The 72,089-nt window shown below is 40.1% G+C and overlaps 3 protein-coding genes and 1 pseudogene across 3 annotated transcripts; 2 read left to right on the top strand and 2 right to left on the bottom strand.

Annotated features, from left to right (window-relative positions):
- Window positions 1-22,035: 22,035 nt before the first annotated feature.
- On the bottom strand, window positions 22,036-22,977 carry LOC129669228 (olfactory receptor 2AG1-like). The gene has a single exon (XM_055597394.1). The coding sequence runs from the start codon at window positions 22,975-22,977 to the stop codon at window positions 22,036-22,038; it is 942 nt and encodes a 313-aa protein (XP_055453369.1).
- Window positions 22,978-34,217: 11,240 nt separating this feature from the next.
- On the top strand, window positions 34,218-35,168 carry LOC129669227 (olfactory receptor 2AG2). The gene has a single exon (XM_055597393.1). The coding sequence runs from the start codon at window positions 34,218-34,220 to the stop codon at window positions 35,166-35,168; it is 951 nt and encodes a 316-aa protein (XP_055453368.1).
- A 6,338-nt stretch (window positions 35,169-41,506) lies between these two features.
- Window positions 41,507-42,496, bottom strand: LOC129669229 (olfactory receptor 2D3-like). The gene has a single exon (XM_055597395.1). It carries the CDS (start codon window positions 42,461-42,463, stop codon window positions 41,507-41,509), a length of 957 nt encoding a protein of 318 aa, XP_055453370.1. The 5' UTR covers window positions 42,464-42,496.
- A 10,458-nt stretch (window positions 42,497-52,954) lies between these two features.
- Window positions 52,955-53,066, top strand: LOC129669298 (small nucleolar RNA SNORA17; annotated as a pseudogene).
- Window positions 53,067-72,089: the final 19,023 nt, after the last annotated feature.

Here is a 72,089-nt window from a genome sequence, read left to right as displayed (position 1 = left end):
GTCAGGAGGAAACCCCACAGCATGGGAGGGGGGTCATCAGTTCCAATGCTCAAAAAACCCAGCTCCAGAAGACTTTCTGGATTCATGCAGACTCTAAGCTCTAGCCTTCTACTGCAGGCATGAGCACTGTGCTCACCTGCCATTGTTGAGTACAGCTAGGGCACTGGGACACAAAGCTGCATCCTCAAACCTGCAAAAGCCAGAGCACCATTACAGTAGCCCTCAAATACTGTTCCAAAGTTCAACCAGTTATTCGTAGCTAAACTGACAACACTGTGGGAATGCCTGGTTCTTCAAGAGGGCTGCACCCAACAATTACACCTTAAGAGCAACAGCTGCAGTTCCCTAAATTTGGAGCAAGAAACCCAGAAGTAGGGCAGCCATCACCAGGACCTCTCCTGATGAGAGGACACGACAGTTGCGACACAGGTCTATACGCCTGAAGTGAACTGTGACAATTCCTGAGAAGCACGACCATTCAGCTGACCATAACCAAAAAGCTAAGGAGAACTCTTTTAGAACCCCGCCAAGTGGATTCTCCCTACCCTAGGACCCAGCAGGCACCAGAAATTAACAGACAACACCTTAAACAGCGAGATGGATAGAGGCCAGCAAAAAAGCACAAACAACAAAAGGCAAAGCAATATGGCATCCCCAGAACCCAGTTATCCAGAGACAAGTAGCCCTGGACACCCTAACATAAGTGAAATACGAGAAGATGACCTCACATCTATGCTTATGAAGAGGTTAATGGAGGAAGCAAATAAAATGGGTAAAGAATTGGGGGAAGATATAATAAAACAGATTATGGCCATCCATAAAGAAATACAGGAAGATGCAGCCAAACAGTTTGTGGCATTCAGAGAGAAAATGATTAAATCATTGAAAGAAATGAAAGAAACAGGAATGTTCAAAGAAACAGGCAAAGGAATTGAAGGAAAAACAGGAAAATACAGTCAAACAGGTGAAGGAAATCAACAAAACGGTTCAAGATCTGAAGATAGAATTGGAAGAATTAAAGAAAAGACAAATGGAGGAAATCATGGAGAGGGAGAACCTAAGAAAGAAAACAGGGACTACAGAGGTAAGCATAACCAACAGACTACAAGAGATGGAAGAAAGAATATCAGGTGTGGAAGATACAATGGAAGAAATCGATGTATCCATCAAAGAAAATAATAAATCTATAAAATTCCTGACACAGACCGTCCAAGAAATCCGAGACAACATAAAAAGACAAAACCTAAGAATAAAAGGAATAGAGAAAAAAGGAGATTCCCTCCTCCAAAGCCCAGAAAATATTTTCGACAAAATCATTGAAGAAAATTTCCCCAACTTAAAGGGGAGGCCTATAAGAATACAAGAGGCCTACAGAACACCTAATAAATTAGATCAGAAAAGAAAATCCCCCTGGCACGTACTAATCAAAAAGTAAGTATACAGAACAAAGAAAAATTACGAAAAGCTGCAAGGGTAAAAGGCCAAGTAACATATAATGGCAAACCCATCAGAATCATACCTGACTTCTCAACAGAAACTATGAAAGCCAGAAGACGCTAGACTGATATCATGCAGACCCTAAGAGAACACAGATGTCAACCTAGGCTGCTCTACCCAGCAAAACTCGCAGTCCTCATAGATGGAGAAAACAAGATATTCAACAACAACAACAAAAAAATTTCAACAATACCTACACACAAATCCAGCGTTACAGAAGATACTAGAAGGAAAAATAAAACCCAAGAAAACTGACTACTTTCAAGAAAACACAGGAAATAAATAACCTCACTACAGCAAAACAAAAAGTAGCCAAACACACAAACACACTACCATTGCCAACATCAATATCAAAGGATCTAACAGCCACTGGTTATTAATCTCCCTCAACATCAATGGACTCAATTCTCCAATAAAAACACACAGACTAATAGAATGGATGCATAAACAAGACCCAACAATCTGTTGCATACAAGAAACACACCGAAGTCACAAAGATAGACATTCCCTGAGAGTAAAGGGCTGCAAGACGGCTTTCCACGCAAATGGACCCAAGAAGCAAGCAGGAGCAGCCATTCTAATGTCTAATAAAATAGACTTTCAACCAAAATTAATCAAAAGAGATAGAAAAGAACACTTCATACTCATCAAGGGAAAAATCCACCAGGAAGATATCACAATCCTGAACATTTATGCCCCAAATGCAAGGGCACCCACATTTTTAAAAGAAACATTAATAAAACTTAAACCACACATAAACCCCCACACATTAATAGTGGGAGACTTCAACACCCCACTCTCAACAAAGGACCAGTCAACAAAACAGAAATTAAACAAAGAAACAATAACTCTGACAGAGGTCATGAATCAAATGGACCTCACGGACATCTACAGAACCTTTCACCCAAACACAAAAGAATTTACCTTCTTGTCAGCACCTCATGGAACCGTCTCCTAAATAGCCCATATAGTTGGTCACAAAGCAAGACTCAACAGATACAAGAAGATTGAAATAATCCCTTGTATCCTAACTGATCACCATGGACTAAAGCTGGACCTCAATGATAAAAATAGCAAAAGGCCTACACACACATGGAAACTGAACAACTAAATGACAGCTGGGTCAGAGAAGAAATAAAGAATGAAATTAAAGACTTCATAGAAATCAATGAAAATGAAGGCACAACATACCCAAACTTATGGGACACAATGAAAGCAGTGCTAAGAGGAAAATTTAGAGCACTAAGTACCTTCAAGAAGAAATTAGAAACATCTCATTCAAGCAACTTAATGGCTCACTTAAAAGCCCTGGAAAAAAGAAGCAGACATACCCAAGAGGAGTAGAAGACTGGAAATAATCAAACTCTGGGCTAAAATCAATCAATTAGAAACAAATAAAACAATTCAAAGAATCAATGAAACCAAGAGCTGGTTCTTTGAGAAAATCAACAAGATAGACAAACCCTTAGCCAAACTAACTAAAAGGCAGAAAGACAATATCCAAATCAACAAAATCAGAAATGAAAAGGGGGACATAACCACAGACATTGAAGAAATCAAAACAATAATTAGGTTGTACTACAAAAGCCTACATGCCACAACATTTGAAAATCTAAATGAAATGGACAATTTTCTTAATAGATTCCACATGCCAAACTGAATCAAGACCAGGTAAATCAATTAAAGAGTCCTATATCCCCTAAGGAAATAGAAGCTGTCATCAAAAGTCTCCCATGCAAAAACAGCCCAGGGCCAGATGGTTTCAGCACAGAATTCTACGAGCCCTTCAAAGAAGAGCTAAAACCAATACTCTTCAAAGTATTCCACAAAATAGAAACAGAAGGAACACTACCAAACTCATTCTATGAAGCCACAGTCACCTTGGTACCTAAACCTCACAAAGACCCAACAAAGAAAGAGAATTTCAGGCCAATCTCCTTCATGAACATTGATGCAAAAATACTCAACAAAATACTTGTAAACTGAATCCAAGAACACATCAAAGATATCATCCACTACGACCAAGTAGGCTTCATCCCAGGCATGCAGGGGTGGTTCAATATACGGAAATCCATCAATGTGATCCACTGCATAAACAAACTGAAGGAGAAAAACCACATGATCATCTCCTTAGATGCTGAAAAGGCATTTGACAAAATCCAACATCCCTTCATGTTTAAAATCTTGGAGAAAACAGGGATACAAGGCACATACCTGAACATAGTAAAGGCAATATACAGCAAGCCTATAGCCAATATCAAACTCAATGAAGAGAAACTTAAATCAATCCCACTGAAATCAGGGACAAGGCAAGGCTGCTCACTCTCTTCATGTCTCTTCAACATTATTCCTGAAGTCTTTGCTAGAGCAATGAGAAAATTAAAACAGATCAAGGGGATACAAATTGGAAAGGAAGAAGTCAAAGTATCACTATTTGCAGATGATATAATAATGTACCTGAGTGACCCCAAAAATTCTACTAGGGAACTCTTAGAGCTGATTAACACCTTCAGCAAAGTGGCTGGATACAAAATTAACTCAAAAAAAAAATAGTAGCTTTCCTGTATACAAAAGAAAAAAGGTCTGAGAAAGAAATTAAGGGAAACAGCACTCTTCACAATAGCCACAAAGGACATAAAGTACCTTGGTGTGAACCTAACCAAGCAAGTCAAAGACTTGTATGAAAAAAAAATGTCCAGTCTCTGAAGAAAGAATTAGAAGAAGATGTCAGAGGATGGAAAGATCTCCCATGCTCATGGCTTCACAGGATTAATATAGTAAAAATGGCCATTTTACCAAAAGCAATCTACAGATTCAATGCAATTCCCATCAAATTACCAACACAATTCTTTACAGACCTTGAAAGAAAAATTCTCACCACCGTATGGAAAAACAAGAAACCCAGAATTGCTAAAACAATTCTCTACAATTATTTTACGATCTTCAGGAGGTATCTCCATCCCTGATCTCAAGCTGTACTATAGAGCAACAATACTAAAAACTCCATGGTACTGGCATAGAAACAGACTGGTGGATCAATGGAATCGAACAGAAGACCCTGACATATATCCACACCCTTATGGACACTTGATTTTTGGCAAAGATGCCAAAACCATTCAATGGAAAAAAACAAACAAACAAACAAACAAACAAAAAAAAACAACAACAGCATCTTCAACAAAAGATGCTGGTCTAACTGGATGTCTACATGTAGAAAAATGCAAATAGATCCATACTTATCACCCTGCACAAAACTGAAGTCCAAGTGGATCAAAGACCTCAATATAAAACCAGACACACTAAACCACTTAGAAGAAAAAGTGGGGAAAAGCCTTGAACTCATTGGCACAGGAGACAACTCCCTGAACAGAACACCAACAGCACAGGCTCTAAGAGTAACAATCAATAAACGGACCTCATGAAACTGAAAAGCTTCAGTAAAGCAAAGGACACTGTTGTCAGAACAAAACAACAGCCTAAAGAATGGAAAAAGAACTTCACCAACCCTATACCTGACAGAGGGCTAATATCCAGAATATATAAAGAACTGAAGAATATAAACAGCAACAAATCAAGTAATCCAATTTTTAAAAATAGGGTATAGAGCTAAAAAGAGAATTCTCAATAGTGGAATATCAAATGAGAGAGAAACACTTAAAGAAATTCTCAACATCCCTAGTCATCACAGAAATGCAAATCAAAACGACCCTGAGATTTCAGCTTAAACCCATTAGAATGGCTAAGATAGAAAACTCAAGTGATAACACATGCTAGAGAGGATGTGGAGAAAGGAGAACCCTCCTCCATTGCTGGTGGGAATGTAAACTTGTACAACCACTTTGGAAATCAGTCAGGTGCTTTCGCAGACAAATAGGAATAGTGCTTCCTCAAGATCCAGCTAAACCACTCTTGGGCATATATCCAAAATATGCTCAAGTATACAACAAGGACATTTGCCCAACCATGTTCATAGAAGCTGTATTTGTTATAGCCAGAATCCAGAAACAACCCAGATGTCCCTCAGCTGAGGAATGGATACAGAAATTGTGGTACATTTCCACAATGGAATACTACTCAGCAATTAAAAACAAGGAAATCATAAATCTTGCAGGAAAATGGAGGGGTCTAGAAAAGATCATACTGAATGAGGTATCCCAGAAGCAGAAAGACACATATGGTATATACTCATTCTTAAGTGGTTATTAGACATATAATATAGGATAAGCATACTAGAATCTTTAAACCTAAAGAAGCTAATCAAGAAGGAGGAAGCTAGGTAAGATGATCAATTGGACATCAGAAGAAAGAGAAAACAGGGAGCAGGACAGGAGCCTACCACAAGGGGCCTCTGAAAGACAATCAAAGCAGGGTATCAAAGCAGATGCTGAGGATCATAGCTACACTTTGGGCAGAGTGCAGGGAATCTTATGAAATAAGCGCAGAAGACAGAAAGATCTGGAGGGGACAGGAGTTCCACAAGGAGACCAACAGAACCAAGAAATCTGGGCCCAGGGCTCTTTTCTGAGACTGATACTCTAACCAGCTGCCCTGGGCTACATCTGTGCCGCGGTTCTATGTTATCTTCAGACATTGTCGTTGGTTGGCGTATCATTCTCAGAAAAGACCCCTGGGCTCATATTTCTTGGTTCTGTTGCTTTCCTTGTGGGCTCCTGTCCCCTCCAGGTCTTTCTCTCTACCCCTGCTTTCATAAGATTCCCTGCACTCTGCCCAAAATGTAGCTATGAGCCTAAGCATCTGCTTTGATAAACTGCTGGGTAATGTCTTTCAGTAGTCCTCTGTGGTATGCTCCTGCCCTGTTCCCTGTTTTCTCCCTCTTCAGATGTCCATCTCATTTGCCTTTCTGAGGGAGGATTGATCATCTTACCCAGGGTCCTCCTTCTTGATTACCTTTTTTATGTGTAACAGATTTTAGTATGATTACCCTATATGTCTAATATCACTTACATGTGAGTATATACTATATGTGTCTCTCTGCTTCTGGGGTTCCTCACTCAGGATGATCTTTTCTAGTTCCCACCATTGAGATTCTCTCTTCCATCTCTAATATTCTGTTAGTGAAGCTTGCCTCTGTTCTCATTCCTAGATTTTTTCATTTCTAGAATTCCTTTAGTTTGTGTTCTTTACTGCTTCTATTTCCATTATCAGGTCTTAAACAGTTTTATTCATTTCCTTTTTCTGTTCGCTTTTTCTTGATTTTCTTTTTTTTTCCTCTTTAATATAATAACTTTATTTTCTTTGCTTTTGTAACCTAATACTGGGCTAGCTGCATCACATGGTTAGCTCTGGTTTTGGATTTTAAGTATCAATATTGTTTTTTTTCTTTTTTTTTGAATTTTATTTTTTTCTTATCAGTTACATTTTATTAACTCTGTATCCCAGCCGTGTCCCGATCCCTTATTCCCTCCCAGTCCCTCCCTCCCTCCCTCATCTCCACCGTGCCCCTTGCCAAGTCCACTGATGGGGGGGACCTCCTCCCCATTCATCTGATCCTGTTTTATGAGGTATCTTCAGGACTGGCTGCAAAGCTCTCCTCTGTGGCCTAACAGGACTGCTCCTCCCTGGGGGGTTGGGGAGGCCAAAGAGCCAGTCATTGAGTTCCTATTAGAAATAGTCCTTGTTCCCCTCACTATGGGAAACCAATTAGTTACTAAGCTACCACAGGCTACATCTGAGCAGAGGTTCTAGGTTACATTCATACATGGTCCTTGGTTGCATGTCAGTCTCAGAAAAGACCCTGTGCCCAGATATAGTTGGTCCTTGTGGAGCTCCTATCCTTTCCCCATCAGACTAACTCCCCTTCTTTCTTATGATTCCCTGTACTCTGCCAAAGGTTTGGTCATGAGTCTTTGCTTTGAAAACACTGCTAGTTAGAGTCTTTCAAATGTGCTCAGTAGACTCCTGTCATACATTCAATGCACATCCCATCTGTCTTTCTAAATGAGGATTGATAATCTTACCCCATGTCCGCTCTCTTGATTATCTTTTTTAGGTGTACAGATTTCATTATATTTATCACATCTTATAGGTCTATATAAGTGAGTATATACCGTGTTCGTCTTTCTCCTTCTGGTATATTTCATTCAGGATGATCTTTTCTAGATCCCACCATTTGCCTGCAAATTTCATGATTTCCTCCTTTTTGATTGCTAAGTAGTATTCCATTGTGTAAAAATAACACAATTTCTGTACCCATTCCTCTGTTGATGGACATCTGGGTTGTTTCCAGGTTCTGGCTATTACAAATAATGCGGCTATAAACATGGTTGAGCAAATATCCCTTTTGTGTACTTGAGCAAACTTTGGGTATGTACCTAGCAGTGGTATATAGCTGGGTCTTGAGGAAGCACTACTCCTAATTGTCTTAGAAAGCGCCAGACAGATTTCCAGAGTGGTTGTACCAGTTTACATTCCCACCAGCAGTGGAGGAGGGTTCCCCTTTCTCCACAACCTCTCCAGCATGTGTTGTCCCTTGAGTTTTTCATCTTGGCCATTCTGATGGGTGTAAGGTGATATCTCAGGGTCGTTTTGATTTGCATTTCCCTAATGGCTAATGAGGATGAGCATTTCTTTAAGTGTTTCTCTGTCATTCGATATTCCTCTGTTGAGAATTCTCTGTTTAGCTCTGTTCCCCATTTTTTAATTGGATTACTTGGTTTGCTGCTTTTCAGCTTCTTTAGTTCTTTGTATATACTCGATATTAGTCCTCTGTCAGATAAAGGGTTAGTGAAGATTCTTTCCCAATCTGTAGGCAGTTGTTTTGTTTTGATGACAGTGTCCTTTGCTTTACAGAAGCTTTTCAGTTTCATGAGGTCCCATTTATTGATTATTGCTCTTAGAGCCTATGCTGTTGGTGTTCTGTTCAGGAAGTTGTCTCCTGTGCCAATGAGTTCTAGGCTGTTCCCCACTTTTTCTACTAACAGATTTAGAGTATCTGGTTTTATGTTGAGGTCTTTGATCCACTTGGACTTCAGTTTTGTGCAGGGTGATAAATATGGATCTATTTTCATTTTTCTGCATGTAGACATCCAGTTGGACCAGCACCATTTGTTGAAGATGCTGTCTTTTTTCCATTGAATGGTTTTGGCTTCTTTGTCAAAAATCGAGTATTCATAGGTGTGTGGGTTTATTTCTGGGACTTCTATGCGGTTCCATTGATCCTCCTTTCTGTTTTTATGCCAATACCGTGCAGTTTTTATTACTATTGCTCTATAGTACAACTTGAGATCAGGGATGGAGATACCTCCAGATGATCTGTTGTACAGGATTATGTTGGAGACTCTGGTTTTTTTGTTTCTCCATATGAAGCTGAGAATCTTTTTTTCAAGGTCTGTAAAAAATTGAATTGGTATTTTGATGGGAATTGCATTGAATCTGTAGATTCCTTTTGGCAGGATGGCCATTTTCACAATGTTAATCCTACCAATCCATGAGCACGGGAGATCTTTCTATCTTCTGAGATCTTCTTCAATTTCTTTCTTCAGAGAATGAAGTTTTTCTCAAACAGGTCTTTCACTTGATTGGTTAGTGTCACCCCAAGGTACTTTATGTTATTAGTGGATATTGGGAAGGGTGTTGTTTCCCTAATTTCTTTCTCGGCCCTTTTGTCTTTGGTATACAGGAGGGCTTCTGATTTTTTTGAGTTGATTTTGTATCCTGCCACTTTGCTGAAGGTGTTTATCAGCTGGAGGAGTTCTCTGGTTGAATTTTTGGGGTCGCTCATATATACTATCATATCATCTGCGAATAGTGACACTTTGACCTCTTCCTTTCCGATTTGTATCCCCTTGATCTCCTTTAGTTGTTTTATTGCTCTGGATAGGACTTCAAGTACTATGTTGAAGAGGTATGGAGAGAGTGGGTAGCCTTGTCTTGCCCCTGATTTCAGTGGGATTGATTTAAGTTTCTCTCCATTGAGTTTGATGTTGGCTATAGGCTTGCTGTATATTGCCTTTACTATGTTTAGATATGTGCCTTGTATCCCTGATCTCTCCAAGACTTTAAACATGAATGGGTGTTGGACTTTGTCAAATGCTTTTTCAGCATCTAAGGAGATGATCATGTGGTTTTAGTCCTTCAGTTTGTTTATGTGGTGGATTACCTTGATGGATTTCCGTATGTTGAACCACCCTTGCATGCCTGGGATGAAGCCTACTTGGTCGTGGTGGATGATATCTTTGATGTGTTCTTGGATTTGGTTTGCAAGTATTTTATTGAGTATTTTTGCATCAATGTTCATAAGAGAGATAGTTCTGAAGTTCTCTTTCTTTTTGTTGGGTCTTTGTGTGGTTTAGGTATCAGGGTGACTGTTGCTTCATAGAATGAGTTTGGTAATGTACCTTCTGTTTTTATTTTGTGGAATAGTTTGAGGAGAATTGGTTTGAGCACTTCTTTGAAAGTCTGGTAGAATTCCTTGCTGAAACCATCTGGCCCAGGGCTTTTTTTGGAGGGGAGACTGTTAATGACTGCTTCAATTTTCTTGGGGGATATAAGGCTGTTCAGTCTTTCTACCTGATCTTGACTTAATGTTGGAAGATGGAATCTATCAAGAAAATCGTCCATTTCATTTAGATTTTCAAATTTCGTGGCATATAGGCTTTTGTAGTATGACCTAATGATTGTTTGCATTTCCTCAGTGTCTGTAGTTATGTCACCCTTTTCATCTCTGATTTTGTTGATTTGGATAGATTCTCTCTGCTTTTTAGTTAGTTTGGCTAAGGGTTTGTCTATCTTGTTGATTTTCTCAAAGAACCAGCTTTTTGTTTCATTAATTCTTTGAATAGTTTTATTTGTTTCTAATTGATTGATTTCAGCCCTGAGTTTGATTATTTCCAGCCGTCTTCTCCTCTTGGGTGTATCTGCTTCTTTTTTTTCTAGGGTTTTCAGTTGGGCCATTAAGTTGTTTGTATGTGATGTTACAAATTTCTTCTTGCAGGCACTTAGTGCTATAAATTTTCCCCTGAGCACTGCTTTCAATGTGTCCCATAAATTTGGGTTTGTTGTGCCTTCATTTTCATTGAATTCTAGTAAGTCTTTAATTTCTTTCTTTATTTCTTCCTTAACCCAGCTGTCATTGAGTAACAAGTTGTTCAGTTTCCATGTGCGTGTCGGCTTTTTGTTATTTCTGTTGTTGTTGAGGTCCAGCTTTAGTCCATTGTGGTCAGATAGTATACAATGGATTATTTCAATCCTTTTGTATCTGTTGAGGCTTGCTTTATGACCAACTATATGGTCTATTTTGGAGAAGGTTCCATGCGGTGCTGAAAAGAAGGTATACTCTTTTGAGTTTGGACGAAAAGATCTGTAGACGTCTATTAGGTCCATTTGATTTAGGGTCTCTGTAAGTGTTTTTATTTCCCTATTTGTTTTCTGTCTAGTTGATCTGTCCCTTGGTGAGAGTGGAGTGTTGAAGTCTCCCACTATTAAGGTATTAGGATCAATGTGTGATTTAAGCTTTAATATTGTTTCATTTACGAATGTAGGTGCTGTTGAATATCTATGTAGGGGCATAGATATTCAAAATTGTGATGTCCTCTTGGTGGATTTTTCCTTTGATGAGAATATAGTGGCTCTCCTTATCTTTTTTGATTAACTTGGGTTGAAAGTCTATTTTATTAGATATTAGAATGGCTACTCCCGCTTGTTTTCTGGAACCATTTGCTTTGAAGACATTTTTCCAGCCCTTTACTCTGAGGTAGTGTTTACCTTTGTTGCATAGGTGTGTTTCTTGGATGTTTTGTGTTTGGAACTTTTCTGATTTTATTTTTTCTTTGAGAGACGTGTCAATTTCTGCAAGTGTATCTTTGGTTCCTGAGATTCTTTCTTCCATCTCTTGTATTCTGTTGGTGATGCTTACCTTTGTAGTTCCTGATCTTTTCTCTATGTTCTCCAGCTCCTGGTTTTTCTCTATTTGTTTTTTCTTTATTGATTTTAATTCTGTTTTCTTGTCTTGCACCATTTCCTTCATCTGTTTGAATGTGTACTCCTGCTTTTCAATGATAGCTTCTATTTTTTTGTCCGTTTCCTCTCTATGTATCACGAATTGTGCCTCTACTTCTTTGGTTATAATTGCCTGTATTTCTATGAGAGCTTTGTTTATTTCTTCTTTATTTGCCTTCATTTGTGTGGAAATTTCTTTGAGAGCTTTGTGCATTTCTTCTCTGTTTGCCTCAATTTTCGTGGTCATTTCTCTGAGAGCATGATTTGTTTCCTCTTGGTTAGTCTCGATTTCTTTGGCTATTTCTCTGAGGGCTTTGTTCATTTCATCTTTATGGGCCTCTAATAGCTGGAGAAACATGGTTTTGAGGTCGTTTTCTTGTATATCTAGTGAATTGAAGTGTCCATTGTTTTGTGGGGTTGCTGGTGAGGTCATTATGTCCTGATTTTTGTTGGGAGTGTTCTTACATCTGCCTCTAGCCATCTGGTTATTTATAATCCTCACTGTTTGTTCCTCGAGATTGTAGTTCGGGCTATGATTCTCTCTTTCTGTTTTCTGGACTGTTTTTTCAGGAAGATGAGAGAGGTTCACTGGTTTGGGAGTGTGCACTGTGGTTTCAGTTTTGCCTAAGTAAGGAATGTGACACTGGTGCTATTCGCGTGTGCTTTTAGCGGGCGCAGTGTGCATGCGCAGATTCTCTGACTATTGCAGTGGCCTGCAGGCCACTATTAAGCAGTTCTGACTGAGATCCAGGGATTGTTTGCCTGGATTACACTGGTGGATCCGCAAGGCAGAGGCTTCATGTTGGGGTCGCTATCCCAAGGATCCCTATGATGCCCACACTAGGGGTGTGGATGGCAGGGATCTCATCTGGTTGCTTCTGTGGAGAGGCCCTTGGTCTGGGGCAGACTCTCCCTAGAAGGCTCACTCACTCTCTTGCAGGACCAGTTGGAATGCACAGGGGTTCCCCTTGCTCACTACTCTCTGATTTGGTCCTGCTGTGGAGGTGCACGGGTAGGCTAACAGTCAGCTCTGTGACACTGTGGCCACAGGACTCGGTGTCCACCTTTCCTGTGTGCTGCCTGTTTGTCCTTTCCTTCTGCCAGGATGGGTTATGTTGACTGGTCCCTGGGCGGCGCGGGAAAGAGTTAGGTTGAGTGTACTCAATCCAGATCCCGGGCCCAGATCTCTCTGCCAGAAGCAGCCTGGCGGTAAAATCTATGTTTGCTGACCCGAGAAAGTACCAGGTAGGGTTGAGTGTCCTCAGATCTAGAGCTTGGGTTTTTCTGCTAGGGGCCACTGGGTGAGCTGGAGAGAGGGTGCTGTGTCCTTGGCAGGCTGCCTCTCTGTCCTTCCCCTCTGACCTTCCCCTCTGCTAGGGAAAGCTTATGGAGGTGCTCTCAGGGGAGTGCCAGCAGTGGTTGGGGCTTCTCAGTCGGATCCTGAGCCAGCGTTTCTCTGCCAGGGGTTGGGGGGGGGGGCTGCCAGTGATAGAACTTGCTGATAGACCTTATTTCGCTGGACCCAGGAGAATCTCAGGACGTGTAGAATGACCACAGTCCCAGATCCGAGCTATAGTTTGTTTGCTAGAAGCAGCCGGCGGCACTGGAGTTCCGGCACTGTGAAGTTGCTGTGCGCCTCTTTATCCTTCTGCTCCGCTGCGGCAGGGTTATGGTGGCGTTTGGGAGAGTGCCCGATAGGATTGGGTTTTCTCAGCCCCGATCTCGGGTTGGGGTACAGACAATGTGGTCTGTGGCAGATTCTGCTGGTCGCCTTTTGCCTCCTCCGAAGAGGGAGTAGGGATTTTGAGCTGGGCTCGCAGCTGCAATCCGTGCGCGGCGGGAGCTCAGTTGTGATGGCGGCGGGTACCTGTGGTCGGAGAGACCTTCCAGGGAAAGACTGGGTGACCTGTGATCAGACTCGCAACTTTCCTTCCCCATGGGTTTTTTTTTTTTGCGACTGGGACTCTCAGTCTCAGGCACCCTTGTGCCCACCGATCAGCCTGGGAAAGTGATTGGGACACGCAGGTTTGCGGCACCAGCCCGGAGACCCAAAGCCCGCATTAGCCGGGTTCTCTTCCGGGTTCTGGCTGGGCAGCCCGAGAGTGGATCCGACCGATTCCCACGCCATGGGAGCCTCCCCTCACCTGGGAAACACGATAGCTGTTGTTTTAGGGCCCAGAGTTCAGTCTCCTGGTTGCTGCACAGAGTGTGTTTGTTGTCCTGCTTCTCAGACACGGTGTTCTCCCGGCGCCGCCATCTTGGCCCGTCTCTTGATTTTCTTTAATGGATTCATTAATTTCTTCAAATTGTTTGTGTTTTTCTGGATTTCCTTAGGTGATTTATTCAATTCTTTTTAAGGACCTCTATCATCTTTATAGGGCTGTTTTAAGGTCTTTTATACGTGCTTCAGCTATTTTGGAAAACTCAGAATCTGCTTTTACACTATAGAATAGCTGAGCTCTTATGGAGATATATTGCCCTAGTTGTTATTGCATTCTTAGCTGTGTATAGGCATCTGAGTTTAGGGTTATTATAGGTCTAGGTGCTAAATTCTGGGTTTATCTTTGTTGGGTGGGTGTTTTGTTCCTTGGTTTCTGTTTCCTCTCTGGTTTTTCATAGAGTATGTTGCCTGTTTTACTGGTCTCTTTGGACGATATGTTCATGGGGAATGCTTGTTGGTATTAGAGACTGGGGAGAGAGTCAGTGAAGTGGTCTGTGGGATCCACAAGAGGTACAGACAGAGGTAAAGAGACTTACAGTTGTTCTGTTGCAGAGCTAGGGATGTCTCTGAGAATCTGGGTCTGGGTTTGGAAAACTGGAGTACGAGGAAGGTCCTCAAGCAGCCTACAAGGTCTGCTAGCAGGCACAGGCTGCAGCTGAACAGGAAGTGTTTACCCACACCGGGGCTTGGAGAACAGTGAGGAGGAGGAGAATGAAAGCAGGAGGAATGTTGTCTGTGAATTTGCAAGGGGAGGATACAGGGACGTTCCTGGTGTTCTGTTGCAGCACCAGAAATGACCCTGAGAATTAAAAGGTCAGAGTCCAGTCCATGCATATACTTAGGTTGGTGTTTCAGTCTCTGTGAGCCCCCAAAGGCCTAGGTTAGTTGACTCTATTGGTCTACTTGTGGAGTTCTAGTCCCCTTCGGGTCCTTCTATCCTTCCCATGTGGGTCCCTTAGCAACTGGAAAGAAGGCTGTCACTGATATGGATGCAGTTGCCTGCTATTGGATCACTTTCCTCTAGCTGGGCAGCTGTGTCTGGCCTCAGTGGAAGAGGACACGCTTAGTCCTTAGTACTGACATGCAGTGGGAAGGTAGGATAGCATGTGGAGGGGGAGAGGGTTTTCTCTTAGAAGAAAGGGAGGGGGCAATAAGAAAAGAGGGTTGAAGAGTAGGACTTGGAGGAAGAGGAGGGAAGAGGCTGTGATTAGTATGTAAAGTGAATAAATAAATAAGTGAATAAATAAATAAGTTAAGGAGAAAAAAAAAGAATTAAAAGGTCAGGGAAGGTCCTCAGGAAGCCTACCTGATCTGGCTTCAAAATAGTCTTAATCTGCATTTCCTTGATAGCTAAGGATGTTGAACATTGTAGGAAATATTTTCCAGTCTTTTGTAGTTCTTTGTTTAAGAACTTTCTATTTACTTACATGCCTCAGTTGTAATTTTTTGCTTTCTTAGTGTTTTTTCTTTGTTTGTATATGCTAGATACTAACCCTCTGTTAGGGGTATAGATGGTAAAGTTATTTTCTGTTTTGCTTTTTTTGGGGGGGGCTACTACTTCACTCTAATGATGCTGTGTCCTTTGACATTCAGGTTTTTAGTTTTAGTAGCCTGACCACTTACTGTACTCAGAAAAACTATCAATTATAATAGAAGAAGAAGAAAAAAAAACTATTTCATAGTAAGACCAAATTTAAGAAATTTATATTCATCAAGCCATCTCTACAGAGATTAGAAGAAAACTTCAGCCTGAAGAGGTTGTCCACACCCAAGAGGACACAAGGAATAAATAATCCCAGAACACCAAAAGAGGTCTGAAAAAATCATAACACTAAATAATAGGAATTTATAAACACTGTTCAATAACTCAATATTAATAGTCCTAATTCCCCAATAAAAAGACACAGACCTACAGGTTAGATTAGAAAACAGGATCCATCATTCTGTTGTCTCCAAGAAACACAACTCACTATCAAGCTTTGGCCTTTCAGAACTTTTAGTATATCATTCTAGACCCCTTTAGATTTCAAGGTCTCCATTGAAAAGTCAGATTTTATTCTAATGAGTCTTCCTTAGTGTGTGAGTAGGTCTTTTTCCTTGGAATTTTTTAAGATCTTTACTTTGTTCTGTATATTTAGTGTCTTGACTATGTGGTACTGGGCATTTCTTTTGCCTACTGAAATACAGGCTCGACTGTAACAGATAACTTCTAGGTGGCTACAGTCTCAGTTCTGATATCTCTATTGTCATTGTCCTTTACAAAGTTATTTTCTACATCATACAAACCCAATATAAATAAGGTCATGACTATATTCAAGTCAAAAATTATTTTTTAATTTAAGCATTTTACCATGCTCAGTTTACAGTACAAAGTATACTGTCATGTTTCCCAAATATATTCTTGTTTCCTTTTTAATGCATGCTTGACATCTTTGATCTCATCTGAAAACCTTGCCCCATTTTTTCATTTAGAACAGAGCTTTCAGCCAGTCTCATCTCTCTTTTTCTCTTTAAATCTCCCATCCATCTGCATCTGTACTTAAACAGCTTGTCTTGGTTTTCTTCAATATAATTCCCTATCAATTACTAGCTTATATCCAATTTCACTGGACTCCTCTAGATTTTTGTCCGTAAACAATAATCTTTTAAAGAAAACTGTTTTATTCAATTGCCTGAAAGCTAGCCATAAAAATAAAAATAAATTCTGATTGCTCCATGATAGACACTGTTCACCACAACCCCATTCCTTTTAGTTATTGCCATATTTCTTCAGTTTCTCTACATAAAGAAAAAAAACAAAACAAAACCAAAATTTCTATATCAATTTTCTCTTTGGATGGTTGTCTAGTCATAAGAATTGAATCCCAACCAAGTTCTTTTCTCATTCTCTGTGCCTGTTGTTGCCAATTCATCATTATGCATTACCTAGAAGAGCCCTTTCCATCTCTTCCTTTTCCAACCTTTCTGAAGAATAGACAGTTGATCATTCTCTCTTTCCTCGAAAGCCTTTATTCTCACTGCTTCTGAGCACACGGAGACACTGGCTTACCTCTCCCTTTTCTCCACTCTTATATCCTTTCATCCCCTGTCTCTTTCTAGTTATGAAAGTTTCTCAAGATTTCTTCCAGTGGAAGAAAAATCAATGCATTGACTCTTACGTGGTAAGAATACAGAGTGTAAGTCAGTGTGTATGATTAGCCCAAAATGGAACTTGTTTTTCAAACCCACTGTCAATAGCACCAAGACTGAGAGAACACGGCAGAACAATTAGAAATAACATAAGAGCCAGAGAATGGGGAGAGGGACCGTGAAATGCCTTTGGAGGTATATGAATTGAGGGAGAGGATAGTAAGAGTGCTGATAAAATGAAAGGAGAGACCTGGCGTGTGGGGACACAAAGGCTCAAGCAGCTAGTAGAATGAGGATGGTGAAATGAGACAAGTAAAGTCTAAATGTGGTAAAAAAAAAAAAAAAAAGAGTAATCATGTATAAAGAAGGTACACTGTAACCTATAATTTTGCAACTCAAATAAGAAATATAATAAGAGTGGATATTATAACACAGTGATGTCAAAGAACAGTGTGTGGAGGGGGATGCTAGGAGTGAAAGGTTGAAGAAGGTGTGTGGGCAGGGGGAACAAGAAAGATAAGTGAGGCTTAGTAAAAACTAGGATGTGTAAAGAAAGTTTGATAAAACCTTCCTCATTTTTGAACTAATTAAAATATATTTCTTTTAAAGGGAGTTTGAACAGAGGTTCTCCATATGGGTGAACACTGCTAATCACAGAAGACATGGTTTATCCAGTGAAAATCTAATTTCTAGATATGAGTTACCTCGAAGTGTGTTACTGGCGAGGGAGACCCGAAGGCATTCAAACACTGTAAACTCTGATTGCACAGCTCTGCTTTCAACTCATATGGCATCAATTTAATGAATCTGAAAAAAAAAGAAACGTTATTTCATCACTGAAGCAGTTCTAAGACTATTTATTCCAGATCAAAGCCAAAAACCTAAGAAAGGACTAATAAATTTTCCAAACCAGTAATATCCCATTATAGTACAACATACATAAAACAGCTGGAAAAACAGTTTCAAATTTTATTTTTAAATGTAGTTACAAGATGAAAGTTTTCCATATGGGTTTTCCATACAGCCTTTATTTTTATCAAGCCTCCTCTCATCCTCTGTCTTCCCCATCTTCTACACCTTCATTCCACCTTCAATATTCCCATCTCTCCTCTTATATGCCCTATGTTCTGTTACCATCTAACTCTTAAGCTACCCCCATTACAGTCTGCCCTGTAAACTTCTCTTGCTTCTACAGATACATGAGGTTGAACATACAAAACTAAACACTAAAGTTAGGATCTACAGTGCAAGAGGACAGGTGGCACTTGTCCTCCGGTGTCTGAGTTACTTTTCAGCTGTATCAATTTGCTTGCAATTTCATCTTCATTTTTCTCTTTAGCTGAATAAATTTTTATTGTGATCCCATTCCTAACTGTTATGAATGGGACAGAAATAAACATGAATGAGCAGGCATCTCAATAGCATGGCATAAATTCTTTCCAGTATATTCTTAGGAGAATACAAAATTGTCATATGGTTGAGCTGAGCTTTTGAGCAACCTCTAGATGGATTTTTCAAAGGTAAATCACTAGTTGGCACTCCTGCTAACAGTGTGCATGACAACTTCCTCACATCCATGCCACCATCTGCTGTCACTTACATTTTTATAATGGAAATTTTTACTAGGGTTTTAACTCAGAAAAAACATAAAACCTAAGCATATATTTCAGGTACCATTGGCTGTTTTGACATATGTTTAGACTGTGTATTGTTTAAAGTACACACACAGAACATATGAACTAAAAACATGATTAAGACAAAAAAGAACCTCTGTTTTATTTTGCTTATTTTAATATATTATTCACAATTCAGAAGTAAAACTGACCGTTTCAGTTCTAAACTTTCCAAGAAGAAATAGAAAAAAAGGATGAAGAGGAAGATGAGAATGAAGGAGGAAGAAGGAGGAGGACGATGAACGGGAGAAGGGTCAGGGTGTATTATGTCGCACACGCGTGCCCGCATACACATGCATGCACACGTGTGCACACACACCCTTGCTTACATACCATGCTTGTGTGTGCACACACACACACACACTCATCCACATGCACATGCACACGTGATGAATGTAAGCAAAGGCATCTGTCAGGCCACCCTCAAGAGCTGAGGCTTCCAGGGAGAGGGAGAATGAACATGATGTAGACCTCTGTCAACTGGACATTAGACAAAACTATGTGTGTAGATTGACACCTTACCAAGAGTAGTTGGTTTAAAACGTGTGCAAGCCTCAAAAACCTCTTTCGTTGATCTCTGAGAAAACTCCTTAAGATTGAATGTCTCTGTTTTTTAGGTTCAGTATGGACACGGACCTCAGGGTTCTTATCTGATTATCCTTTACACCCTCATAAGCAGTTACACTGAGAAACAGAGACTAATTTTTAAAGACAAATCATAATTTTAAGCAGTGTGAACCTCTTGTAAAAAGACACATTAAGAGAAACAGGATAGACATTAGCAGTAGGAGAAGACAAGGAACAGGACAGGAGCCTCCCACAGAGGACCTGTGAAAGACTCTACCCATTAGGGTATCAAAGGAGACACTGAGACTCATAGCCAAACTTTGGGCAGAGTGTAGGGAATCCTTATGGGAAAAGAGGGAGATAGAAAGATGTGGAGGGGACAGGATCTCCACAAGGAGACCAACAGAGCCAAAATACCAGGGCCCATGGGGGCCTGCAAAGACCAATACTCCAACTAAGGACCATGCATGGAGAAGACCTAGACCCCCTGTTCAAAGGAAGCCCACTGGCTGCTCAGTTTCTAACTGGGTTCCCTAGTAATGGGAACAGGGGCTGTTTCTGGCATGAACTCAGTGGCTTGGTCTTTGATCACCTCCCTCTGGAGGGTGCAGTCTTGCCAGGAGGAAGATGATACAGTCAGCTTTGATGAGACCTGATAAGCTAGGGTCTGACAGAAGCAGAGAAAGTCCTTCCTATCAGTGGACTAGGGAAAGGGTGTAGGGGAGAAGTGGGAGGGTGAGTGGGACTGGGAGGAGACATGTAGTTGGCTGCAGTGGGGAAACAAAGTGAAGAAACTGTAATAAATAAAGAAATTAAAAAAACAAATGAAGCGATAAGAAGAGAGTATAGCCTAAGTGTGCATACTATGTGCCCTAATTAAGAAATAAGGGTAGATGATTAAAATATCCATGAATAATGAAAAACTTTCAAATGCAGATCGATTGAAAAGGTCATGGATTCAAAAACACTAGAAAACCTGAGAAATGTCAGTTTAAATCCTTAGATATTGCTCTGGACTTTTTTTAATTTTTTAAAATTTATTTATATTTTTGTAAATTATAATTTATTTACATTGTATCCCAGCAGTAGCCCCCCACTTCGTTCCCTCCCAACCCTACCCACCCTCCCTATTTTCTTCCACAGTTCACTGATAGGGGAGGTCCTTCTTCCCTTCCACCTGACCCTAGCTCATCAGGTCTCATCAGGACTGGCTGCATTGTCTTCCTCTGTGGCCTTGTAAGGGGAGGGGAAGGTGATCAAAGAGCTAGCCACTGAGTTCATGTCAGAGACAGCTCCTGTTCCCCTTACTAGGAAACCCACTTGGATACCCAGTTGCCAAGGGCTACATCTGTACAGGGGTTCTAGGGTTGTTGTTTTTTTTTTAAGATTTATTTATTTATTTATCATTTAATGTATATGAGCACTCTGCCTGCATGTATGCCTGCACGCCAGAAGAGGGCACTAGATTTCACTATAGGTGGTTGTGAGCCCCCATGTGGGTGCTGGGACTTGAACTCAGGACCTCTGGAAGATGCTTTATTTGTTCTTTTACAGTTTCACACATTCATACAATGTATTTTGATCAAACCTACCCCCAGTCCTTCCATGCTAACAATGCCCAGATCCACACCATCACAGCTCCCTTCTGGTTTCATGAAATAGCCACTGAATTTAATCAGTGTGTCTGGTATGTACGTGGATGTAGGGACATCCACTAGAACATTTTCTTCACATCTGAACAAAATATCATTGTGTATATGGTCCGGAGTTTCATTATCCATCTATCCATTGATGGATATAATCCAGTGTCCTTTCCTAACTCTCATAAAGATATCATCAATGCACATGGAAGAGGAAGGGCCTCTGCAGCATGGAATAGTGTCCTCTCAATATAGGCCCAGGAGTGGCATGACTGTGTCTTATGGTAGTTCTGTTTCTATCAGACTAGTTTTCAAAGTGGCTGCAAAGTTACACTTTCTGTCAACAGTACATAAGCGCCCCCTTTCCCCACACCCATGCCAGTGTTTGTTGTCATTTGTACTGTTTTTTTAATTTTTATTATTTTATCATTTATTACAATTTATTCAATTTGTATCCCAGCTGTGGCTCCCTCCCTCATCTCTGTTGATGATGGTCTTTCTGATTTGAGTCTTAACTGATACAAATTACATAAAATTATTCATATATAGAGAGAGTTTCATAGGATATTTTGAGACGTACATATTGTATAATGTTCATATCAGATACACACACCTACCATATAGACCCTTTGAAATTATTAACATAACTCAAGACGCCCTTGGAATAAATAGAAAAGCACAATTTTGTTCCACCTGTTTTCTCTCATTATTCACAGTGTAGAATCACAAATTTTCACATAAGTTCCCATCACTGCAACAGAAGAAGAAAGGAAAGAAGGGGAAAGAAGAAAATGAGGAAGAGGAGGGAGAACGGAGAGGAGAACAGGAAGAAAAGGAAAAAACAGACACACACACTGACAGCAAAGACATCTGTCAGACACCCATGAAAGCTGATTTTTAGAAAGAGTTAAATATAGTCAACAACTACCAACCGAACATTAGATAAAACTACCAAAATTACTTTTACCAAGATTACTTGCTTAAAAATGTATGCAAAGGTGAAGAATTTTCTCTCACTGGTATCTGAAAAACTTACCGTATTTTCTCTGGTATTGGTACTTAAAATGTCATGGGTCATTTCCAGGTGGTGATGTGTTTAGAACCTCTTAATTAAGTATTTACTTTACGGGAAAGTTTAGCTTTTAAAAACTATGAAAAGCAATTTTAAACACTGTAAACCATATCCTACCTCGTGAAGAGCAAAGTCGAGTATGGTAGAGTATGTATAGTCAAGTTCCAAATCTCTAATCAAAGAATGTTTTTCAGTGTGTTGTTCTATAAAGATAACTTCATTTATAGCAGGGACCATCTAGCGGAGAAACGGAGTTTAGAAGGGAGCTACTAGAACTACCTAGTGTGCAGGCAAAAGGCGTCCTCCCAGGACTCTCCTGAGAGCCCCAGTCACCTCCTTATTCCTCAGGCTGTAGATGAGGGGGTTCAGGGCTGGGGTGATGATTGTATAGAAAACAGAGAAGATATTGTCATGCTTGGGGGTATGGAAGGAGCTAGGCAGGACATACATGAAGGAAGCACCCCCATACCACATCCCAACCACAGTCAGGTGTGAAGAGCAGGTGACCAGGGCTTTCCTTCTGCCCTCGTTTGAGGGCATGTGGAGCACAGTGAACAGAATTAGTGAATAGGAAGCCAGGATGGCAGCAAGAGGGGGAATAAGGAAGGTCACACCCATCACATAAACCATGAGTTCATATCTGGAGGTGTCTGCACAGGCCAGCTTCAGCAGTGGAGGGATCTCACAGAACAGGTGTCTGATCTTCCTAGATTTGCAGAAAGGATATTGCATGGTATAGATGGTGTATCCTAGAGCACTCAGAGATGCCATAGTCCATGATATGGCCACCCCAAGCCAGCAGATCCTAGGCCTCATGAAGATCATATAGTTCAGGGGATGACAAATGGCCACATACCTGTCATAGGCCATAAAGGCCAGAAGGAGGTCCTCTGCCCCTCCCAGTGTCAGTTCCAGGAACATCTGAAGGGCACAGCCCCCAAAGGAGATAGTGTTGTCTTTAATCAGAAAATCTACAACAGCCTTGGGAGTGATAACTGATGTAAGGAGAAGATCCATGAGAGAGAGCTGCCAGAGCAGAAAGTACATGGGCACATGAAGCCGGGCGTCCACTGTGATGACCAGGAGCAGCAATCCATTGCTGGTCATAGCCAGCATGTACAGGGCGGTGAATGTGGCACAGAGCAGTTCCGGAGAGCCACTGCCATCCAGAATCCCCACCAAGATGAAGCCACTTCCCAAGGTGGAGTTCCAGAGCATCATTCTGTGAAGCTTCCTTATCTTCCTAGGAACAGATGGTTCACTGAAGTTTTGCTAATATGAATCCTAGTTTTGTAACATAAGAAACCGGCAATGACTTCAATAATATGATAGTCTTTCCCACAGGTAAATAAGCTTGCTTCTCAATTTCCAAATTTCTAGGTGTCAATTGTACCTTGATAGTAGACATATCTACTGTGAGCATAGGCTAATAATCACTAACAGCTAAACATTAGTAGGTCATTTCATGTAAATATTTCTCATGACACTCACCTCCCAGAAGTATAATTTAAGAAAGATTAACTATTCCTCTGTTAAGAGTAAAACAATACTCTGCTGGGGGGGGGGGCATCTCCCCTTTTCTGAAGTCAAGGGTAGGGAGGATAGGGTGAAGAAGGTAGGAGGGACAGGGTGTAGAGGAGAAAGGGGCTATGATCGCAATGTAAAGTAAATATATAAATTAAAAATAAATTTTAAATAAAAAAAAACAATACTCTGCTATTCATTTCATTTAATGTTTTACTAATGGCTTAGATATCCCAGTAAGTTTTCTGCATAGACATTATTCAAGTATGAATTTCCCATTGGTACAGAGGAATGATTTAAACAAATTACTTTTGGTGTTTTCACTTTGTTCATGTTTCTTTGCTGCTATTGTTTTGTACATATTTGACAAGGTCTTTCTGAGCAGCATGGAAGTTCTTGACTCAACCTCTCAAATGCTGGAATTTTAGAAATATACCAAACTGTCTAGTTCATTTTCTACATTTCATGAGTCCACATTTATTTGAAGCAAATCCTGTGGAAATAGCACATAATTTCGAATTAGTTAGCTCTGTTGCCCATCCCTATACTCACTAGGATCCTGGGGAGGACTATGTCTGATACTAGGCGGTAGTGTATTTGAGAAAGTGTTGCTTTAGAGTTAAAATTTTAGAATTAATGGGAACAAACCTGTTTTAAACAGACTGATACATAATGTGTACCTGGAAAGAAACAGAAACAAAGCCTACAACAATGACTCTGCTTGTGTCTGGAAGAAATGATGAAAAAGAACTGAAGAGCAGGTATTCTGTATTGTAATTAGCCCAGTAATCCTACCTCAGTACAACCACTGGCCCTGATGTTTGCTCTCCCTTCTACAAGTACAGACTATTGCACTGGATAGAAGGGGCACAAGGATGCAGAGGAAGAGCCTTCTTTCTCCTAAGCTGATATTGGTGCATGGTGCCAAATGCTATGGAGAAGCCAATGGGAGAAAAGTCTAAGATTAACAGAAGTCTGTGTTGTGTATCACCAAAATAGAGACTGAAGCCAAGTCAGCATGAAGCTAAAGATGGGAAAGTGAGGCATCCATCCTTGTACAAACTATTGAGCCATGTCATGTATATTAACACTTCATGAGTTTCCACTGCCTTCTCTGGGGTCATCAGTACCCTAACAGTTACAACGTATGAAAATGTGGAACAGGTATCATCAGTCCAATCAGTAGTTTGAGGGCACTCATCATCTGTCTGATAGGTACTATCAGAAGCCAGTGACATCTGCAGAGTCTAAAAGGTGGGCACTGAGATCCCAGCAAGGAAGCAGGTACATAGGCCCAGGCAATGCTCTTAGTTGTCAAAATGTCAAAAACAGAGACTGAAAGGGTCATGGATTCAAAGTACTAAGGAACCTGATTGAAAATAGTCATTTAAATTATTTGTTTGCTCTACACTGATTTTGGCTCGAAATGCATAAAAGGAGGTTACACATTTAATTTAAACAGATACAAAGTCCTTACCTTAGTTGCTTAGAGGCCAAAGTACCTAATGCTCCAGCTTCCTTTGGGGCTTCTTAATGACTGAGGATGTTGCATTAGAAGGGGAGAAGACAGAGGGTTTTTTTTTCCAGAAGTTTAATTGGATTAAACTTTGCTAAACTGGCAAAGCATGTTAAGTGTCCTCCCAATGTCAAGTGTCACTGCTGTTTTATTCCTTCTCATCTACAGATGTACTCTGAAGATGGTGGTGGGAGCAGTCAGGCAGTTAACAAACTTTAGGTAGTATTCTATGGAGCAAGGAAATGGCTTTCCTGTTCTCACACTTGAGAATTAGTAGGAACAACTTGCATTGGACAGTTGCATGGATGGAGCTCCTCACGAAGGAAGTAGAAGTTCAAGATGCTCAAAAGCTCCTAATGTTCTCCATCTAAATGTCCCTAAGGGTGAGAGTAAGCAGGGTCTTGTCTAGGAGAAAGCTGCTTTGTCTTCTGACCCCATGGCCTCTCTTCTCCTTTATCCTATGCATATCTTCAGAGGGACTCATATCCCAACTGAAATGGAAATGTTTGTCTAGAAAATAGTGAGTTAATGAGTACTCTTGGGTGTGTTTCCTAGCGTGCTTCTCCTGAGGTCTTCTGTCAATAATGAGCCCTAAGGTCATACGTCTCTCTCTCCTTTGCATACAACATCCCAATTTCTTATCTTTCTAGATGCTGAGGTTATAGACACACAACACTGGCACCACAGTCCAAGAAGCCTACAATTCTGTTTATCTTTAATGAAATGGAGTAGCTCAGGTTGCTTGTCTGGGCCTGTGGCCTCAACCATAAAATGGGCTTCTCAGGTTTTGGGGATGCTTCTTTTAGCCCTTGTAGGCCAGCCTATTATGTCTTCCCAAAGGCTGTTCCATATACAGTCTATACATGGAAGCTCTTCTCTCTACTGACCTCTGAAAACCCAGGACAGTTTCTGTATGTACTCATGTCTTGATGTCATAGATGATTGTTGAAGAGAGCTTAATTTTCTAAGGATTGGACATGAAGTAAAACAAAACAAAACAAAAAAAAAAAAAATCCCATAGTACTAGAGTTGCAGAGGGTCTACATTAATTAAAATATTTTAACTAACCCAGAGATCAAAGACAGGTTACCAACTATGTGAATACATTTTGCTGACAGTAATCAGACAAGGAAGAAATGTTATTTAAAATGCTGATGGAACAAAACTATACGGCCAGACTACCTGTGCATAGCTGAACTGTCAGCAATGAATAATGACAAGAGAAAATGACAGTGAGAGTCCTTGCTGATAAGCAGGCATTCCAAGAAGGAGATGCAAGCCAAATGTAGAATGAAAAAATCTGTTCCCAAGAACTGAAGAATGAGAAAGAAGCAGTCACTAGAGATGCTGCTAAGCAGAACAGAAACAGAGCCACAATTGTCAGAACGGGGCAACTGAGGCTGGCTTCTGCAGAGAAGAGGGGGTTCTGGTGCTGCAGACATTTCACACTTGGTACTTGAAGGTCTTTCACCTTAAATGGTAAAAATACTAGAGACAGGAGAAATTAAGCCTGTGTTGGAAAGTGTGTGAAGAAAGGACAGCTGAAGCTGAAAATGAGAACGTATCTGAAGCCAGAAATGCAGAGAGTGAAAACTCTGTTCAAACACCGTCACCCAGAGAGTTCTATAGCAAACTGATTCCACCGATGGCCACTGCATGTGACTTATATATAAACCTATCTTGATTGGTTTCTACTGATTGAAAAAAATGATCATGGCAACTTATAAAAGAAAACATTTCATCTTGGGCTTGATTTCAGAGTGCTGCAGTACATGAATGTTATGGTAGTGTCTCAGGGTTTCTATTGCTGTGAAGAAATATAACGAGCATGAAAACTTGTTGAATTATGCTATTGGTATGGGCCTTTTCTAATACCTGCCCTTGCTCCAAAATAATTAAAACAGAGTCCTACCAGATTTATTCAACAAGCTTTAAGCACTGTAACTGGGCAGATATTCACTTACTCTAGTTAAATTATGCTAGTCTGGGTACTTCCCACCCATAAGCCCATTACCTTTTATTTCAGTCTTTAGCTGCTTCTGATATATCTCTCTGTCCGCATGGCACCTTCTCTCCAGTCCCCCCTTTTCCCTCTTCCTCTTTGTCTCCCTCTTTGCCCCTTACCGGGCTCAGAAATCCAGCCTTCTTATCTCCTCTGCCCACCCATTGGCTGTTCAGCTTTTTATTAGCCAGTCAGAGATAATTGGGGAACATTCCTTACACAACATTGATCAGGATATTCTTCAATAATCATGGCAATGCCCATGTTCAGACTGCAGCATTTTCTCAGGGCACTAAATCAGCATCTAAACACACAGTGCACAGGACAACCCCAGCAACAACTCTTGTAAGGAAAGCATTTAACTCGGGCTGGCTTACACTTCTGATTAAGCCCATCATCATCACGGCAGAAAGCATGGTGGCATGCAGGTAGACATGGTGCTGGAAAAACATGAGAATTCTACATGTAGATTATCAGACAGCAGGAAGAAAGAGTGACAGTGGGCCTGACTTGAGCTGAAACCTCAAGGCCCACCCTCAATGACACACTTCCTTCAATAATGCCACACCTAGGCCATACCTCCTAGTTGTACCATTCCCTATGAGCCTTTGAGGGGGGCATTTTCATTTAAATCACCACAGCTTGGAATCATGACAACAGGCAGGATCTGTAGCTGAGAGCTTACATTTAGAGACACAACCATGAAAAGAGAGACAGACAGACAGATAGACAGGGGATGGTGGAAACTCCATGGTTGTTTAAAACTCCAACGCCTACCCCAGTGACACATTTCATCCAACAAGGCCATACCTCTTAGTCCTTCACCAACGGGGGGACCAAGCATTCAAACATGAGTCTATCAGAGCCATTCTCAACCAAACCACCAGAGGCTCCTTCCTCCCATTAGGCCATACCTTGTTTCACTTAGACAAAACAAAACCAGAAGAAGGTTAGTAATAATAAAAACACCAATCAGCATGTGGGAATAAAGGTATGGCATCATCCACCAAGCATAACACAAATCTCTCTTTCTTCTGCTGGATTCATGCCAAGTGTCATCCTATTCTCCAAAATCATTTGGCTGGTGATTTCCCACTGATGAGATATTTTCTTTAAGGGTATATATTAATTTTACATTCTTGATTACTGTTGACCACCAGAATATAGTCAACTAGAATTTTGAAGCTTTTTGGTTTCTACACTTAAAATTTGGGAGGGGGGAGGAACTCCCTTGGAGATTCCTATAGTCAGTGTTGACATCAAAAGACACAATTACTGGCCTTGTAACTCTGGGAGTAGCTTTGCTAAGAGGAGGAGAATTGAAGGACAGGGGAAAGGGTGTTGAACCAATGTGTGAACCAATGTGTAGGTCCCTCTTGGATGACAGGATTGAGTACACGTTTCCCTGTCCACAATGTCACCATATGTCAGTTTGGGAGACACTGTGGAGTAATCGCCACCCTCCCCTGTTTGTTGAGACACTTGGGCTGTGGGTACAAACTTTATAATTTCATATTTTGAGAGGAAATTTACCCTGTCACGTGAGACATGAGGAGTGAGGAGACTTGGGCAAGCCTGCCTATACATCCAACACAGGATGTATAGCCTTTGGCCAGTGCTTCCTCCCCACATGTTCTTAGGTTGTTCTGAGCGCAGGCTTTCAGTACTCTGTTCCAGGAAACATCACGTTACATCAGTCAGGCAGTGTCCTGCCATACAAACGTAACCATTCTTATTGAGCACAAGCACTATAATTTAATGCAATCTACCCACATATTCAGATTTTCCTATGTAGTTTCTATCAGTACAGTAAAAAGTGAATCCTCGAATAGTATTTCCTTTAAGTTATGAGGTGTTACCAGGTTCTTTTTCAATTTAATTTCAAAAGCTCCCTATATGAAAAGTTTTCTCCCTAGGGTAAAACTTAGATCTATATATCTGTCCTGTTAAGTTTCCACAGTATATGATTATACATGCACTAAACTGAACAATTAACAAAAAGGATATCTTAGTTACATTAACCTTCGAGTTTTCCATTATTTTTTCAATAATAAATGGACTAAAAACTGTTCTTTTTTCCACTTATTTTTTATTAATTATTATTATTTATTACAACTTATTCACTTTGTATTCCAGCTATGGCCCCCTCCCTTGTCTCCTCCCAATCCCATCCTCTTCTTCCTCTATGCCCATCCCCTAGTCCACTGATAGAGGAGGTCCTCCTCCCCTTCTGTCTGACCCCAGCCTATCAGATCTCATCAGGACTGGCTGCATTGTCTTCCTCTGTGGCCTGGCAAGGCTTCACCCCCATTCCCCAGGGGGAGGTGATCAGAGAGCCTGCCAAGGAGTTCGTGCCAGAGACAGCCCCTGCTCCCCTTAGCACCATGCATGGAGAGGACCTACAACCCCTGCTCAGATGTAGCCCATAGACTCAGTCTCCAAGACTACTTCTTAATCTTGATTTTAAAGGATCCTTGTGGTGATATTGTTCATTTCCCCAGGTACTTTTTACAGTAGTTTTCTTCATTTGGGTGGGGGATGTCTCACTTCTTCCAGCCTTCTCAACTGTGCTTTGCAGTGGTTGGTTTATGCCAGAAACGAACCTTCCCAGGTCAGATTCAGTATGTCCCCTTCCCAACTTTTTATTAGTATTTTTCCCAGGCTTGAAAAAATGAGCTGGAAATCTTGAGAAACTGGTTCTCAGTTTGCATGGTAGAAACATCTATGAACCCACAAAGATGTAAGAGGCCATATCCCTCTTTAGAGCTACGTCAATCCCAAGCAACGCTGGAGGAAGACAGTTTTGACCTACTCTAAGATAACCTTAATCACATTACCCACTGGGAGGAGAAAGATCTATCTACCTGGAGAGGTGATCCATTATTGTCAGTAAATATTTTAGGGTTTTTTTTTTAACTTTAGTCATTTTTCTGAAGTCCATTGGAATACTTCGAAAGGGTCTCAATTCAGGAAACCCTAACCCTTAGCCCTAATCCGTGTGTGTGTGTGTGTGTGTGTGTGTGTGTGTGTGTTTTATTAGTGCCCCCATTTTTCCCTTTGGCAACTTGCCCCTCCCTTACATGCCTGTTTAGCAATAATGTAGACCCCATACAACTACAACTTCCATACTGTATCACATTTAGCCTGTGTTCCGTAGTCACCCCCTTTTGGTGGGATTACACTGGTTAGTGTCCTGAGCCCTCTCTGATGAAGAGGAAAGACAATTTACCAGAGGAAACTCATTGTTCCCAGGGTCCGTGGCTGACCTTGGAGGGCAAGGCATAACATATGGATGGCCTTTGTATCCCCTTACTCTCGATGGTGTAGGTATTTTCTGTGTATTGTTCTAGAATCTGAGCCCTGTAGCCACAAATCACAAGCAAAGAACCACCTGAGCACATACAGTTGTGGGTAGAGAGGACAAATAGGCCTGAGCCAGAGTAGTGAGGTCAAATAATTCAGTATTGAGCAGCCTTAAAGATAAGCAGAGGAAAACCTGATATTAGCTAATGCACTTAATAGCCTCTGGAATATTAATAAGCCTTATAAGAGGCACAGGAGAGAGATGGATATTAGAGCACTCACGGGGGCCACAGAACATTTTTTGTAACTTGAAAGAAGCTACACAGAGACCTTTGCTATTTGGGTCAGGTCCTGGTACTCTCTAGTTAGGAACTCCTGAGCAAGACAATGTTGGGCAGAAAAACTCAGACCCCACAGCCAATTTTACAGATAACATGTACAAAAGTGCCAGGACAAATGACATGCTTGGAGGATTCATTAAAATCCAGTTTCTGGGAGCAGTATGTACTGGGAGGTCACGTCCTCTGGGAGGATGGCCCCGCCAGACCTCCCTCAGGAGAAAGCTTGGGGTGCTGCTGCCCCAGGGGTGATGAAACTGGGCAGCTGCCAGTCTCCTTTAAGCACTCCTCCGTACCTCTTTTCAATTCCTACAGTGCTTCTCTTATATCACAGACACCTACAGGGTAGAAGAGAATGAGAATCTAAGGATATGGTCTGAAGTAATTCGGATCTGTTGTTTGCTGTTTTGATGATGGCGTTTTGAATTGGGGTGAGATGGAATCTCTTATTTTCGGTTTGCATTTCAAAGCTAGCTAATCATGATGAACGTTGCTCCTCCTGAGTCAATGTGTGTTTTGCAGATCTGAGAAGGAAAGCATGCTGACGGACTCCGCCTCTTGCTTTCCAAGCTCTTGCCTTAGATCTCATCTTCTTCATGGTGAGGACTGGCAACAGCAGTGACTGCAGGACCATTTGACCTCCGATCTATTGCAGCCACACAGACTCTGAAGAGCACCCCACCAGAAAAAAACTCCTCTTTTTTTCTTCAGCATCTTGAACATCTGTGCCTACTGGTGTTGGAGGTAAGGCTTTGTCTCTGACTTAGGCAATACGTGGGAGTTGTAAGCTTTACACAGCAACACCAAAAGCTCCTGACTCCTAATAGTCTCTTATTCCTCAGTCTTCAGGCCCCAGTCTTTCCATCTTTACTCTAAACACCACATACAGGAGCCACTTTGAATGTTTGGGGATACTTGCAATTATTTTTTTTTCCTTCTGGGCCAACCTGCGATGCCAGAATCCATGCTGCTGGGTGGCTGGTAAAACTCAGAACTCTGTTTCCATATGCTTGAATTTTCCTACACTCTTGGCATCTGAATCAGACCCCACATGAACATTACCACAAAGAGGGCTGTCCAATGTCAGCTGAAGTTCCTTTTGCCTACATTTCTGCTCAATATTTAAAATAATTCAGAAAAGCCATTTTTTCACTTTTTAAAATTTTATTTGTATTTTTTTTAATTTTTATTTTATTTTAATTAGTTACAGTTTATTCACTTTGTATCCCAGCTGTAGCCCCTTCCTTCATCCCCTCCCAATCCCACCCGCCTTCCAAAACTCCTCCCATGCCCCAACCACTTGGAGACTGAGCTGTCATGGGCTACATCTGTGCAGGGGTTCTAGGTTATCTTCATGCATGGTCCTTGGTTGGAGCATATCAGTCTCAGAAAAGACCCCTGTGCACAGATTTTTTTGATCTGTTGCTCTCCTTGTGGAGCTCCTGCCCCATCCAAATCTTCCTATCTCCCACTTCTTTCATAGGATTTGGTGCACTCTGCCCAAAGTTTGGCTATGAGTCTCAGAAGGAGGCAGAAAAGCCATTTGAAAACAACTTTTAAATTGAAATACACTGAACAATGACATAGGGAAGAGAGTTATAAAAACATGTTTTCAAAATTTTAGCTCTCTCTCCTTGATTTCTCCTGGCCATTTCCATCAAGTACAGAATTGCACCCTAGTGATTTTGGCCTCTGCTGACAGCTGTTGATGTGAGGTCACCATACTAACAAAGCTGTTTTCCAGAAACAGATTCTTCCTCTCTAGCTCCACGTGCATGTCTTGCTCTTTCTCTTTAGAGGATAGGATGAAGAGACAACGATCAGGATAGGAGGAAAACTGTGAATCTTGATTCAGAGGGAAGCAGTAATACAACCCTGCTCTTCTCCTTTCCTTTGAAATATTGTTCATACCTCAGCACAGAAATCTTAAAGAATGTGCCAGTCATTTTCTTTCTCCCTTTGTTTTTCTATCTATACATCTTCTATGAAATCTACCTCAAAACATTTTCAAGTCTCATATGTGACAGAAACTCACTGCCCCAAAATGTCTGTTGTTTTTGTTGTTTTGATTTGGTTTGTTTTGGTTTTCTGATTTTGTCTTTTTGCTTTAGATAATCAAAGGGCTTCCACGCAGAGTTTCTGGGTAAGAGCTGTCATTTTGATAAAATAGACTTTATGATATCATATATCATATGATCTGACATAGAACAAGGGGAATATTAGGTGCCAAGGAACCTGTGAGACATCGTTTTCAAGAGGGCATAGCTCTGGCCAGCGTCTGTACACAGCTCAAGAGGTAAAGAACACAGGAAGGCGTTCTGTACTGCTTTCCCTGCGCTGGCCTCGTGGTGCTATCTTTCACCTCTTTCACACTACTGAGCTCTCTGATTTAACCAGATCATATTCCTGTGTAACCAACACCTCATGGGATACTTCTTCAGGAAATCCTTTTCTGAAACCTCTCTTTTATGTTCTCCATAATTCAACTATCAATAGTCAAGATTCATAATACAGATTTCTGTGTGATGTGTTTTCATGCTTTTGCAGTTATTTTTCGAATCAAGTGACGTTCCTGATACATTGTAGGTTCTTTGGAAATTTTGACTGCGTGAAGGAAATGAATTGGAGCATATGGCCCTTTCAGTTATGATCCTCTCACCTAAAGTCATGATCTGAAATAACTGGTGCAGAGTCACATAACACAGAAGGAATCGGAACACCTGGTGATGACACATTGGGTAGTAAATTTTCCATTTCTCTTCCAGTATGCATCCCTTTTCTTTCCTCCAACTGTGAAACACACAGATTCCTAAAATGTAGGCTGCGTAGATACCATCACATGCACACACACACGTGCACACACACAGAGATGCCCATGTCCTTCATGTCCTTCTTCAAGTGGAACTAAAAACATGAATTCAGTATTCGCATAAGTCCATCCTTACGCTTGCAGTCTTTCTCTAACTCCTACATAATGGTTTGGCTTTGGGCCTTCCCTGCCTGACTTACTTTTGTAATTCACACCATCCAGCATGTGCTATAAATATAGATATCTGCCATGCCTCTGTGTAGGCCATTTGAATTTTTTGTCCACTCCTAAATATATCTTACTGTTGACTTCAGATAGGCAAATGCCTTCTGTATTTTCTGTATTCTTCTTACCAATGGGCCATTAAGCTCGCCCACCATGTCATCCAGTTTAGAATAACTTTTCACTTCTACAGAGTAGCAAGTAGTCAATAAAGAACAGGAGGACATTTGAAAACTACAAGATATCATGTGGTCCAAAGACTAAGTATTTCTGGCAAGAAAGCTATCAGTGAGATCAGCAAGAATAGGCAGAACTCTAGTCAAAGGAAAAATAAAAATATTTTATATATTAATATTTAAATTTTGAATTGTAATCACAAGCAAACTTCAGTCAGAAACAGAATTTAAAAAAACACTCTGTGTTTAATATGGAGACACACATGACTATATCTATCTATAAAGATATTTTTCTACGCACAATTTAACTAACACCTTAAGAAAAAGATTCTCAATGTTTTGGAGTTCTCAGTGTGCTGCTACCCATTTAATTGAACATATACCAAAATTCGGTGAAAAATTTCAGAAACTAGATATTGTACTTAGCTAAGAAAATTTAAAAAGTTGCTATATGATATTCTTGCTGGCTATCTCCCAGTGCCCTAAGGCAATTCAGATTGGGTTGAACTCCCTTAGAAAGGCTCCTACTAAGGAAGCATCTGTTTCTAGGCAACAGGAAAGACGGCTCAGAATGACACTCTGGAACTCCACCTTGGAAAGCGGCTTCATCTTGGTGGGGATTCTGGATGGCAGTGGCTCTCCTGAACTGCTCTGTGCCACAATCGCTGCCCTGTACACACTGGCACTGACTAGCAATGGACTGCTGCTCCTGGTCATCACAGTGGATGCCCGGCTCCACGTGCCCATGTACCTCCTACTTCGACAGCTGTCTCTCATCGACCTCCTCTTCACATCGGTTGTCACTCCCAAGGCCGTCGTGGATTTTCTTTTGAGAGACAACACCATCTCCTTTGGGGGCTGTGCCCTTCAATTGTTTTTGGCAATGACAATGGGTGGTTCAGAGGACCTCCTTCTGGCCTTCATGGCCTATGACAGGTATGTGGCCATTTGCCATCCTCTGAACTACATGATCTTCATGAGTCCTAGGGTCTGCTGGCTCATGGTGGTCACATCATGGATCCTGGCATCCCTCAGTGCACTAGGTCATACTGCGCACACGATGCACTTCCCTTTCTGCATGTCCCGGGAAGTCAGACACCTGCTCTGTGAGGTTCCTCCACTGTTGAAGTTGGCTTGTGCAGATGCCTCCCAGTATGAGCTCATGGTTTATGTGACAGGAGTGATATTCCTACTGCTCCCCCTTTCTGCCATTGTTACCTCCTACTCAGTAATCCTGTTCACTGTGGTCCACATGCCCTCAAATGAGGGCAGGAAGAAAGCCCTTGTCACCTGTTCCTCCCACCTGACCGTGGTTGGCATGTTCTATGGGGCCGCCACTTTCATGTATGTCCTGCCCAGTTCCTTCCACAGCCCAAAGCAAGACAATGTCATCTCTGTGTTCTACACAATTGTCACCCCAGCTCTGAACCCCCTCATCTACAGCCTGAGGAATAAGGAGGTCACTGGTGCCTTAAGGAGAGTCCTGGGGAGACACATTCTGCCAGCACACGCCATCCTTTAGGAGGTTCATAGCTTGCCCCTCGCTATTCCTTCTTCAAACAAATTACTATATTCAACCATTATTTAATGTTATTCTCTGACTCAGATGATGTATGCACTGCTACATTTTCACATTGTGTTTTCTTATGTAGTTGGTGTGAATAGAGAGCTTAGGCTGAATCATCTGACATGTTACTCTGGTCGTGGAAGCCCCACATTTAAAAATTTACAACAGACTAGAAGAGAAAGTTCTGATGAGATGTTTTAGGCGTGTTGTATGGTTGGGCATCATTCCAGTGCAGCACCAGGCAAACATAGTCAGGGATTTGTTTTCTGTTTCAACATCATATAGTAGCAGGAACACTGTTGGTTTTTTGCAATATGAAATAATTGCAAAATGCTCAGTAACACAGAGCACATTCCACTGTTCCTTCAAGTGCCAGAACTAGAATTAGAAATTAGTGGTGAAGACTAACTGACATATATTCCAGACTTGAGAAACATTAACATTAACATTAACATTAACATTAACATTAACATTAACATTAACATTAACATTAACATGAGTCTGTAAATAAAGACATTATCATATTGATAGTGCAAGAGAATTTGAAAATGGAACCTGGCATTTCTATTTGGGAACTTTCACAGCCTACTTAATAGGGTAGTTTACCGTGCCTAAAATGAAAGTATGATCAATAAAATATAATTGAAAGCATCTGAATATAAATATAATGGAAGATATCCAATTAAGTGCTAAAAGGAGTGCATATTTTTAAATTATTTATGTACAAATACATAAACATGTTTCAAAACAGTATAAGAAATATGAATTCTAAAGTATGCATATGTCTGTATCCCACAGGAAGGAAAGTATAAATTATGCTTAAATATGTTCTGTTTTATTGTATATCTTACTGGCATGGTAATTTTATAGTAAAAGGTAAAAATCTTGCTCCTTATTTGAAGGGATATTTTAGACTATAAGTGGAGAGGGAGAGGCATACTCTAAGTTTAAATCCTTGAAATCTTTTAAGTCTGTGTATCTTTGGACATAAAAGAAAAATCACACTTTTCCACTCCAGTTTGTTCATCTCCCAGTAATACTTGGAGAATACTGATCTCACGTGATTTTGTGTGGATTAAATGAGGTAATAAAAGAATAAAAACTACCAGTAAAACCCTCAATGTTTGTACTGTATTGTTTTCCATGTTTTGAATTTTTGATCAGGCACTTACATCTTCCTACATTTATCTCGAGATATCATGTTACATATTACTTTAACTGTTTTATCTTCAATTTTATACTTACTATATAAATGGGTTATGTTCCGTGTTGACATGCAAATATTTGGAATTATTTTGTAATGCTTTCTATGCCAATGAGTTTTCTAACCTCCATTGTTCTTTTTACCTATCAAAGTCTCTTTTCAGGCCAAAGAACTCATGTGGCAGTATAAATTCTTTTAGATTTCTTTGTCTGGTCATGTCTTTGTAGCTCACTGATTTCTAAAGAATAGCTTTGTTGGTCATAGTAACTGTGATTAGAAGATTTTTCTTCAGCTCAGAATTTATCTCGCTTCCCTCCTCATTTATGACGTTTCTGCGGAGAATTCTATGTCAGGCAAGCTGTAATACTTTGTATATGTTTTCTCTTTCTGTTTGGAAAATATTGGTTTTGTCCTTAACATATTTTTGAGAATATGATTGTCTTTGGATAGACTTAGTTTATTTGATTATTCCCTAACTTTCAACTACCAAGAATTTTTGAGTCCTTTAGGTTTGGGGTTTTTATTATTATTGTTGTTGTTGTTGTTATCTCTTTAAACAAGCTTTCTTCAAACTTGGCATTCCCAAATCTCCTTCGAAAGCCTTAGCAAGAATATGTGCTTTTTTGATGGTATTTTCTTGTAATTTTTTTAATCATTTATTACAATTTATTCAATTTGTATCCCAGCTGTGGCCTCCTCCCTTGTCTCCTCTCAACCCCACCCTTTCTCCCTCTTCTCCTCCTATGCTCCTCCCCTAGACTACTGATAGGAGAGATCCTCCTCCCTTTCTATCTGACCTTAGCCTATCAGTTCTAATCTGGACTGGCTGCATTGTCTTCCTCTGTGGTCTGCCAAGGCTGCTCCTCCCAGAGGGAGGCGATCAGAGAGCCTGACACTACGTTCATGGAGGAGACAGCCCCTGTTTTCCCCTTATTAGGAAACCCACTTAGAGACTGAGTCTATGGGCTGCATCTGAATAGGTCCTCTCCATGCATGGTCCTCGGTTGGGGTATCAGTCTCTGCAGGGCCCCCAGGGCTCAGTTTTATTGGCTCTGTTGATTTGCTTTAGGAGCTCCTGTCCCCTCCAGGTCTTTCTATCCCCCACCTTCTTTCATAAGATTCCCTGCAGTCTGCCCAGAGTTTGGCTTTGAGTCTCAGCCTCTGCTTCAAAGCATTGATCAGTAGAGTCTTTCAGAGGCAGACGGTAGTAGACTCCTGTCCTGTTCCCTGTCTTCTCCTGCTTCCAATGTCTGTCACATTTGTCCTTCTGAATGAGGATTGAGCATCTTCCCTAAGGCCTTCCTTGTTGTTTAGCTTCTTTAGCAGTATAGATTTCAGTATGCTTATCCTATATTATATGGCTAATAACCCATTATAAGTGAGTATAAGTGTGTGTCTCTCTGCTTCTGGGATGCCTCACTCAGGATGATCTTTTCTAGATCCCACCATTTACCTGCAAATTTCATGATTTCCTTGTTTTTAATTGCTGAGTAGTATTGCCTTGTGTAAATGTACCACAATTTCTGTATCCTTAAATTTTTTTGATGCTGGTTTTGTAAATTTTCCTCATTATTTTCAAATAACCTCTTTTTTGTTTCACTCTTTCTTCTGTTTGGTGCATTCTGCTTTTGGCATGTTCTGTAATGTCTTAATGCCTCTTAGTTACACATTTTAGCTCCAGGTTTTCTGATTGTTTTCCTTTTTAAAATTACTTAAATCATTCTGTTAAGTTTCCTGGCTAGACAACTAAATTGTGGTTTTGTTTTTTGTTTTTTTGGTTTTTTTGTTTGTTTGTTTGTTTTGGGTTTTTTGTTTTTGTTTTTTTTTTTGTTTTTTGTTTTTTGTTTTGGTTGAAGTTCATGGAGTTTTCTTTAAAAACATTTGAAAGGCTCTACCCTGCAGGGTATTAAAGCAGATGCTGAGACTTATAGCCAACCTTTTGGTAGAGTGCATGGAATTTTATGAAAGAAGTAGAAAATAGTAATACCTGGAGAGGACAGGAGCTCCACATGGAGAGCAACAGAACCAAAAATCTGGGCACCGGGGTCTTTTCTGTGACTGATACTCCAACTAGGGACCATTCATGGAGATAACCTAGAACCCCTGCACAGATGTAGCCCATGGCAGTTCAGGGTCCAAGTGGGTTCCATAATAATGGGAACAGGGACTGTCTATGACATTAACTAATTGGCCTGCTCTTTGATCACCTCCCCCTGAAGAGGGAGCAGCCTTACCAGGCCACAGAGGAAGACACTCCTGATGAGACCTAATAGACTAGGATCAGAAGGAAGGAAAAGAAGACTTCTCCTATCAGTGGACCCGGGGAGGGGCATGTGTGGAAAGTGGGAAAGGAAGAGCGGGATTGGGAGGGAAGGAGAAAGGGAGCTACAGAGGGGATACAAAGTGAATAAAGTGTAATTAATAAAAAATTTAAAAAAAACATTTTTATTCATTATGTACAATGTTCTATCTGTGTGTACATCTGCACACCAGAAGAGAGCACTAGATATCGTTATATGATGGTTGTGAGCTACCATGTTGTTTCTGGGAATTGAACCCAAGACCTTTGGAAGAACAGCCAGTGCTCTTAACCTCTGAGCCACCTCTCCATCCCTCATTGAGTTTTCTTAAAACAGCTGTTTTGAATTATTTGTCCAGAATTTCACTCATGTTAGTTGCTATAAGTTCTATTTCTAACATCTTAGTTTTCCTGTTTTACAAGGATTGAAAATCCTAGTACTTGTTAATGTACAACATTGTCTTCATTGTCATCATCGTCTTCATTGATGATTGGGTGTTTGTTGCAGTCTTCACAACAGCTTTATTTATCTCCATTTCTAGAAAGGCTGCTCAGTTTCTCAGGGTATGGGTGACAAAGTAGTTTTAGCAATAAGTGGTACCTTACATACAGTTGTGCTGAGTCAGTAATTGATGTTTTGCCATTTTTTTTCATACTAGACAGTGCCTTAAGCCTAAATTTGTACCAAATCTGCACTTGGCATATTGTTCAGAATGAGTTAGGAGAGTATCTAAATGGGTCACCCTCTCCTGTAAGCCCCTAGAAGTCATGTCAAGGTCAAAACCTTCATCCACAGTGCTGGTCCTTGGAAATGTTGTTGAATTCTATCTGGTGCTGGGTTCTATTGTAGATAAGCTAATTCCAAGCTTATAACTTTTTGCATACCTGTTTTTCACCAGCAAGTGGATAATTATTTTCTCTGTCATGTTGCCTGTGGTTAGAGAAGGCATGGAGTGGACACTCACATGGTTGACAACACAATACCATTAAGTAACATTTGGAGCACATAGACCTGCAAATCTAGTTCCACCAAGGCCTACACTATCTCCTTCTATGGTGTACTCATGGCTCTGGACCACTACACAGCTCCCATTGATACCAGACAGAGCAGATGCTAGAACCGGAGAAGATGAGGTATTGCTTTGTACCATTCTGCACAAGACTGAGGAAGAGGTGGTGGCAACTTTCTCAACTACTGGATAACACTTCCATAAACCCTCCCATACATAGGAGGTGTGGGATCTGCCACACACTGGTTCTACTACTAGATTTCATTCTAAGACCCGTGATTAAGGCCTTCTCTCTCCCCAAACAGTGCTTTCCCATGTTGTTTGGAATTTCCAAGCTTTATTTATCCCACATGTGCAGTCTGCATTTGTCTGAGATGTAATCAGACAAATCCTGTTCTATGTAATCAGATTTCTTTCATTAATAAGATTCTCCATGATGCTGTTGTCATCAGACTCTCACAGAAACCATCCAGCAAAATTAATCAGTATTTAATTTGTTCTGTCACTGTTCCTAATAATTATTTTTTGCCTTAGTCTTTGTTTAATTGTTTGTTTAATTGTAATTATAATTGTTGGTACCTAATTCATTCCAGATGGCTACTCTGTGATCTCTGTTTAAGCTTTTTGTAAAACAAGATATAAATATTCAAATTTATAAAGTGTAATAATTATAATACTTTTATAGACTTATTATACTAATTAGAGTATAATACTAATTATACTTATTAATATAATATATATACTAATACTAATTATAGACTTATCAGATATTATAATAGAATATTCTCAGTAAGTATGCATTAACTGAGAACTTACAGATATAAGTAGTTGAGACCTGTATACAGTAATCAAGAAGAGTCCATTCAAATTCAAAACTAATGGATAAGATGAACATTAAGCTTAGATACTATCGCAGTGGTGGCTCATGCCTGTAATCCTAGCACTCAGGGGGCAGAGGCAGGTGGATCTCTATGAGTTCAAGACCAGCCTGGTCTACAGAGTGAGTTCCAGGACAGCCAGGGCTACACACAGAAACCCTGTCTCAAAAAACAAAACAAAACAAAACAAAACAAAACAAAACAAAAACAAGATACTATCATGGATCTGACAGATCTAACAGGTTGTCTAGAATGTAAATTATGAAAAATTATAGTGCTGTGATTATACAAATTGTCAAAATTAATGTTCCTAAAATGAAACCCCTAAGGAAATGTTATAGCCAGATCATTTCTGTAGATTAAGTCTGCCTACAGAGAAAACTGGTCAATATGATACACAGACCATCTGCAGAATATGGCACAACTAGTTAATCTGGTGAGCACTCTGACCACAATTCTCTTAAGCTTTGTTTCTTGCCATGTAATCCTTTCCTTTCAGTGTGTTCTTGCTGAACATGCTGTGACTTTGCTCATATCTTCAGCTTCTTTAGGTTTGTTTTCTAACCCATTGATGAGGCTGAAATTGTATATCCTTATAACTGAATCTATTCTCAGGAAAGTAAATTTCATAAAACGCTCTTGGTCTTCAGTAAACCATGGCCTGTACTTTTAATCCTCAGAGTATTTTTTCTTCTGCCATAGATTATCATATTATTTTTTTCTATTGAATTTCTAAAATTGTTATTCCTGTATTTGTGATAGCATGTTAGTGGCTTCACAAGTCATTCAAGGGAGACAAAAAATGTGATTTACACATTTTGTGAAGTATGAGAAAAGAAGCAAGCAAAGAATGAATGAGGATGCTAGAACTACCTTGTCAGTTGAAAGTTCCCAAATACCTTTTAAATTTCTGTATGACCACCTTTGACTGTGCACAGTCTTCCAACGAGCTTTCTGAGAGACCCTTTCACATCCTTGTTCCTAAGGCTGTAAATGATTGGATTCAACATGGAAGTCATAACTGAATAGAACACAGAGATGACCTTATCTTTTCCACTCATTGTCTTGGAGTTGGGTCTCATGTAGGCAAATATTCCAGAGCCATAATAGAGGACCACAACAGTGAGGTGAGAACCACAGGTGGAGAAGACCTTGAGCCTTCCTTCCCTAGACTGCATCCGGATCACAGTAGAGATGATGTTCCCGTAGGAGACAAGGATGAGTGAGACAGGAGCTAATAGGATAATCACTCCAACTGAAAACAGAGCCATTTCAGCATGGTAGGTATCAGCTGAAGCCAGCTTTAGGAGGGCAGGTGGCTCACAGAAGTAGTGATTGATTACATTCTGTCCTTGATAAGGGATACACAGTGTAAACACACTGTCCACTGAACACGCAAATGCCCCACTTACCCAGGAAACTACAGCCAACTGGACACAAACCGTCTGGGTCATGATGGTGGAGTAGTGCAAGGGTTTGCAGACAGCCACGTACCGGTCATAGGACATGACTGCCAGCAGAGCACACTCTGTGCACCCTGCTAGGAGAAAGACCACTATCTGCATTGAGCATCCAATAAAGGAAATGGTTTTCCTTTTTGAAAGGAAGTGGGCCAACATCTGGGGGACAATGCTTGTAGAGAAGCAGAGGTCAGCAAAGGATAGGTTTTTGAGGAAAAAGTACATGGGAGTATAAAGTCGAGAGTCAGTTTGGATGAGGATTATGATCAGCAGGTTTCCAAATACAGAAAGGAGGTAGACGATCAGGAAAACACAGAATAACAAGATCTGAATTTTAGGATTCTCTGAAAGTCCCAGCAGAATAAATTCAGCTATGTAAGTTTGGTTTCCTCCTCCCATTGATGTTTATTCCTGTTTGCCTGTCATTAGAAGGAAAAACAATGTTTCAGTCCTTTATAAATGGTTGTTGGTTAGCAAGTGCCCCCTCCTGATTCTTAGCTTCCATCTGTTTCCCATTAAGTGCTAGTTCCTGAGAAATTGCACAGTAGTGTATCTGTATCCAAAGAAGTACATTCTGTTTTGTTTGTTTCATTCTTCTTAAGAGAGAAACTCACTGTGTAACTCGGGATGGCTATGAACTCAAGACTCTCCTGCTTTGGCCTCCTAAGTGCTGGAATTAGAGATGTTCTTCACCACATCTAGTTTCCACAGAAATTTTAAGCACATTTTTCCTTGGTTTTCTATTTGATTCATGAACATCATGTGCTATATAGATTTTTGTGCTTAATCCTAGTATCTAAATAAGGTTAGATGAGCAAATTACCATGTATCTATATTTAAAAATGTATCTTTAGTTCAATTACACTTATAAATTATATTTCCAGTTTTAAAACTATCTTTTGGTTCAACTCCATTTTCCTGTATTTACTGTCTGAAAATAAAGTAAACTTACTTTATTAATAAAAAAGTATTTTGTGCTTTTAGATTTCAAAACACATAGCAGCTCATAAAAAAAAAAAACATATGTCAGTAAGATGTTTGTTTGTATTTATCAGGTTCAAATAAGGATTTGTGGCCCAAACAAAAAAAAAACTGTACATATTACTTCTTATTTTTCATCTATAGATATTTTAAAGTATAAAACAACTATTGAAATGGTGATTGAAGGTAAAAGAAAAGAAAATTTTATAACCATGCACTGTGTAACTCTAGTCTGTGAACAATTATTTTATGTGAAAAGAGAAAAAAAAGAAAGATTATGTTACCTATATAAAACCTGTATAATGAGATTCACATGTCCTGGACATAACTTGGTAAGTGAACAAAGCCAAGACTGAGCAAAGGACTTGATCCTCTGAATGGACTCTCAGAGCTTCGGGATAGAAAATCACAGATTATCTCTGACTTTTGTCAGGATCCTGAGTTCCTCATTAGATTGGGTTCCATGAAGATTCTGGGTCTAGAACTGAATATATAGTGAGACCTTATCTGGAGAAGCAAACAAAGAAAAGTACAAAGAGTTGCCCTCTAAAGGGTATAATAATATGGGAACAATGAGAGATAGAATTCTGGAATGATAACTTTTTTTTTAAATAGTGGCTAAGTTTGTAACAGCTTTGTTTGTCATAGCCAGAAGCTGGAAACAACCCAGATGACCCTCAATTGAGGAACAGATACATAAATTGTGGTACATCTACACAATGGAATATTACTCAGCAATAAAAAACAAGGAAATCATGCAATTTGCAGGTAAACTGTGGGAACTGGAAAAGATGATCCTGAGTGAGGTATCCCAGAAGAAGAAAGACACACAGGTTATATACTCTTAAGTGGATATTAGATATATAATATAGGATAAACATACTAAAGTCTGTACAGCTAAAGAAACTAATCAAGAAGGAGGACTCTGCCAAGATACTCAATCTGCATTCAGAAAGGCAAAGAGGATGGACACCAGAAGAAGGAGAAAACAGGGAACAGAACAGGAGCCTGCCACAGAGAGCCTCTGAAAGACTCTACCCTGTAGGGTATCAAAGCAGATGCTGAGACTCATAGCCAACCTTTGGGCAGAGTGCAGGGAATCTTATGAAAGAAAGAAGGGGGAGATAGAAAGACCCGGATAGGAGAGGAGCTACTCATGGAGAGCAACAGAACCAAAAACTCTGAGTACAGGGGTCTTTTCTGAGACTGATAATCCAACCAAGGACCATTAATGAAGATAACCTAGAACACCTGCACAAATGTAGTCCATGGCAGTTCAGTGTCCAAGTGGATTCCATAGTAATGGGAAGAGGGACTGTCTCTGAAATGAACTGATTGGCCTGCTCTTTAATCACCTACCCCTGAGGGGGCAGCAGCCTTACCAGGACACAGAGGAAGACAATGCAGCCACTTGTGATGAGACCTGATAGACTAGGATCAAAAGGAAGGGGAGGATGACCTCACCTATCAGTGGATTGGGGGTGGGGCATGGGTAGAGAAGGGGGAGAGAGGGGAGGGTTGGGAGGGGAAGAGGGAGGTGGCTACAGGGGGGATACAAAGTGAATAAATTGTAATTAATAAAAATTAAAATTTAAAAAAATCAAAAAAATAGTAGTTAAGTATATGATTATACTCATGATTTAAAATTTCATTCCACTTTGCACTTAAAATTTGTGTACTTCTCTGAAATTGTGCTATACTTTAATGAAGCTTATTTATTAAAGGTTTATTTAGTCTTTCAATATGTGTGCATATCTAAATGTATGAGAGAGTGTGTGCACACACATGTTCACATGTGTGTATCTGTGCATTGTGTGCATGCATACATGCAGATCCCCACGGATGCCAGAAGAGGTCATTGGATCCCCATGAAGCTAGATTCACAGATGGTGGTGAGCCACCTCAGTTGAGTGTCAGGAACCATTCCTGTGCTCTACAAGAGCAGCAAGTGCTGTTGACTACGAAGCCATCTCTTCAGCCTTGAGAAGCATATTCAAGAACGTGCCACTTGGCAACTAAGATTATACTGTTTCAGAATAGAGTGAGTACTTCTTAAACACCTGTAATAGATTGTCTAAACAAGTTAACTGGTTTATCTGACATATTATATTATATTTTTTCTAAAACTTTCTGGATGGAAAAAATGGTTTTGAAAGATAAAAAAGAGAAGACAACAATGAAAATAGCATAGGAAAACAGAGTGTGGGTAAACAGGAAGATAATGTAACACTGTGACATGAAAGCATAAGGGACCTATTTGGGGGAGAGGAAGAGGACCTACCTAAGAGGCAATCCAGGAGGATGAGAGCGAACGGTGCTGAGGGGATGAATAAGAACAAAATATAACCACATAATCACAAACATAATAAAGCTCCTCAGGTTTTATGTTCACTTAGAAAATTAATAGTAAAATATAAAATTAAAATGGTAGTTTAGAGATGTACATTACCTAAAGGCCACAGCAGGCAGAACTTCAGCAAGTGTCGATCTAAATACTCAACATGCTTCTGTACATCCTGCCACATAGTCTTCAACTGTCAGCCTCACCAAGAACTACATGCCTCCTTGCTGTGTCCAACAATAAAAATAAAGTGATTTGCAATAGCATTTAATAGCATTAAGATAAAATCTAATGTATGGGATGAGAATCCCTGAAGAGCTTATTTGTATTTACAAATGAAACCAAAAAGAATTGTGAGCAAAAGAAAGTGGCTATTAGAATGATAATTGACAAATACTTTAATTTTATTATTGCATTCATGTGTGTTTATTTATTTTATTTTTAATTAAGTAATTATTGTTTTTTTAAGTTTAGTTTACAATATATTTGAATATAAAAACACATACTGTGACAAAATGTTGTTTTAAAATTTTTTTTATTAATTACACTTTATTTACTTTGTATCCTCCCTCTAGTTCCCTCTCTCCTCCCCTCCCATTCCCTTCCTCCCCCTTCTCCACAAATGCCCCTCTCCAAGTCCACTGGTAGGGGAGGGTTTCTTTTCCTTCCTTCTGATCCTAGTCTATCAGATCTCATCAGGAGTGGCTGCATTGTCTTCCTCTGTGGCCTGGTAAGGCTGCTGCCCCATCATGGGTAGGTGATCAAAGAGCAGGCCAATCAGTTCATGTCAGAGACAGTCCCTGTTCCCATTACTATGGAACCCACTTGGACCCTGAATTGCCCTGAATCTGTGTTCTAGGTTATCTTCATTCATGCTACTTGTTGGAGTCTCAGTCTCAGGATAGACCCCTGTGCTCAGAGTTTTTGGTTTTGTTGCTCTTCTTGTGGAGCTCCTGTCCTCTCCAGATCTACTATTTCCCACTTCTTTCCTAAGATTCCCGGAACTCTGCCCAAAGGTTGGCCATAAGTCTCAGCATCTGCTTTGATAGTCTGCAGGGCAGAGCCTTTCAGAGGTCCTCTGTGTCAGACACCTGACTTGTTCCCTCTTTTCTCCTTCTTCTGATGTCCATCCTCTTCGCCTTTCTGGATAGGAATTGAGCATTTTAGCAAGAGTCCTCCCTCTTGATTAGTCTGTTTATGTGCACAGATTTTAGTAGGTTTATCCTATATTATATGTCTATATGAGTGAGTATATACCGTGTTTGTCTTTCTGCACTCAGGATCATCCTTTCCAGTTCCCACCATTTACCTGCAAATTGCATGATTTCCTTGTTTTTTTATTGCTGAGTAGTATTCCATTGTGTAGATGTATCACAATTTCTGCATCCATTCCTCAGTTGAGGGGCATCTGGGTTATTTCCAGCTTCTGGCTATTACAAATAAGGCTGCTACAAACATGGTTGAACAAATGTCCTTATTGTGTACTTGAGCCTCTTTTGGGTATACACCTAGGAGTGGTATGGCTGGATCTTGAGGAAGCACTATACCTTGTTGTCTGAGAAAGCGCCAGATTGATTTCCAGAGTGCTTGCACAAGTTTACATTCCCACCAGTAGTGGAGGAAGGTTCTCCTTTCTCTACAACCTCTCCAGCATGTGCTGTCACTTTTTAGTTTTAGCCATTCTGATGGGTGTGAGGTGAAATCTCAGGGTTGTTTTGATTTTCATTTCCCTGATGACTAAGGATATTGAACATTTCTTTTTTTTCTTTTAAAGGGTATCAGTTAGTAGGGTATCAGGTGCTACTTTAATCCATTATATTTTTCTACACTATCATTCTTTTTTTTTTTTTATTTTAGCATGCATGGAGATAACCCAGAACCCCTGCACAAATGTAGCCCATGACAGTTCAGTCTCCTAGTGGGTTCCATAGTAATGGGGACAGGGACTGTCTCTGACAGGAACTGATTGGCTTGATCTTTTATCACCTCCCTCTGAGGGGGGAGCAGCCTTACCAGGCCACAGAGGAAGACAATGCAGCCAGTCCTGATGAGACCTAATTGACTAGTATCAGAAGGAAAGAAAAGAAGTCCTCCCCTACCAGTGGACTTGGGGAGGGGCATGCATGGAGAAGGGAGGGATTGGGAGGAAAAGAAGGAGGGAACTACAGGGGGATACAAAGTAAATAAAGTGTAATTAACAAAATGTTGTTTTTAATTAAAAATACAAAGTAAGAAATATAATAGCAGGTGATCCATAGGCAAACATTAAACAAAAAAAATTCTTGACCACTAAGTGAGGTTTTTATCAAATAATATAGCTCCAGTTACACATTAAAGGATGAGCCATATGATGACACTGTTACAAAAATACAAACCCACAGAACACAGCCCAGTTCTAACGATTTTGCAGGTAACTGTGGCCAACCCACTCCTCTAGTGCAAACAATTCCGAGACTAGAACGGCCCTAAGGACAAAATCTTGGAAATGGAAGCATCACAGCGTGGTGAACCCAGTGGTACTATTTTTTCCCCATAAGGTATTTATGGACTGTGGGCATCCAGGAAGTAAAATGTTAAGGAAGCCTTCAACAGTCTTAAAATAGTGGGAGGCACAAGATAAGAACTGTCCTCTGCTATCAGTGGACTGGGGAAGGGGCATGGGAGGAGATGAGGGAGGGAGAGTGGGGTTGGGAGAGGATGAGGAAGGGGGCTACAGCTAGGATACAAAGTGAATAAATTGTAATAAAAATTGTATTAAAAAAGAGAAAAAGGTAACTAACTAAATATTAAAATTATTTTTTAAAAAGAACTACAGCATGAGTCTTCCTAAATTTAAGTGACACTAATCTAATATTTAAAGTCTTATTTGTGATGATCTTGGAGTAAGAAATGAGTTGAAAATATACAAACTGCCCAGTGAAAAGAAACACACTGTGCTTTACATGAAACAGTCTACCCTTTACTTAACTCCCTGACAGAATCTAAACACATTCTCTGCACAGGTGGGTAACACTGAGAAACCTAAGCCAGCTTTGCAATATCCATGCACAATGTCTTGTACTCAACAAACCATAATTACAAAGCATAACATACAATCAGAACAAAAACTGAGAGACGAAAAGAAAAAAAAATAACATGGAATAATATAGGAAACATGATAATGCAATTATTAGACATCATATTTAAATATTATAAACCATCTATATCCATGATAACAAAAAACAGAATAGAACATTTAGTCAGAAAACCAAAAATCACTAAAAGAAGAAGCAATGATTTTTCATATCTTAAAAACTGAATTATTAAAGTAGATGTAGAAGATCTTCAACAGAGCTTATACACAGGGAAGAGAATATTAGTTAACAAGAAGATATGAAAAGAGTGGGTTGTAAAGACAAAATAAGGAGTGAGAAATATAAATATATCAAAAATTTAACAAGTCCCAGAGGAAAAGAAAAGAGTAGACACAGTACAAGGAACAATTGAATAGATAATGGTTAAGAATTTACAAATTTGATGAAAAGATCTATTCATATATACACACAAGTGTGACAAATTTAAGGATGACTATATAAATCTGAGTCTCAGCATACTTCTTACTCAGAGGAAAACATGGAAAAAAGTGTCAGCCTGTTATAAATAAAATATAGAATATGTCGAATATTGTTACCTCAATTATAGAGAAAACACATTCCAGGAAACTGTTCTTCTGTGTGTGATATGAATCTTCTCTGTCCTTCCAAACCTTGAAGGAAAAAAGCGGGGAAGCCAGCATAAGGCTTCAGATCACCAGAAACAGAACCCTGCTCCATGGCATGAAATCACTAAAAGGGACCTGTGGGATCAGAGCGGTGTAAGCAGGGAAGAAATTAGGTTTATAATTTGTGGAAACAGTTCTGGTGGAACATGACTCCTTACACTAGGGTGTTTTAAAAGACTAATAACTAGGGTGGGTGAATAGGGATCCCTGTAAGACAAAGGGCACTAAAACTCGAACCGTGTGTAAGGGTTCTGTATCACTCCTCCTTAAGAAACACATCACCTGCTACTTCTATGCTTATCATTTCTCCTAATAAAGAAATAACAGAGAAGAGGAAAAGCAAACAAGCATTAAGCTTATCTTTCACACTAAGATTTCTAAGGAATATGTTGCCCGTGTCTCCAACAAGCTCCAGGTGATATTTCGATGGCTGCATATACCTCTTTTTGCATTTGTTTTCCTCGTTTTATGTCAGTCACTTTTAAAGTGTGGCACTGTATTCAACTTCACTTAGACATTTTTTCATTTTATTTTTTATTTATATTAATCACAGGTTATTTACTTTGTATCCCAGCCGTAGCCCCCTCCCTCATTCCCTCCCAGTCCCACCCTCCCTCCCTCATCTCCTCCCTGCCCCTTTCCAAGTCCACTGATTGGGGAGGAGCTCCTCCCCTTCCATCTGATCCTGGTTTATCAAGTATCTTCAGGACTGGCTATCATGTCCTCTTCTGTGGCCTAGACATTTTTTTTTCTCCTGATGACACTGCCTTTTCTTTATCTCCCTTTTTATCCTCCTTTTCTTTTTGCTCCTTTTCCTCCTTTTGTCACTTTCTGAGCCTACACATCTCGGTGTATAATCTCTTCTACCCCCTCTGACTTCAGTTGTCATTTAATGATTGGCAATTCTTTTTTTATTTAATTTAATTAACTTATTTATTTATTTATTTGTTTATTTATTTATTTATTTATTTATTTATGTGTTTATTTGGCAATTCTTAATTTGCTGCAAGCAACTGGAAAAATTTTTCGCCATCAGAATTCTGGTTCACAAATGCAACTTTGTATTATGCATCTTTGAAAATTAGTTAAAATATTGAAAAATGTCCATACCTGGTAGAAAAGTACATATATACCTAATGGGAAAAGAAGACGATGTCAATGACCTAAATTTTGGAGACATACAACTTGGTTTGATTCTGAGTTCTCTGAATTAATATACCATCTTTTAGCCTAGATATTTTAGACTAGTTCCAATATTAAAAATGAAGATATTAGTATAATTTTTCTGCTTGCTAAGGAAAACACATTATTTTATATAAACATCAAATGGGAATATGACCCATGATAACTTTTAGTTTTCTAGAATACGAGTAAGTATAAATTCCTTATTATACATGAACAAATGCATATTTTACATTCATTTTATCAATCAGCTTCAGATAAAGACAACCAAAGAGAAGCTATTATACTCAATAATTTTTTTCTGTAACACATACACAATGAATAAAATAGTCTCCTACACTGAAAATGACAGTTTTGCTTTCTTCCTATATTGACTTGATGCTTCTCATGCAATTTAAAGAGTTGTGACATATTACTTGCATTTCTCTATGTATTCCTAGTGCATCCTTCTCTGAGTTTCCAATTCTCTAGATTCTGTTTATTTTACGTCTATCATGTTTCTGCCTCCTGTGTTGCCAAATACAATGCATTAACATATATTAGAACAATCTTTTAAAATCCCAATCTTACCATTTGAAATTCTCCTATTTAAACCAATTCCTTAAGTTCTTCTGTGTGGGCCTTATTCGAACATATACTTTCACCACACAGCATCTCTGACTGGCTGCAGAGGTCCACAAGCTTGCTTCTCCCATCTCTTGCCTCTCATTCAGTGTCCGTGTCAGGCTCAAGCATGGACCTGAGCTTGTCTCTAAGGTTTCCCCATCTAAATTTGACTTCTTGCTTTATGAACTAGATACATCCTTAGTCATCTAGCAATACTTTCCTCTGCTGACACCCTCCTTAGCCAAGTTTTTACTAACACCACTAAGCTGAGTTATTTTCTTTTGTATTTTTCAGTTTCTGATAGTTTAATACTTGCACTATTATATTTCTACTACATACGTTTAATTTTTTCCATTTTATTTATGAGTGAAGTATAAAAAACATAAAACCGATTAGACAATGGGATGTACCCGGGAATGGCAGGCAGGAAAAATGAGACATACTTGTTTGGGTGTGCTCATCTATTTTGAGGGAAAAACAAAGAAATATCGCTTTATAAGAACAGTGTACAATGTGTGCATCGTGACAAAAATGGCAGAGCATAACACCAGATTTAACAGGAACAAAAGCTCTCAAGTAGCTGCTGTCCCTGAGACCTTTACGGTAAGCAATTTTCTAGACACGTGGATTTTCAAAACCGAGAATCTACGTTTGCCTGTTGCCTCCTGTTTGCCAGAGATTGGAAAAGACAGAAATACACTAGCAAAGGTCTGGGGAATGTCTGATAGGGTGTAGCTGTAATAATATAAAGTAAGTATGAGAGGCTGTTAACCAAAAAATATATGGCAACGTTTTTTGTAGGATATGGTTCCTGCAGATGTCTATAGGAGGACTCTGTGCTGTTATGTGCAAAAAGCAAAGGACTAAGGGAGAAAAATGAAGATAGGAAAGGACGGAAGGGAGGGAGGAGAGGAGAGGAGAGGAGAGGGAGAAAAGGAAGGAAGGACAGAAAATGATGCTGGAGCAGAAAAGCTAATTCCTTGAAGACTAGCAGAACCTTAATGAGGTGAACACACCTTGACAAAGTCCAGGTCTCACCTGTGGACTATCCTTAAGAGTGCTCAGAGTAGCTGGGTCACTAGCAAGAGACCAGTGGACTCAGTGTGAAAGCCAGAATACATCCAAACATTTCTCACTGTATTTTTATTCCTAGGCACTTAGGAGTTTTTCCCCATCCTGAACCTTGTCCAACCACCTATCTCGAAGATACACACCTAAATTCTCCCAGGGACTGAACAGAGGAATTTCCTAAGAGGAATTTATTTAAAATGAGATCCTAGGAGCTGATGTAAACAAAAGGTTCCCTTGAGCTTGCACTTTATGACAAGAGCTTTTGAATTAGGCTTATAAACAGGTACTATAAATCTCTCTTGATTGCAAACTTTATTAAAAAGATAAAAGTTTAAGTAGATACATAGACTCTAAGCAAACTATAGTTCACCATGAATGCCAATTTTTCGTATAATGAGACATTGCTCTAACACTGCCATTGTTTAATCCAATAATCAAAGAAAGATAAATCATTTCTATTAGCTAAGGAACTAGCACATTGATTCTATCTTAGGCTGATAAATATGCAAGACTTAACAGAAAACATTAAAAACGTATTTTTATTTTTAGTGTTTCAATTGAAATAGAATTATGCCATTTTCCCCTTCCTTTCCTCTCTCCAGACCGTCCCTCTAGCCCCTCTCACACTATTTCATCCTCAAGTTGATAGCGTCTTTTTCGTCATTTATATTTATTGCATGCATGTGTGTATATGCACAAATATATATAAATGCAGCCTGTTAAGTCCATTTTTGTGTACATACAGTTTCAAGGCTGACGGTCTGCATTGGTGACCAATAGGTCACCGTTAAAGCTTAAATTAATTCCAATGTTTAGTTCAAACTACTTGATACGTTAGGTGTGGTGGCATATGCTTATAACCATGGCAGTTGGGAAAGTGAGTTAGGAGACTTCAAAGTCTGAGGCCAACCTGGCTACACAGCAGGGGTCTATCTTAATAGAAAATAAACCAACCACTAGAGCTCTGTAGGTGTGGCTCCTGTGTCACATGTGCGTCGGCAGGGGGCAGAGAGGAGAGTGCTCTGACCTCTGAACATCTGAATGATGAGTAGCCTAACATTCTCTGAAAAAAGCAAGCCTGAGATGACCACCAGTTTGGCAGCAGAGGGCCCAGCTAGCCTGAGATGGCCAATCACTGGTCCAACACCAGGCCCAGATTCAGGGATTTCAACTGGCCCACCCCAACATCTACCCCATCTATGCTCTGCTGGAGCATAGGAAAGGGCTGGTCCTACAGATCCAAAACTCCAGGATCTCCATGACACAGGGCAACACCAGGATATCTGAGAAGCATCCCAGTGAGGCTCCAGTATTGATAGAGTAGCAGAAGCCAGAGGCCTCATACCAGACCAAAGCGTCATTGCAATGAGCACTTGAAAGCAAAGGAACGTGGACAGAAGGGTGTACTGTGGGATACACTGTGACACGCTACAACTTCCACATGGGATTTTTTTTCTCTCTTGAGGGATAGTTGCAAGGGTGGAGGAGCAGGTGTGACAGGGGAAGGAGATAAGTGGGGATTGAAGTGCATGGTGTGAAATTCACAAAGAACCAATAAAAAGTTTAAAAAAATTAAAAAGAAATTAAAACATATGGTAGATTATATGTAACAAACTTTAAGTGGATTATAAGTCAGTTTGTAAGATTTATTTCTTAAGTGGATAGTCTTGCCATCCCTCCTCCTTCTAACACTAAGAATAACTTTTCTTCATCTACTGTCAGTTGCTACACATTCAGATTACTTGCTTTCTTCCAGTGTTTACTTCAGGTTCCATCTTAAATGTGTCAGTTTTAACATACATTCATATTGAATCATGAAGATTTCACAGCAGACCACACGGGAGGATCTACACAGGAGGAGAGCTTGATAAACTTGACCAAACTCTGCCCAATGGCAGCGTCACTGCAGCGCGCCAAGTGAAACACTCCTCAGTAATGCTGGCTCTCAGCCTTGGAAAGATCCCAAACAGACAAGACAAGTGCTTCTTGAGAAAATTTCCAACAGATAAGTAGCATTGACTTTAACAACCTGCCAAATTTGGGTGTTCCTTGTCTTGGATCACTGGAGATTGGACAGCACTTCCCAGCTACGGGCGCTTTGGAACATCTTTGAATTTTGACACTACTAAAGTTCTTCAAGTATATGTGACCTGCTTTTGAAAGTAGACCCATCAGTCTAGGAGACTTTTGGACTCCGATGGTCACTTCCCTGCATGTCCAGCATTCTGGACAAAGATTATTTATCTCAGCTTGCCTCCCCTGTCTCAGAGACTTTTCTGCATGGCTTTGAACCTGCTGATTCTTGGTGAACAATACATTCTCTGTGGTATAATAGTTTTGTTTTTCTTTGTAATTGAAGTGGCTTCCCATATAAGATACTCTTATTTGATACACTTCTAACATACTGCAATCAGGGCAATAGTTGTGGTGAAAGAGTCCTGAATTTTTACAAGCACTGGTGTTTCTGAGGCACAGTAGAGATTTTTTTCCTCTGATGTAAATGAAGCATCATATCATTTAACAAGAACTCCCAGACTAAATGAGCCAGCTTCATTTTGTTGTCCAGGGACTGTTGGTATCACTTGTCTGAATGCAAGGCACATCATTCTCAATTCCATGACTGCATCTGAGACAACACATCGTTTTCTGTGGATGTGACTTTTAAGATAAGCGCATCTCTATGTTAATTTGACACTGAGGACTAGTGAGAAGACACCTGACTGACGGCTGTGAGGCAGAAGTCATGGTTCTGGGTATGAGTACAGGGATCCTGTTGAAAGTAGGGCGGGATGAGCAGATCTTCAGCTGCCTTTCTCGTTTACACACAGACATAAGATGTACAGTGGAAGCACTGCTCTGACTGATGTTAAATGTTGTAGTTGTCAGGATACCAGCAGTTTAGTCCAAAGGCCAACACCATGCAGCAACACGGAGTCAGCAAAAGCCGCAAGACTCAGTTGGAGCGCTTCTCTCTGTGAGGTCATGTGTAAGTCATGTGTTGAAGCATGAAGATCAGCTCAGCGATGTCAATCCAAAGAACGATGTCTCACTGTGTGTGGGCCTCTGTATAAGTCCTCTCCTCATAGCCCACCCACGGATATTCCCAGCGGCCAAAGTCAGGCCCCTCACATGTGAGAGCTCACAGCAAAACAACATCACGTGACCAAACTTTGTTCAGAAACTTCTTCTTCACCATGGCCTCTGTGTTTATATTATGTCTTCCAGTTGAGTGTTTTTATGTGATTTCAGAGTGTGCAAACAAGTGGAATTCTGATTCTACTGCTTTCTCTTAGGCTCTTTTCCTTTTGTTTTCTCCTACTTTTATGTGATAGGTTTTTGTTGTTGTTTCATCTTATTAAATATCATCTTGTTATATATTTTGAATGAAAGAATGAGTGAATGAGTGCAAACTTAGCCACGAGGGTAAAGGATAAGAAAAGAACTATCATTTATACCTGTTTTCTCCAATGGAGTGACACTGGGTGTACCAACCACTCCGAGGCAGGCCTCATGTTCAAGACTAGGCTTTTTGTGTGCTTTTATTTGGTGAGTTTTGTGGCTTCTTGTTGTTGTTTGTGTGTGTGTTTTTTTTCTGTTTTGAGGCGCTGTGGCATTTTGCTTTCTGGGTTTTGTTGTTATATTGGGAATTTGTTTTGTTTTGAGAAAAAAAAAACTTTAAGGTTGGGTAGACAGGAAGGAGGAGAGAAGAATTTGTGGAAGGGAAAAGTATAATCAAAATATATCTAAATTTAATAAGTGAAATGAAACACATCAATAAGTCAATTTCCTCTAAATAGAGACATTAGAGAAGTGTACTGCCATGCATTTGTAAACAGTAGACTTTACATCAATAAAGAAGATGTATTTAAAACAAAAAGACGAAGAAGAAATTCCTTCTGATGACCATCCTCTTTGGCTTTCCGGATGCAGATTGAGCATTTTAGCAGGAGTCCTCCGTCTTGATTAGCTTCTTTAGGTGTACAGATTTTAGTAGGTTTATCCTATATTATATGTCTATATGAGTGAGTATATGCCATGTGTGTCATTTTGCTTCTGGGATACCTCACTCAGGATGATCCTTTCCAGTTCCCACCATTTACCTGCAAATTTCATGATTTCCTTGTTTTTCATTGCTGAGTAATATTCCATTGTGTAGATGTACCACAATTCCTGCATCCATTCTTCAGTTGAGGGGCATCTAGGTTTTGTCCAGCTTCTGGCTATGACAAATAAAGCTGCTACAAACATGGTTGAGCAAATGTCCTTATTGTGTACTTGAGCCTTTTTTGGATATGTGCCTAGGAGTGGGATAGCTGGATCTTGAGGAAGCGCTATTCCTAGTTGTCTGAGAAAGTGCCAGACTGATTTCCAAAATGGCTAAAATTCTCAATTCCTGTCCAGAAAGGCAAAGAGGATGGTCTTCAGAAGAATGAGAAAACAGGGAACAAGTCAGGAGCCTGACACAGAGGACCTCTGAAAGGCTCTGCCCTGCAGACTATCAAAGCAGGTGCTGAGACTTATGGCCAACCTTTAGGCAGAGTGCAGGGAATCTTTGGAAAGAAGCAGGAAATAGTAAGACCTGGAGAGAATAGGAGCTCTACAAGGAAAGCAACAGAACCAAAAGATCTGAGCACAGGGGTCTTTCCTGAGAGTGAGACTCCAACCAAGCACCATGCATGGAGGCGTCCAGCAGAATCTGCTACAGACCACACTGTCTGTACCCCAGCCCCAGGGAGAGCTGCAGCTCCCACTAAAAAAAAAAAAAAAGAGATCAGGGCTGAGAAAACCCAAACCTTTCAGGCACTCCCCCAGGGAACCAGGATGCGGCGAAGCAGAAGGATAAAGAGGCGCATAGCGGCTTCACAGTGCCCAGACCCAAGTGCTGCTGGCTGCTCACAGCAAAAAAACTTCAGCTAAGGATCTGGGACTGTGGTCATTCAACACGTCCTGAGACTCTCCCGTGTCCAGCGCAATAAGGTCTAGCACCAAGTCCTAACACCGGCGCGCCCCCCCCTCAACCCCTGGCAGAGAAACCCCTGCTCAGGATCAGGACTGAAAGTCTCAACCCCTTCTGGCACTCCCCTGAGAGCACCACTATAAGCTTGCCCTAGCGGAGGGGAAGGTCAGATGGGAAGGACAGAGAGGCAGCCTGCCACAGGACACAGCACCCCCCCTCCAGCTCACCCAGCGGCCCCTGGCAGAGAAACCCGAGTTCTGGATCTGAGGACACTCAACCCTACCTGGTACTCTCTCGGGATCAGCAAACATAGGTTCTACCGCCAGGCTGCTTCTGGCAGAGAGATCTGGGCCCGGGATCTGGAATTGAGAACACTCAACCTAACTCTTTCCCGCGCTATCCCGGGACCAGTCAACATAACCCCTCCTGGCAGAGGGAAAGGACATATCAGAATCACACCAGATTTCTCAACAGAAACTATGAAAGCCAGAAGGGCCTGGACAGAAATCATACAGTCCTTAAGGGACCACAGATTCCAACACAGACTACTATACCCAGCAAAACTTTCAATTAACATAGACAGAGAATTCAAAATATTCCATGACAAAACCAAATTTAAACAATATCTACATAGTAACCCGCTTTACAGAAGTTACTAGAAGGGAAACTCCAATCCAATAAAAACAACTACATCTAAGGAAACAGAGGAAAAAGATAACTACACAACAAAAAAACAAAAAGAATACAAGCAATGAACCTCAGTGACACCACCAACCCCACATCAAAAGTAAGTAACAATTGTTGGTCATTAGTATCTATCAACATCAACAGACTCAACTCCCCAATAAAAAGACACAGACTAACAGAATGGTTGCAGAAACAGGATCCAACATTCTGTTGCATCCGAAAAACACACCTTTGCAACAAAGATAAACGCTACCTCAGAGTAAAGGGCTGGAAAAATGTTTTTCAAGCAAATGGTTCCAGAAAACAAGTGGGAGTAGCTATCCTAATATCTAATAAAATAGACTTTCAACCCAAGTTAATCTAAAAAGATAAGGAGGGCCACTATGTTCTCATCAAAGGAAAAATTCACCAAGAGGACATCACAATTTTGAATATCTATGCCCCAAATACAACAGCACCTACATTCGTAAATGAAACAATATTAAAGCTTAAATCACACATTGATCCTAATACCTTAATAGTGGGAGACTTCAACACTCCACTCTCACCAAGGGACAGATCAACTAGACAGAAAACAAATAGGGAAATAAAAACACTTACAGAGTCCCTAAAACATATGGACCTAATAGACGTCTACAGATCTTTTCATCCAAACTCAAAAGAGTATACATTATTTTCAGCACCGCATGGAACCATCTCCAAAATAGACAATATAGTTGGTCATAAAGCAAGCCTCAACAGATACAAAAAGATTGAAATAATGCCCTATATTCTATCTGACCACCATGGACTAAAGCTGGACATCAACAACAACAGAAATAACAAAAAGCCGACACGCACATGGAAACTGAACAACTTATTACTCAATGACAGCTGGGTTAAGGAAGAAATAAAGAAAGAAATTAAACACTTCCTAGAATTCAATGAAAATGAAGGCACAAAAAACCCAAATTTATGGGACACATTAAAAGTAGTGCTCAGAGGAGAATTTATAGCACTAAGTGCCTACAAGAAGAAATTAATAACATCACATACAAGCACCTTAATGGGCCAACTGAAAACCCTAGGAAAAAAAGAAGCAGATACACCAAAGACAGCTGGAAATAATCAAACTCAGGGCTGAAATCAATCAATGAGAAACAAATAAAACTATTCAAAGAATTAATGAAACAAAAAGCTGGTTCTTTGAGAAAATCAACAAGATAGACAAACCCTTAGCCAAACTAACTAAAAAGCACAGAGAATCTATCCAAATCAGCAAAATCGGAAATGAAAAGGATTACATAACTACAGACACTGAGGAAATGCAAACAATCATTAGGTCATACTACAAAAGTCTATATGCCACAAAATTTGAAAATCTAAATGAAATGGACAATTTTCTTGGTAGATTCCATCTTCCAACATTAAGTCAAGATCAGGTAGAAAGACTGAATAGCCCTATATCCCCCAAGGAAATTGAAGCAGTCATTAACAGTCTCCCCTCCAAAAAAAGCCCTGGGCCAGATGGTTTCAGCAAGGAATTTTACCAGACCTTCAAAAAGGTGCTCACACCAATTCTCCTCAAACTATTCCACAAAATAGAAACAGAAGGTACATTACCAAACTCATTCTATGAAGCAACAGTCACCCTGATACCTAAACCACACAAACACCCAACAAAAAGAAAGAGAACTTCAGAACTATCTCTCTTATGAACATTGATGCAAAAATACTCAATAAAATACTTGCAAACCGAATACAAGAACACATCAAAGATATCATCCACCACGACCAAGTAGGCTTCATCCCAGGCATGCAAGAGTGGTTCAACATATGGAAATCCATCAATGTAACCCACCACATAAACAAACTGAAGGAGAAAAACCACATGGTCATCTCCTTACATGCTGAAAAAGCATTTGACAAAGTCCAACACCCATTCATGTTTAAAGTCTTGGAGAGATCAGGGATACAAGGCACATATCTAAACATAGTAAAGGCAATATACAGCAAGCCTATAGCCAACATCAAACTCAATGGAGAGAAACTTAAATCAATCCCACTGAAATCAGGGACAAGACAAGGCTGTCCACTCTCTCCATATCTCTTCAACATAGTACTTGAAGTCCTATCCAGAGCAATAAGACAACTAAAGGAGATTAAGCGGATACAAATCGGAAAGGAAGAGGTCAAAGTGTCACTATTCGCAGATGATATGATAGTATATGTGAGCGACCCCAAAAATTTAACCAGAGAACACCTCCAGCTGATAAACACCTTCAGCAAAGTGGCAGGATACAAAATCAACTCAAAAAAATCAGAAGCCCCCCTGTATACCAAAGACAAAAGGGCTGAGAAAGAAATTAGGGAAACAACACCATTCACAATAGCCACTAATAACATAAAGTACCTCGGGTGACACTAACCAAGCAAGTGAAAGACCTGTTTGAGAAAAACTTCAAGTCTCTGAAGAAGGAAATTGAAGAAGATCTCAGAAGATGGAAAGATCTCCCCTGCTCATGGATTGGTAGGATTAACATTGTGAAAATGGCCATCCTACCAAAAGCAATCTACAGTTTCAACGCAATACCCATCAAAATACCAACTCAATTCTTTACAGACCTTGAAAAAAAAAGATTCTCAGCTTCATATGGAGAAACAAAAAACCCATAATCTCCAAAATGATCCCGTACAACAACAAATCTTCTGGAGGTATCTCCATCCCTGATCTCAAGCTGTACTACAGAGCAATAGTAATAAAAACTGCATGGTACTGGCATAGAAAAAGAAAGGAGGATCAATGGAACTGAATAGAAGACCCAGAAATAAACCCACATATCTATAAATACTCGATTTTTGACAAAGAAGCCAGAACCATTCAATGGAAAAAAGACAGCATCTTCAACAAATGGTGCTGGTCCAACTGGATGTCTACATGCAGAAAAATGAAAATAGATCCATATTTATCACCCTGCACAAAACTGAAGTCCAAGTGGATCAAAGACCTCAACATAAAACCAGATACTCTAAATCTGTTAGTAGAAAAAGTGGGGAACAGCCTAGAACTCATTGGCACAGGAGACAACTTCCTGAACAGAACACCAACAGCACAGGCTCTAAGAGCAACAATCAATAAATGGGACCTCATGAAACTGAAAAGCTTCTGTAAAGCAAAGGACACTGTCATCAAAACAAAACAATTGCCTACAGATTGGGAAAGAATCTTCACTAACCCTTTGTCTGACAGAGGACTAATATCGAGTATATACAAAGAACTAAAGAAGCTGAAAAGCAGCAAACCAAGTAATCCAATTGAAAAATGGGGAACAGAGCTAAAGAGAGAATTCTTGACAGTGGAATATCGAATGGCAGAAAAACACTTAAAGAAATGCTCATCCTAATTAGCCATCAGGGAAATGCAAATCAAAACGACCCTGAGATATCACCTTACACCCATCAGAATGGCCAAAATGAAAAACTCAAGTGATAACACATGCTGGAGAGGTTGTGGAGAAAGGGGAACCCTCCTACACTGCTGGTGGGAATGTAAACTGGTACAACCACTTTGGAAATCTATCTGGCGCTTTCTCAGACAATTAGGAATAGTGCTACCTCAAGAACCAGCTATACCACTGCTAGGTATATACCCAAACTTTGCTCAAGTACACAAAAGGGATACTTGCTCAACCATGTTTATAGCAGCTTTATTTGTAATAGCCAGAACCTGGAAACAACCCAGATATCCATCAATGGAGGAATGGATACAGAAATTGTGGTATTTTTACACAATGGAATACTACTCAGCAATCAAAAAGGAGAAAATCATGAAATTTGCAGGCAAATGGTGGGATCTAGAAAAGATCATTCTGAGTGAAATATCCCAGAAGGAGAAAGACAAACACTGTATATACTCGCTTATATAGACCTATAAGATATGAAAAACATAATGAAATCTATACACCTAAAAAAGATAATCAAGAGAGCGGACATGGGGTAAGATGATCAATCCTCATTTAGAAAGACAGATGGGATGTGCATTGAATGTATGACAGGAGTCTACTGAAGGCATCTGAAAGACTCTAACTAGCAGTGTTTTTAAAGTAGATACAAAGACTCATAACCAAACCTTTGGCAGAGTACAGGGAATCATATGAAAGAAGGGGAGTTAGTATGATGGGGAAAGGATAGGAGCTCCACAAGGACCAAATATATCTGGGCACAGGGTCTTTTCTGAGACTGACATTCAACCAAGGACCTTGTATGGATATAACCTACAACCTCTGATCGGATGTAGCCCGTGGTAGCTCCGTAACCAATTGGTTTCCCATAGTAAGGGAAACAAGGACTATTTCTTACAGGAACTCAATGGCTGGCTCTTTGACCTCCCCACCCCCCAAAGGAGGAGCAGTCCTGTTAGGCCACAGAGGAGGACTTTGCAGCCAGTCCTGAAGATACCTGATAAAACAGGATCAGATGAATGGGGAGGAGGTCGCCCCCTATCAGTGGACTTGGAAAGTGGAGTTGAGGGAGGGAGGGTGGGATTGGGAGTTAATAAAGGAGCGGGATACAGCTGGGATACAGAGTTAATAATATGTAACTGATAAGAAAAAAATAAAATTAAAAAAAAAAGGTTCTTTGCATCTGGGTTCACAAAGCAACCAAAAGGTAGAATCAAAGTCTGGCATGTCTGTCTTCACTTAGTGTCTGCCATTGAAAGACCCCCGCCTCACCCTAAGTTAAACATAGCTAACGCCATTTTGTGGGGCACCACTGTTTTGAAAAACTCTGTAGGCTAGATGGGGAACTGGAAAATTACTGAGAAACCCAGCTGTGTCATATCTGCGGTCAGGCTGCCCCAGTCGAGCTAAAAACAGCTTGTGTTAATCACCCTCATGGGATATCTGTGAGACTGTTCCAGTTGAGATAGGAGTCCTAAGAAAAAAAACATGTGGCGGGCCAAGTTAAGGGGTCATCATGACCGTTTCGACCACCCAGTTCCTGGAATCCTGGTGTCCCTGCCAAACTCTGACTCAAATTGTGGTCTCATTTAAATGTACCAATCAACCCCCTGTAACCATGCTTCTCGCTTCTGTACCCGCGCTTCTGCTCTAAAACCCTATAAAAACCCCAGCTTTCCACCTAGAGGGCACGCAAGTCCTCCGAGAGACTTTGTCGCCCAGGGTACCCGTGTATCGAAATAAACCTCTTGCGGCTTGCATCCGAAGGCTGGTTTCGCTGTTCCTTGGGAAGCGGGGTCTCCCCGTCTGGAGAGGCTCTACCGGGAGTCTTTCACCATCTTCCTATAAAGCTAACTAGATATTTTTCTAAAGTAAGTTAAATATTAATTTCTCAAGGAAATCTGAACAGAATTATTCCCCAGAAGAAGGCAGTTATCCATTCGAGAAATCATCTGTACCTCAGAGAAGAAACTATCATCTCTGAAATCAGTCCATCTTTCAAAAAATAGACACTCCTTACACCGTCTTGTAGATCCAGACTTGAGACAAGAATCAAGGACATGACATTCCAACCAGAGTTGTTTACTTATATATTCTTAAATTTTTTCTGTTTAAATTTAAAGCTCATATTAATGCCTACAAAAGAAAGATCTTGAGTTATTTGAACTCTCCGTTTGCTCTCCCGGGATGATCCCATTGATTAAATATGTTCACTCTCTTCCATTCCATTTCTGTCTCCTTCACTATCAGACAAACTGTAAATGCCTGGAGCTTTTAGAACTGGTTTATTGTAATAAATATCAATTTAACTAAAAGAAGCTAGGAAGCTTATTAAGGAAGTGGGGAATATTAAGATCTGGAGAGGATAGGAACTCCACAAGGAGAGCAACAGAATCAGAAAAATTGAACACAGGGGTCTTTCCAGAGACTCATTCTCCAACAAAGTACCATGCATGGAGATAACCTAGAACCCCTACACAGATGTAGCCCATGGCAGTTCAGTGTTCAAGTGGGCTCCATAGTGATGGGAACAGGGATAATGCAGCCACTCCTCCTGATGAGATCTGATAGACTAGGATCAGAAGGAAGGAGAAGGGGACCTCCCCTATAGTGGACTTAGGGAGGGGCATGCGTGAAGAAGGGGAAGGGAAGGTGGGATTAGGAGGGGATTTATGGGGGGATACAAAGTGAATAAAATGTAATTAATAAAAGTTAAAAATTAAATAAAAAAAGAAGTTAGGAAAATTTGTGTTTACAAATGGGAAATTTTAATATAGCATGTGATATTTCCTCCCCCTGGATTTCATTTTGAAAGAGACCATAATAATATTTTTCTTTGACATAGATTTGTTTCTATTAGAAGATCAATAAGAGTCAAACCTAAAAAAAAACAGATGAAACTGAAGCTTAAAGATTTCTCAAAATTTTTCTTTTGTTCTGATATCACCTCTAAAATTTTAATTATTTTTTAATTTTAACACCTTTAACTTAAAATTTATAGAGCTCTTGTTAGTTTCTGTAAATGACATATTTTTATTGTTTCTCTTCTTTAGTCGGTTTAAAATTTTAATTAAAGCAGGATGTCCAGTTATGAAATTTTCTATTGCCTAAGACTTCAAATTGTACCCACAAAATAAAATAATATGGAGATATTAAATGTTCCATGTTTAGAAAAGCATAAATCATAGTTACATTTAGTAATGTCTCCATTTAAATAAAAAATGTTTGACACTGGAACTCACAAACTTAGGAAAACATAAAGCCAGCCTTAGAAGTAAATACCTGCCTTTTCTATGCATTCCCTGTTTCTTGAATTAGATATTGTAACAGTATCCAGAGAAAAGATTGAGTGCTAGCAAATTAAGCCTGAATGGTCAGAAACTAAAATGGCTTTCAAAGCTAACAGAAATGGATACCTTAAACAAAATGGCTTTGAAACAAACCAATAGACATATTCAACAAACGTAATCCTAAAACCAAGTAAGAATAAACAAACTGACCATCAACTAATTAAGGAAGGTCTGAGCCACAGAAAGAACTCACCAACATTCATCTTCAGAGGCAACACTGCATAGCTGTGCACAAGAGGCTGGCTCACCCAGTAATAACTGAAATGTTTGGGGGAGGGGTCCCATGTTCAGGTGGCATTAGGTTATGTTGTAAACACACACACACACACACACACACACACACACACAACTGTCACCTCAAAGGGCATAAGAGATTGTTCTGGGGCCAACTAGGAATGCCTATAGCTTGAAACATAGGATTTGGGTTATCTTATATTCTGTATTCCAATATGGTAATAATTTCATGAATTGTTTTATAGTAATAGAATAAAGGAAACCCTAATTCAGCATACTTTTCAAATACATTAGTGGGTACTGAAGTAGGCAGTTTACAGCAGAGCAGGGAAATCTATTTTAAGCCTCAAGTGCTATCTGCTAACATTGTTAGCTCTGGGGTTGCTGGTAGCTAGTGGCCCAATAGGTGAATATGTTTTAAGGTTTCACCAGATAGACATAGAGGTGTTAGGTCAGACACAACATGGGCAATGTGGCTAGTAAGGGAGCTGCAGATAGTGCAAGACAAATCTTAACCATGCTCTGAACCTGCAGTAGTTCATCCTCTCCACAGTCGTCGAAGTTCTAATCAGTGAGTCAGCCTTTCCAGAAGTTCAGTGCGGTGTACGGATTCTTTTCAGGGAGGTTTTGCTCACACCAGTGAAGCAGCTAATGATATTAACAGGATTAAGACATAGCCTCCGCCAACAGGAAAGGCAGGAGTGTCCATCCCCAAGAATAAAATTCAGTCTTACCTTCATGTAAAGAGCCCTGCCTGAGCTGCAGCTGGTGGTCAGCATCCTGGCAGCCTTGAGGAATGAGTGTCTCCTCAACCATCTGGCTACAAGAGCTTCTCCGCAGGAGAGGAGTGAGTAAGAAGGTGGGGGCTGAGGGAAGCAGCTAAATACAATAGAAATGGAAGGAACAGATTGAATGAATAAGTGGAGACACGGGGATCACACAAACTAAAGCCACAGGTATGAATTAGGTTTAGACATGTTACTACGATGCACGGTTCATACTGCTAGCTTCTTTACCAGAAAATCAGGAGAAAAAAAAATAGAAGGAAAGAGATTCCTTCCAGGTATGCCTTGAGGAAAATAAAAAAGAAGTTTCTATTCCAAAGCCCTGGGATCTGGAGAAGAAATACATCTTTCAAGTTACTTGTTTCTAGATGACCTAGATCCCCCAGTTAGGCCTTGTCCCCTAAAAGTTACATCACCTCCAGGAATCACCACCAAGGTAGCACAAGCCTCTTAGCAGGCAGCCATTTTAATACAGTTTAGATGTAAACTGTAATGTGCATGCATATATATGCTCTATTTCACCTGGGGCTGCATCTGATGTGTTAACGCTCTAACAAACCCATCATGGTTTTCTCATGTAGAGTTTGATGCCTTATAACTAACACATTTAATTAAAAATTTTTACTCTGACACATATTTTATTGATGGCAATGAGTTTTATTAAAGTGTATCAGGTACCATAGTCACTATATTCACTGTCGATATCAGCCTTTTTTTCCTACTCCACCTACACCTCACATCTTTCATTCTCTAGTTTTGCTTCTTTTGTGTCAAATATACATACATAATGCATGTATTGTATGTGTCTATGTATATGTGTGTGTGTTCAATAATCTATAAAATCTGGAATGTACAAATGAGAGAAAGTGTGATATTTAAGTAGAGTTTATTTAATTTGATATTATGACCCTTAATTCCATTAGATATATGTATATATCAGCTTCTTTCCATTATTTTTCATTTATTGATGGACAGTTAGGCTGTTTTCATAATTTTGCTATAATTAACAGTATTGAGATGAACATGACATGTAGGTTTCTCTTTAGTATGCAGCCTTAGATTCTTTTGCATATTCCTTTTAATATATAACTGTTGTCTGACGCCACTACTTAGAGGTTTTTTATAAGCTGCTTACTAATTAACATAGAAACACAAAAGAGGTGATAACAAAAGGGACCTTTCCTACTCTTACACCAGCCTCTAAGATTAGAACATCACTACCCAAAAAGAATAAGCAGGGGTCTTCCCAGAGACTCATATTCCAACCAAATACCAGGCATGGAGATAACCTAGAACCCCTGCACAGATGTAGCCCATGGCAGTTTAGTGTCCAAGTGGGTTACATAGTAATGGGAAGAGGGACTGCCTCTGACATAATCTGATTGGCCTGCTCTTTTATCACCTCCCCCTGAGGGGAGAGCAGCCTTACCAGGCCACAGAAGAAGACAAAGCAGCCACTCCTGATGAGATCTGATAGACTAAGATCAGAAGGAAGGAGAGGAGGTCCTCCCTTATCAGTGGACTTGGGGAGGGCCATGCGTGAAGAAGGGGGAGGGAGAGGGAGGCCAGGAGGGGAGGTGGGAGGGGCTTATGGGGGGTACAAAGTGAATAAAGTGTAATTAATAAAAAAAAGAATGAGCAGAGCTAACTTCCATCTGGTGGTCAGATTTCTATGTAAAATACCCAGCCTTCATTTGAATAAGACATTCCACTCTATTTCCTAAAAATGTTACAAATATTGGACTATGAGCTTAGACACTATTTTTTTTAATTTTTTATTAATTACACTTTATTCATTTTGTATCCCCCCATAAGCCCCTTCCTCCTCCCCTCCCGATCCCACCCTCCCTCCCCTTTCTGCATGCATGCCACTCCCCAAGTCCATTGATAGGGGAGGTTCTCCTCTTCTTTCTGATCTTAGTCTATCAGTTCTCATCAAAAGTGGCTGCATTGTCCTCTACCATGGCCGGGTAAGGCTGCTCCCCACTCAGGGGGAGGTGATCAACAAGCAGGCCAATCAGATTATGTCAGAGGCAGTCCCTCTTCCCATTACTATGGAACCCACTTGGACACTGAACTGCCATGGGCTACACCTGTGCAGGGGTTCCAGGTCATCTCCACGAATAGTCCTTGGTTGGAGTATGATTTTCTGGGAAGTTCCCTGTGTTCAAATTATCTTGTTCTGTTGCTCTCCTTGTGGAGTTCCTGTCCCCTCCAGCTCTTACTATTTCCCACTTCTTACATAAAATTCCATTCACTCTGCCCATCAGTTGGCCATCAGGCTCAGCATCTGCTTTGACAGTCTATACTGCAGAAGCTTTCAGAGGCCCTCTGTGGCAAGTTTCAAGGTTGTTTCCTGTTTTCTTCTGGCTTTCAGAGGCCCTCTGTAGCAGGTTCCCAGGTTGTTTCCTACTTTCTTTTTCTTCTGATGTCCATCCTCTTTGCCTTTCCAACATCCATTCATGTTTAAAGTACTGGAGAGATCAGGGATACAAGGCACATATCTGAACATAGTAAAGGCGATATACAGCAAGCCTATAGCCAACATCAAACTAAATGGAGAAAAAATTAAAGCAATCCCACTGAAATCAAGGACAAGACAAGGCTGCCCACTCTCCCCATATCTCTTCAACATAGTGCTGGAAGTCCTTGCTAGAGCAATAAGACAGTCGAAGGAGATCAAGGGGATACAGATGGGAAAGGAAGAAATCAAAGTATCACTATTTGCAGATGATATGATAGTATACATGAGTGACCCCAAAAACTCTACCAGGGAACTCCTACAGCTGATAAACACCTTCAGCAAAGTGGCCAGATACAAAATTAACTCAAAAAAATAAGTAGCACTCCTGTATACAAAAGACAGAAGGGCTGAGAAAGAAATTAGAGAAACAACACCCTTCACAATAGCCACAAATGACATAAAGTACCTTGGTGTAACCCTAACCAAGCAAGTCAAAGACTTGTATGAAAAAAATTTCAAGTCTCTGAAGAAAGAATTAGAGGAAGATATGAGAAGATGGAAAGATCTCCCATGCTCATGGCTTGGCAGGATTAACATAGTAAAAATGGCCATATTATCTAAAGATTATTTTTCTAGAAATTTTTAAAATGGCATATTTTCTAAAATGTTTCAGCTTTTACTAAGTTTTTTAGTAAATTGTAAAATGTCGTTTTTCCCTTCCATATCAAAGTTTAGGTTTGGAAAGTTTCTTTTCTTCATAAAAATATAAAACATGACACCCACATAAACAATGATATACAGGATCCATAATGACAGGCTTTTAATTGTTTTAGTATAATATACAATAGGAAATATGTTGTTAAACCTGTATACTTCACTTTATCACAGCAGGGCATGAATTTTTTAAATAAGCCTTAAATTTGGAAAGTAAGAAAAAAGAAAGAATGAAAAAAGCAGAAATGTCCAGAAAAAAATAGCTTATAATAATAATGATTAATCACCAAATATACTCCTGAATCATAACTGAGACAAAAAAAAAAGAAGAAGAAGAATTACTTGTGATTTCTGTGGGGAAAGAAGAGGAGAAAAAAAGAAAAGCACTTCCGAGAATTGTTGTTTGACTCAGAAATGAAAACTGAATGTCTCATTTCAGTACTGTGGTATGTCATGAGTCATGGAGGGACCTGTTAACTGAAGTTCAAAGAAGAAAAGCTAAATATTTTAAACCATGTCTAACGTAAAACATTAAAGCATCTACAAGGCTGATTGATAAGAGTTTCAACAACTGTAGATACTTGGAATGATAATCCAAGGCCAAATCATCTTGGGGTATCACAGCCCCTAAAGACCCAAATGCTGCTCACCTCTGTGCATGTGACTGTGAGGTAACCTTCATGGAGTGTCTGGACAGGCCAAGAGATCCCGCCAAAGTAAGACTGAGAGTTATCAGATGGCATCTGAGGCCCAGACCAGAAATTTTCCTGCTTTGCTGGAACACATCCAGCTTCTCCACCATGTTTGAATATGCCGTGATTTGTGGTTTTTCTTTACATCGTTGCAGGGATTTCATGAAATGTGGCAACACAGTTTACAGAACAATGCTGCTCCATGTTACTGGGCCATGGTCACTTAGATTTGTCTCTACAGTAAATTACCTCATTCCCTTTGATGTGAGACCTGTAGGAGTTTTGTGATTGCTGTTTCTCTGTTTTTGCACTAAAGGAGCTTTACTTTGGGAGAAAATCTTTAGCCATGTCATTAGAATGCATTTTCTGAGATCACTCTGTGTATTGATACTTTGGTCTCACTGAGATGAAATCTCAAGAATAGCAAAAAAAAAAGTCCTGCCATTTCTAGTCTCAAAGTGTAGCAAGAAAGAGCACATGAAGACTAACTCAAGACATCACTGAGTAAAATAATAAAACCTTCATCCAGAGACTAGATAAGGATAAAGGTAGGTTTTTCAAGTTTCTCAAAGTTCCCTGGAATTAACTGCCAAGAGTACATGGGAGAAAACGAGGAAGACATACTAGCATTCAAAAATAAACAAATAAAACATGGAAGGAAACACAGAAGTACAATTGCCACTTGGTTTAATACGATGAGGGAGAAACTGAGGAATGAAGATATTTAGAGTTCCCAAATTATTTTTAGGTGAACAAATGGTATGAAGAATTGTCTCTTTGCAATTTGAGTTTAAGAAAAACGGAAGTGGGTTCCTTAGTAAGAGGATCAGGGACTGTCTCTGACATGAACTCAGTGGCCAGGTCTTCGTTCATCTCCCTGTGGAGGGAAGTAGCCTTACCAGGCCACAGAGGAAGATGATGTAGCCAGCCCTGATGAGACCTGACAGGCTAGGGTAAGATAGAAGGGGAGGAGGCAGCCCAGGCTAGCCTCAAACTCGTGATCCTCCTGCCTCTGCCACCTTCAGCAAATCCTACCGGTGTGCGCCGCCACAATGCAGCCAGTCCTGATGAGATCTGATAGATTAGGATTAGAAGGAAGGAGAGGAGGACCTCCCCTATCAGTGGACTTGGGGAGGGGAATGCATGGAGAAGGGGGAGGGAGGGTGGTATTAGGAGGGGAGGGGGAAGGGGTTTATGAGGAGATACAAAGTGAATAAAGTGTAATTAATAAAAGTTAAAATAAAAAAAGAAGAGGGCCTTTCCTATCAGGGGACTAGGGAAAGGGGGAAAGTAGAAAAAGGGGGAGGGTGGGTAGGACTAGGAGGAGATGAAGGAGAGGGCTACAATGAAGATACCAAGTAAATAAATAAATATAGATAGATAGATAGATAGATAGATAGATAGATAGATAGATAGATAGATAGATAGATAATTTTAAAAAAGACAGAACCTAGTAAGGAAAGTTATCTTCCTCAGTCTTTTCATTTTATTTTATTACAATTTATTCACTTTATATCCCAATTATAGCCCCTCCCTCCCTCTTTCCTCCCCTATCTCTGTCCCTTAGCCCACTAAAAGAAGGTGTCCTCCTCCCCTACTATCTGACTCTACCCTAGACAACAGAAATACATGGTGCAGATAGAAGACAATTTTGTTCCCCTTGGTAGTGAGTGTGGTGCTAAGATATGAGGGAATCCTACAGAGATCTTCCTTCATATAAAAATTCTCAGCATGCCAAAGAAGTATATTTGGGAATTATCTGAAGCCCTAAATCCAAAATCAAAAGCTGTCATAAGAAAACCTTCAGAGGTTCTAAGTCAGTCTTGGAATAGCACAGTGGTTTCTCCTGGTTTCTCCTATTGCTTGACAGGTTTGACCTCCACATTGTACTGGGGAGAGCAAATGTTTTTGAACATTTGTACAAGCCAAACACTGAGATGTGCTCGCATCAACTCCTTTTATCCTAATGACTGGTTCAGATAGATTCTCCTACCACAAACACAGTCATCTGCTACTGGCCTGTGTCCTGGCTAAGCGTGGGAGACTGGAATTCTGCTGAAGACTTGGCGCAGGCTCTGGAATGATGAGACGAGGCGACACACTGCAAATAATGCTCATCGTCTGACACAGCGTGTCCCAAAAAGCCGCCAAGCACATGAGTGTATTTCTAGGTAGGCGTCAGCCCCATCTCTACTGCTTTTATAAAGGTCTCTCTAGGCAGGAAAGAAGCTATCATGTCAAAAGCAACTACTTATACGTACTGTTTACATGTGTTTGTCCGTCTGACTGTCTGTCTCTTATTTTTCTGTATGTGTGAATAAAAGGATGGATGGCTTTTCAAAGTCTTTCCAATGGCTAAAATATATGCATTTTGTTTCTCTTAATAACTAAGTAATCAAAAGTATTTCCAAGAAATATGTTTGAAATAATAAATTTTATGATTCTTGCTAGTAATTTAACCTGTGGTTCAAACTTACTCATAACTAACATTAAAATTTTTGCTTACTAGCACATATCTACAGTCCCATAAGTGTTATTGGTATGACACTATGTCAGAACACTTAAATCATCTGTGTTCTTTGCAGGTTAAGATGTCACAGGTGTATGGGGGGGAGGTGTCTGTGTGTGTGTGTGTGGGGGGGGGATTTGGAACACATCTGTTTGGGATTTTGTCTTTTTATTTCGTGAACACTAAGGCTTCTGATGCCTTTCCTGAAGAAGAATTTGCTGCAACTGAAACCATGGTTAAAGCACCATTTAA

The sequence above is a fragment of the Psammomys obesus genome, unplaced genomic scaffold (assembly GCF_907164565.1).
Source record: "Psammomys obesus unplaced genomic scaffold, mPsaObe1.curated_primary_1811, whole genome shotgun sequence".
NCBI lineage: Eukaryota > Metazoa > Chordata > Mammalia > Rodentia > Muridae > Psammomys > Psammomys obesus.
Note: the sequence above shows the minus strand (reverse complement) of the source record. Positions and strands in the feature narration are given on the sequence as shown.

What these genes read in the sequence shown, in the direction of transcription:
- LOC129669227 (XM_055597393.1), top strand. Translation starts at nt 34,218, where the DNA reads ATGACACTCTGGAACTCCACCTTGGAAAGCGGCTTCATCTTGGTGGGG.
- LOC129669228 (XM_055597394.1), bottom strand. Translation starts at nt 22,977, where the DNA reads ATGATGCTCTGGAACTCCACCTTGGGAAGTGGCTTCATCTTGGTGGGG.
- LOC129669229 (XM_055597395.1), bottom strand. Translation starts at nt 42,463, where the DNA reads ATGGGAGGAGGAAACCAAACTTACATAGCTGAATTTATTCTGCTGGGA.